Source organism: Oncorhynchus tshawytscha, linkage group LG19 (assembly GCF_018296145.1).
Source record: "Oncorhynchus tshawytscha isolate Ot180627B linkage group LG19, Otsh_v2.0, whole genome shotgun sequence".
NCBI lineage: Eukaryota > Metazoa > Chordata > Actinopteri > Salmoniformes > Salmonidae > Oncorhynchus > Oncorhynchus tshawytscha.
In genome coordinates, this window is record NC_056447.1 from 11,638,715 (window position 1) to 11,710,803 (window position 72,089).

At 43.0% G+C, this 72,089-nt stretch overlaps 1 protein-coding gene across 3 annotated transcripts; it reads left to right on the forward strand.

Moving 5' to 3' along the window:
- The first annotated feature begins 24,629 nt into the window (after positions 1 to 24,629).
- LOC112218372 (LHFPL tetraspan subfamily member 6 protein) lies at positions 24,630 to 59,727 on the forward strand. Of its 3 annotated transcripts, XM_024379105.2 has the most exons (6): positions 24,630 to 24,927; positions 25,500 to 25,532; positions 31,519 to 31,592; positions 33,729 to 34,288; positions 57,596 to 57,694; positions 57,856 to 59,727. In XM_024379105.2, the coding sequence occupies exons 4-6, from the start codon at positions 33,904 to 33,906 to the stop codon at positions 57,972 to 57,974; spliced, it is 603 nt and encodes a 200-aa protein (XP_024234873.1). In that variant the 5' UTR covers positions 24,630 to 24,927; positions 25,500 to 25,532; positions 31,519 to 31,592; positions 33,729 to 33,903; the 3' UTR covers positions 57,975 to 59,727. The 3 variants fall into 3 exon arrangements, with proteins under 3 accessions (XP_024234873.1, XP_024234872.1, XP_024234871.1); XM_024379104.2 differs by lacking the exon at positions 31,519 to 31,592; XM_024379103.2 differs by lacking the exons at positions 25,500 to 25,532; positions 31,519 to 31,592.
- Positions 59,728 to 72,089: the final 12,362 nt, after the last annotated feature.

Below are 72,089 nucleotides of genomic sequence, written 5' to 3' on the forward strand. Positions count from 1 at the left end.
TGTCATGTCCTGTAGTACCACAATACAGATAACTTTTCGGCTCAGTTTGCGTAAACGTTCCCCAGGAGGCAATCTAGCCCTGCCCAGTTGCATGGGCTTCGGAGGAGACGAGTCTACAGTCCTCGATGATTCCCGAGGGAACTCGGGTGAAATCGGATTCTCTCAGGTATGCAGGGGTCAGGGACTTTCAGGGATTCTTCAGGGGCAAAGGGGAATCAGGAACATTATTAACACTATTTGGGTGTCAAGGTCCACGGACAGCTCCCGGGCTGCAAGCTCATCTTTAATTTCCTCTGATAATCTGTGAAGGAAGGTGTCAAACAGGGACTCCGGGTCCCAGGCACTCTCGGCGGCCAACGTGCAAAATCTACCGCATAGTTTGCCACAATACGGGGGTCTTGACGTAGCCAAAGTAGCTTCCAAGCCGCCTCTCGCCTCTCACCTCTCTCTCTCGCCTCTCACCGGAGAAACTAACACCTTCCTTACTCCACCATGAAATCCTCCTGTCTAAGGCAAACAGTGGATTGTTGACGTAGCCAAGGGGAGCACCCTCCAGGACTTCAGCGTTATAAGATACGCTATCTTCAAACAATCCAAAGGAAACAATGTGGGCTGTAGCTCAAAGATGAGGGAGCACTGGGAGAGAGGCGCCCGGCAGGTTCCAGGATCCCCAGCGTAATGCTTCGGAGAGGGCCGGGTTCTCGGGAAGCCGGGGTAGGCTGGGGAGAAGCACCGCTGGCAGCGGGGTAACGGAGTCTGTAAGGTTACCGTTGTGGACTGCTGCCTAGTAGACAGTCCAAGGAATTGTTCCAACAATGCATTGAAGGCATGTTAATGGCGTTCTGCTAAAGTATGGAGTCCCTCTACAAGGTTATGCTGAGTCAGTCATGGCCAGTTTGTAGTATCATGACTCAGGATATGACCCAGATGCAGACCCAGGAGCCGGATTTTTAAATTCTCAGAATATTTATTATAACAAATGGGTAGGCAAAGGGCAGGCAGAGGTTTGTGATCCAAGGCAGAGTCAACCAGGGACAGAACGGCAGGCGTGCTCAGGATCAGGACAGGCAGAAAAGTCTAAACCAGGAAGACTGAAACTTGAGAACAAAAGAAACGGGAAACACGCTGGTAAGACCTAACAAGACGAACTGGCAACAGAGAAACAGAAAATGCAGGGAGTGGGGAATGGGGAAAAATAAGCGACACCTGGTGGTGGGTGGAGACAAGCACAAACATGTGAAACAGATCAGGGTGTGACAGTTTAGCATCCCCAGTGGCTCTGCAAGTGCACAGCTCTCCAGGCACCATCGAATGGGCCTGACTCACAGACTCTGTCCAAATTCGTGTTCTAAAAGTGAATTCAACGGCACCGAGCATAATAAGGCATTTTTTTGTTTTATTATTTAATTTAATGTCATAGCCTTTATGCACAATTTGTAGACTATAATGATTTAATACAACGAAACGTTGTTTAAATGCTGAGCGCTTAATGCATTTCTGCCCAGCCTGGCAAAAGTGGCCAAAAAGGTGTTTATTATCTCCAGTGGCTCTACAAGTGTGGATAGGATATTCTCCTCTGCTGGCCTGCTCTCCAGGTACCATCACATGAGCCTGAAGCCACAGACTGGCTAAACTCTTGCTTCTAAAAATGAATTCAATGCACTATTAAGACATGATTAATTTCATTTGTATTCAATTCTAAGTAAGTCACAGCCTATATGTGCAAATGTTTAAATGCTAAGATCTTTATGTCCCTACCAGCCTATTGTGTCACACACAAATACTTCACAATGTATTTCTTGGTAGGCTATAGCCTTCAAATAATTGGAATAATATGAAAATAATAGTAGTTCATTTTCGTTCCCTCTTAGGCTCCCTGTCTGGCTCCTAGCCTATTTAGAGTGTTTATATGCTGTTTAATATGACATGGTGCCTATTTGAACTCATGTACACTTCTTACATTCACCTTTTCATGTTTATTCATGCGTTTCATTCAAATCTGTCACGACTCCTACCAAAGGTGGCTCCCCTTCCCGTTCGGGTGGCGCTCGGCGGTCGTCGTCACCGGCCTACTAGCTGCCACTGATCTTTTCCTCCCCCTCCTTGTCTGTTTATTAGTTACACCTGTTGTTAATTAGGTTTATTATTTGGGCTTTATTAGCCAGCTGGCCCGCCTGCTGGGTATGCGGGATTGTTTATTGTGTATGTGTGTACACGCCTGTAAGTCACGGTTGTTCGTGTACGTGAGATATTTTCGGGACTGTTTAGTTCCCCTGTGTTTTGGGGCATTTGTTTTGAGTGGCGTCTGTTTTCACCTGGTTGGTGAATAAAGAAGTAGCGCTACTCTGAACTCTCTGTCTCCTGCGTTTGACTCCTTCCTCCAGTACACCCCGGGCATTACAAAATCCATATGGTTTGGTTTCAATACTTTAAAAAGCAATTGGTAGGTCCAGGTAGTCTCAAAAATAGATGGGTGTTGATTCAATTGTGATTTTTAATGAAGCAGTTTAATGAAGAAGTTTTTTTCCCTGTGAGCATGGAGCAGTTTTTAGCAACCTGGGCAGAATCCTTCAAAATCCTTCTTTAACCTGTTTCATCCTCTTCGTCTACACCGATTGAGATGTTTTGTCTCATATCACAATGGAGGTCCCCTACTCTCCATTTTCCATCTAAAAAGAAGACGATTAAAAATAGGATTTAATTTAGCCTACAGTAACTCCGAGTTAATATTTTCTTTCATAGAAGACTGTGTGAAATATTACATTTACAAACTCTCTTTTCATTGCCCATGCCTTAAATAGCCGGCATACTGTAGTCTACGAGAGCTGGCTGACATGCATCTCTTTGCCAATTTAAGACAATGGCGTGACTGAGAGATTCAGCAGACGGACATGAAATCAACCCTGTCTGTCTGAAGGAGAGACCCAGACCTAGGTTCAAATACTATCTTTCAAATACTTTTCATGTTTGCTCTAGTCTGCCTGGAGTGCTAGTTGGGCAGGGTTTGGATTTTGGGGACTTTTTTATTGGTTCCATTGTGTCAGGCAAGCTCAAACAAGGCCAGATAAAGTACTCTATTCAAAATGGTTTTGAATAGTATTTGAACCCAGGTCTGGAAAAAACGTTCTCAATCAGCCATCCCAACAAACCAGGTCTGATGGCCGCAAAAACATCCCGCTCAAAAAAGAGAGGAGAAGAACTAATGCTTTTACGAAAAAAGAGGGAGGAGACGTGAAAGAGATGAAGAGAGGGGAAAGGAAGATTAGGTCCCATTTTAAGAAAGAAAGGACTCTTGGGAGTCTGATGGAGAGGGACAGCGAGTGAAGAAAGGGAGAAGTGGATGGATAGTCATCTCTGTCTGTTTCCCATTTCCATCCCTGCTATCACAGTCCAATGTCTCCTCCTCTAGGGCCCTAAGATTTGTATTGATATAAAATATTGAACATATTTCCTTTATTTTACAGGGTGGAAGAGTTCACATTCACATTTAGGGCAGTAACAACAACGACCTATGAAAGTGGAGAGGAGGATGTGGTGACCACAGTAAGTGACCATGGTAAAATGTGTGACCCTTTGCTTCCTTACATTGATCGACATTAGTCTTCCTGTACTGACAAAAATCTTCAAACATAGTGATATTTTGTCAATTGACAGGACAGAAGTCCCGTTCCACTTATTTCTCCACTTTAAAATCTTTCCTGTCTATTGGTTTATTCTGTCCAGCTCAATGTAAAGAGAACCATCAGTATGTTGAATCCAAATGTTACAATACACCTACAACTTTAAGACGCTTATTTTAAAACAGTCAGAACCAGAGACACCAACATGGTTTCAGGGAAATTCATATTATTCTGTAAAAAATCTATGGCACTCAATTTAGTATGATAGGTAACATTACGTTAGTTTACATTATGAACAGATTAGCGGTCGTACAGTATAATACGTCTTACCTGGTCGTACAATATAGAGGATGTAACTTATCATACATCTTGAATTTACTTAGCCGGTTAGGTGAATTGGGTTAAGTTTAGAATAAAGGTTGCCAGAAAACGACTTGAACATGCAACCTTTGGATTGCTAGACTGTCGCGGATTACGCCTACCCATCTCCCTACTTTCGTTTCTGTTTCAAGTAACTAGACTATTAGTAGGTATCATACGTCTTGGAGGTGCTCAGAAATATGTCAAGTATATTTTGTATGGCTTTGAGGCCAGGCTGGAGAAGCAGATGTTCAGATTGCCTGTATATGGCCAGTGGTCAGAGAGGAGAGCCAGTCATATGGTTTGAATAAGTGAAGAGTGGCATGTTGACGGTCAGTGTTTCAGAAGGACGTGGTGTGTGCGCGTGCGTGTAGCACGTGTTTCAGAAGTATGTGTCACTGAGTGAACTCCTTTGACTTGTTAGGAGTTGATAGCTCTTCATTTCTCCTTGGGTGAGGAAACATAGAGGCCCTCTCTCTCACTCACCACCGCTATTAAGTCTAGACCTGAGTCTAAACAACACAGGTTATAATGTGTCCTGGAGCGCCACCTACAGACAGACTAAAGCTATAACTCATTGTACTAAACAGCCTGTTGACATACAGTATTTTATACAGAATCTAAGAATAGAATGACAGAGATACAATCCAAAGTTCATGTACACTTAGCATTCAACAGGCGGTAGGGGAGAGTGGGGTAAGTTAAGCCATTTTTTACATTCAGCATCACTCCATTAAGTGAAATAAAGTTCTTTCTAACAAAGATATCTTAAATATATTCCAAACACAATTCAACACAATCACAGTCACTTTTTGTCTATTAATCATTTTAAGCATATTTTAACACAGGCATAACACCTAACAAACATTTTGTACTTTTTTAAAACACTTTTAACATAGAACAGGCCCTGTTGTTACCTCATATCCCAGTGATAATGCCTTGCATCATACCCCGGAAAAAAACAACTTAAATTTACTCAGCTTGCCATTGGCTCAACCATTGGCTCAACTCATTAGCCCACACAGCTACAAGGGTGCACTTTAATGCTAGGATTAGGAACTCATATTGAAGCTTAAAGAGACCCAACTGATGAATCTAAACCAAAGTATCTAGTTTGGTTTAGATACAAGCATCGTGAAACCTCTAACACAATACATTCATTTCACTTGGTGAAAATCTGTATTTTGGACCTAACTTGCTTACCACTTTTTCCATGTGTCTTCCTTCACAGACTCCATGAAATGATGACCTCTTCCTAAATGGTAAAATAATACATGTTGTGTATGGTTTCCTAGAAACAAGGTCGGCTCGCCTTAACCCTTTGGCTCATCTTACCCAACTATCCCCTACAGTCTAGTTTCCCAAGACCAGATTTAACATTAACCTGGACTAGAAAGCATTCTCAGTAGAGAATCTCCATTGAAAGTACTTTATATTCCAGTAATCTGGGTCTGGGAAAGCTTCTCAAAATATATCTAAATTACTGTGTACATACTGTGTATATTCAACCTTCTGGATGCGTCTATTAACTTGCTATTTCTTCTTACCCTCTGCATCCCTCTGTCCTCTCTAACTAACCATCTCTCTCCTACATACAGTTGAAACTGGAAGTTTACATACACCTTAGCCAAATTGTCTTAGGATCACCACTTTATTTTAAGAATGGGAAATGGCAGAATAATGGCAGAGTGTCACGCCCTGGTCAAAGTATTTTGTGTTCATCTTTATGTATTTGGTCAGGCCAGGGTGTGGCATGGGGTTTTTGTAATTGTGGTGTGTTTGTCTTGGGGTTTTGGTGGTGGTATTGGGATTGTAGCTTAGTGGGTGGTCTAGCAAAGTCTATGGCTGTTGAGTGGTTCTCAATCAGAGGCAGATGCTTATCGTTGTCTCTGATTGGGAACCATATTTAGGCAGCCATATTCTTTGAGTTTGTCGTGGGTGATTGTCCTTAGTGTCCTATGTGTACTCGTTGTTAGTTTGCACCAGATAGGCTGTTTCGGTTTCGTTTATTGTTTTTTGTAAGTTCGTGTTTTTTTGATATATTAAACATGGATCGCAATCGACACGCTGCAGTTTGGTCCGACTCTCTTTCATCACCACTAGAAAACCGTTACAGAATCACCCACCACCAACGGACCAAGCGGCGTGTCAACAGGCAGGAGCAGCCGAAAAGGAGATGCTCACCAAGGATTTCTGGTCATGGGAGGAGATCTTCGACGGGAGAGGACCCTGGGCTAAACCAGGGGAGTGTAGCCGCCCAAAGGAGCAACAGGAGAAGAGGCAACAGAGGCAGCAGCAGCAGGAGCAGCAGCAGCTACAGTGGGAGAGATTGCACCACCTGGAGTTATGGACATGGGAGGAGGAATTGGACGGTAAAGGACCCTGGAATGAGCCTGAGATTATTGTCGCCCCAAAGCCGAGCTGGAGGCAGCAAAAGCAGAGAGGCGGCATTATGAGGAGCTAGCACGGCAGAGCGGATGGAAGCCCGAGAGTCAGCCCCAAAATTTCTTGGGGGCTTACAGGGAGTATGGCTATGCCAGGTAGGAGACCTGCGCAAACTCCCTGTGCTTACCGGGGGCTGGAGAGACCGGGCAGGCACCGTGTTATGCTGTGGAGCGCACGGTGTCTCCAGTGCGGGTGCACAGCCCGGTTCGGTATATTCCAGCTCCGCGTATCGGCCGGGCTAGATTGAGCGTCGAGCCAAATGCCATGAAGCCGGCTCTACGCATCTGGTCCCCAGTGCGTCTCCTTGGGCCGGCTTACATGGCACCAGCCTTGCGCTCGGTGTCTCCGGTTCGCCTGCATAGCCCAGTGCAGGCTATTCCACCTCGCCGCACTGGCAGGGCAACCGGGAGCATTCAACCAGGTAAGGTGGGGCAGGCTCGGTGCTCAAGAGCTCCAGTGCGCCTGCACGGTCCGGTCTATCCAGTACCACCTCCACACCCCAGCCCTCCGGTAGCAGCTCCCCGCACCAGGCTTCCTGTGCGTGTCCTCGGTCCAGTACCACCAGTACCAGCACCACGCATCAGGCCTACAGTGCGCCTCGCCTCTCCAGCGCTGTCGGAGCCTTTCTCCTCTCCTGCGCTGCCGAAGTCTCCCGCCTATCTAGCGCTGTCGGAGCTTTCCTCATCTCCAGCGCTGCCGGAGTCTCCCGCCTGTTCAGCGCAGCCAGAGCTGCCAGTCTGCATGAAGCAGCCAGAGCTGTCAGTCTACATGAAGCAGCCCGCGCTGCCAGTCTGCATGAAGCAGCCAGTCTACATGGAGCAGCCAGAGCTGTCAGTCTGCATGGAGCAGCCAGAGCTGTCAGTCCGCATGGAGCAGCCAGAGCTGTCAGTCCGCATGGAGCAGCCAGAGCTGTCAGTCCGCATGGAGCAGCCAGAGCTGTCAGTCCGCATGGAGCAGCCAGAGCTGTCAGTCTACATGAAGCAGCCCGAGCTGCCAGTCTGCATGAAGCAGTCAGTCTACATGGAGCAGCCAGAGCTGTCAGTCCGCATGGAGCAGCCAGAGCTGTCAGTCTACATGAAGCAGCCTGAGCTGCCAGTCTGCATGAAGCAGCCAGTCTACATGGAGCAGCCAGAGCTGTCAGTCTGCATGAAGCAGCCAGAGATGTCAGTCTGCATAGAGCAGCCAGTCTGCATGGAGCAGCCAGTCTGCATGGAGCTGCCAGTCTGCATGGAGCTGCCAGTCTGCACGGAGCTGCCAGTCTGCACGGAGCTGTCAGTCTGCACGGAGCTGTCAGTCTGCACGGAGCTGTCAGTCTGTAAGGAGCTGCCAGTCTGCAAGGAGCTGCCAGTCAGCACGGAGCCGCCAGAGCGGTCAGTCTGTAAGAAGCCGCCAGAGCTGTCAGCCTATATGGGGCAGCTAGTGCCGCCAGTCTGCCCAGCGCCGCCAGTGCCCCCAGTCTGCCCAGCGCCGCCAGTCTGTCCAGCGTCGCCAGTCTGCCCAGCAGTCTGCCCAGCGCCGCCAGTCTGCCCAGCGTCGTCAGTCTGCCCAGCGTCGCCAGTCTGCCCAGCGCCGCCAGTCTGCCCAGCGCCGCCAGTCTGCCCAGCGCCGCCAGTCTGCCCAGCGTCGCCAGTCTGCCCAGCGTCGCCAGTCTGCCCAGCGTCGCCAGTCTGCCCAGCACCGCCAGTCTGCCCAGCGCCGCCAGTCTGCCCAGCGCCGCCAGTCTGCCCAGCACCGCCAGTCTGCCCAGCGCCGCCAGTCTGCCCAGCGCCGCCAGTCTGCCCAGCGCCACCAGTCTGCCCAGCGTCGCCAGTCTGCCCAGCGCCGCCAGTCTGCCCAGCGCCGCCAGATCTGCCAGTCTGCCCAGCGCCGCCAGATCTGCCAGTCAGCCAGACTCTTCCAGATCTGCCAGTCAGCCAGACTCTTCCAGATCTGCCAGTCAGCCAGACCCTTCCAGATCTGCCAGTCAACCAGACTCTTCCAGATCTGCCAGTCAACCAGACTCTTCCAGATCTGCCAGTCAACCAGACTCTTCCAGATCTGCCAGTCAGCCAGGATCTGCCAGTCAGCCAGGATCTGCCAGTCAGCCAGGATCTGCTGAGACCACCAGCCAGCCAGGAGCTGGTAGATCTATTTACCGGCCTGAGCTTCCTCTCACTCCTGAGCTTCCTCTCACTCCTGAGCTTCCTCTCACTCCTGAGCTTCCTCTCACTCCTGAGCTTCCTCTCACTCCTGAGCTTCCTCTCACTCCTGAGCTTCCTCTCACTCCTGAGCTTTCTCTCACTCCTGAGCTTTCTCTCACTCCCGAGCTTCCCCTCAGTCCCGAGCTGCCTCGGTCCCGAGCTGTCCTTCAGTCCCGATCTGCTCCTCAGTCCAGTGGGGTTCTGGGTGAGGACTACTAGGCCATGGTCGGCGGCGAGGGTGGACTATCCAGGGACGAAGGGAGAGGGGACTAAGACATTAAAGGAGTGGGGTCCACGTCCCCGCGCCGGAGCCGCCACCATGGACAGACGCCCACCCGGACCCTCCCTATTGTTTTGAGGTGCGTTCGGGAGTCCGCACCTTAGGGGGGTTCTGTCACGCCCTGGTCAAAGTATTTTGTGTTCATCTTTATGTATTTGGTCAGGCCAGGGTGTGGCATGGGGTTTTTGTAATTGTGGTGTGTTTGTCTTGGGGTTTTGGTGGTGGTATTGGGATTGTAGCTTAGTGGGTGGTCTAGCAAAGTCTATGGCTGTCTGGAGTGGTTCTCAATCAGAGGCAGATGCTTATCGTTGTCTCTGATTGGGAACCATATTTAGGCAGCCATATTCTTTGAGTTTGTCGTGGGTGATTGTCCTTAGTGTCCTATGTGTACTCGTTGTTAGTTTGCACCAGATAGGCTGTTTCGGTTTCGTTTATTGTTTTTTGTAAGTTCGTGTTTTTTGATATATTAAACATGGATCGCAATCGACACGCTGCAGTTTGGTCCGACTCTCTTTCATCACCACTAGAAAACCGTTACACAGAGAGAATGATTTATTTCAGATGTTTACGTACACTGGGTCAGATGTTTACGTACACTCAATTAGTATTTGGTAGCATTTCCTTTAAATTGTTGAACTTGGGTCAAACATTTCGGGTAGCCTTCCACATGCTTCCCACAATAAGTTGGGTGAATTTTGGCCCATTCCTCCTGACAGAGCTGGTATAACTGAGTCAGGTTTGTAGGCCTCCTTGCTTGCACACGCTTTTCAGTTCTGCCCACAAATTTTCCATGGGATTGAGGTCAGGGCTTTGTGATGGCCACTCCAATACCTTGACTTTGTTGTCCTTAAGCCATTTTGCCACAACTTTGGAAGTATGCTTGGGGTCATTGTCCATTTGGACGTATGCTTTGGAAGTATGCATCTATAAGCAGATGATAGTCTTAAACTCAGTCGGCCCCTCCCTGGATTTTGTGTTAATGCTCTACTAGAAAGCTTTCTTAGAGTCCAACAAGCTTTTTCTACCCTTAACCTTGTTCTGAACACCTCCAAAACAAAGGTCATGTGGTTTGGTAAGAAGAATGCCCCTCTCCCCACAGGTGTGATTACTATCTCTGAGGGTTTGGAGCTTGAGGTAGTCACCTAATACAAGTACTTGGGGGGAAGTCCTCTCAGCACATATCAAAGCTGCAGGCTAAAGTTAAATCTAGACTTGGTCTACTCTATCGTAATCACTCCTCTTTCACCCCAGCTGCCAAACTAACCCTGATTCAGATGACAGTCCTACTCATGCTAGATTACGGAGACATAATTTATAGATCGTCAGGAAAGGGTGCTCTCAAGTGGCTAGATGTTCTTTACCATTCAGCCATCAGATTTGCCACCAAGGCTCCTTATAGGACACATCATTGCACTCTATACTCCTCTGTAAACTGGTCATCTCAGTATACCCGTCGCAATACCCATTGATTGATGCTTATGTATAAAACCCTCTTAGGCCTCACTCCCCCCTATTTGAGATATCTACTGTAGCCCTCATCCTCCACATACAATGCCCGTTCTGCCAGTCACATTCTGTTAAAGGTCCCCAGAGCACACACATCCCTGGGTAGCTCCTATTTTCAGTTCACTGCAGCTAGCGACTGGAACGAGCTGCAACAAACACTAAAACTGGACAGTTTTATCTCAATCTCTTCATTCAAAGACTCAATTATGGACACTTACTGACAGTTGTGGCTGCTTTGCGTGATGTATTGTTGTCTCTACCTGCTTGCCCTTTGTGCTGTTGTCTGTGCCCAATAATATTTGTACCATATTTTGTCCTGCTACCATGATGAGTTGCTACCATGTTGTTCTCATGTTGTTGCTACCATGCTGTGTTGCCATGTGTTGCTGCCTTGCTATGTTGTTGTCTTATGTCTCTCTTTATGTAGTGTTGTGTTATCTCTCTTGTGTGATGTGTGTTGTGCCCTGTATTTCTATATATTTTTATTTTTAATCCCCAGTCCCCGCAGGAGACCTTTTACCTTTTGGTAGGCCATCATTGCAAATAAACATTTCTTCTTAATTAACTGACTTGCCTAGTTAAATAAAGGTTCAATTTAAAAAAGCTACAGACAATGAACACAATTGCATTTTATTGGTGGAAATTTGAATGCACAGAGATACCCCATGACGTGATCCTGAGGACCATTGTCGTGCCATTCATCCGCCACTATCACCTCATGTTTCAGCATGTTAATGCACGTACCCATGTCGCAAAGATCTGTACACAATTCCTGGAAGTTGAAAATGTCCAAGTTCTTCCAGGGCCTGCATACTCACCAGACATGTCGCCCATTGAGCATGTTTTGTGATGCTCTGGATCAACGTGTATGACAGCGTGTTCCAGTTCCCGCCAATATCCAGCAACTACACACAGCCATTGAAGAGGAGTGGAACAACATTCCACAGGCCACAATCAACAGCCTGATCAACTTTATGCGAAGGAGATGTTTCGCTCCATGAAGCAAATAAATGGTGGTCACACCAGATACTGACTGGTTTTATGATCCACGCCCCAACTTTTTTAAAAGGTATCTGTGACCAGCAGATGCATATCTGTATTTCCAGTCATGTGAAATCCATAGATTAGGGCCTAATGAATGTAATTTGAATTGACTGATTTCCTTCTATGAACTGTAACGCAGTAAAATCTTTGTAATTGTTGCATGTTGTGTTTTAGGGATGCAACTTTGGGTCAATTTTGCTACCAACTAACCGACCCTCACTAACAGTCAACAAATGGGGAATTTGATTTCAAAACAGTAGATGACCTTTCAGAAAATACAAGACAGAGATGCTTTTCATTCAGCACTAAAGACTATGACTATCACAAAAAGACTATCCACTGACTATGTTTCAGATGAGCTCTGGCACCACATTTGAAGCGCTGTCCATTCAGAGGTGATGAATCGCACACCCAGGCATGGCATTGTATTCGGTGATGTGACATTCATGTGCGGCCTTGTTGTGACTTGATAACCTGTATTTAGAGGCTTTAATAGGGCCTACATTTCATTTAGATGTTAAGGCTATGGTCTTGATTTATGGACTATATTCCTTTGATGCATTTATCAACACGTAATTACTTTTAATGACTGTTCGTTGCACATTTTTACTCCTTTTCAGCAACCATAGCAGATAAACTTGACCAAATAAAATAATGGTTCCTCTGATAACTTCTGATTCCTATGTGAATTGCATACGTACAAGGAACAGCCATTTTCATGAATTGCTTTATTAAAATGAACCAGCCAAATGTAAAACCTTTAATTTAAGTCTACACTGTACAACAAATATTGTTCCAAATAAACAAAACAGTAACAAAAACCACAATATATTATTTAGCATTTCCATTTCATTTTCAAAACCGTCACAAAAATGCTATCTTTCGATTAACAGTAGGCCCATCGAAGTGGACTATGGCCCAGATGCGGCAGCCGTAACTGACCCAGACAGAATTGACCCACCTTGTAAACTTATTTTAGCCAACAACTCAGCAACGGTTCCCTTATTTTAGTTGGAACAAGGCTGTACTGCCATAAGAAAGACTCATTTGGGCCACAAATTCCAAGAGACACTTTCTCTGGGCTAGATGCCCTTGTGGAAAAAATCTACAACAATATAGACAGGGTTGGACTGTGATTTTTACATTTTATCCACAAGCAAAAGATAGTACATACAATGATAAAACTACAATGTGACTATTCTTGAGCTACAAACCCACATTTGTTTGGTCCGGACAGGACCAAGTAACAATCTGATTCACATGTTGTGAAATCAAATTATAGCAGTTGAAGAACAATTTCAGGTTTTAGGACACTAATCTGTATTAATAATATAAACGCCATGTTATACACTTTAAAAATAAATATCACTAGGTTGAGTAACTTACCTGAAGCAGCATTCGTCTTCTTGAGCATCTTCTGGAAATGTAGTGTACGTTGGCAACACGAACAAAGGTTTAATTGAAAAAACTCACACATATGTACTTTACAAGCTGCAAAGATCTCGTTATCATGGTGCAGGTCTGTATGTGTTGTAGGAAACAATGGTGTCATTTGAGACTTTGCACGTTCATGTGCAAACATGTATGTCAGATATTGTCACAAGACGACAAAACTTACTGGCATAGTGATGCCATCTGTTGGTAAATGTTAATCACTGCAACTCCAGTGTTTTTACCGGTGTGCTTGAGATACCCGAATGTATAGTATTGCAATGTACTGAACAAGACTGGTTACTCGCATCAATGCCTCTGTCTCATCATTTAACATCCAAACATGGTGTTAGACAGTCGGATAACGAACCATGATTTTCGGCAAATTAGAGTGAACTAGTCTGGTTTCCCCCAAAAAATGCTTCCTCGAGAAAAATTAGTCAGACTTGATCTTAGCTAGAGTGAGTTTGCTAAACTCAGCAAAAAAAGAAAGGTCCTCTCACCATCAACTGCATTTATTTTCAGCAAACTTAACATGTGTAAATATTTGTATGACCATAACAAGATTCATCAACTGAGACATAAACTGAACAAGTTCCACAGACATGTGACTAGCAGAAATTGAATAATGTGTCCCTGAACTAAGGGGTGGGGTCAAAATCAAAAGTAACAGTCTGTATCTGGTGTGGCCACCAGCTGCATTTAGTACGGCAGTGCATCTCCTCCTCATGGACTGGACCAGATGTGTCAGTTCTTGCTGTTAGATGTTACCCCACTCTTCTACCAAGGCACCTGCAAGTTCCCTGACATTTCTGGGGGGGAATGGCCTTAGCCCTCACCCTCCGATCCAACAGGTCCCAGACGTGCTCAATGGGATTGACATCCGGGCTCGTCGCTGGCCATGGCAGAACACTGACATTCCTGTCTTGCAGGAAATCACGAACAGAACAAGCAGTATGGCTGGTGGCATTATCATACTGGAGGGTCATGTCAGGATGAGCTTGCAGGAAGGATACCACATGAGGGAGGAGGATGTCTTCCCTGTAACGCACCGCATTGAGATTGCCTGCAATGACAACAAGCTCAGACCGATGATGCTATGACACACCACCCCAGACCATGACGGACCCTCCACCTCTAAATCGATCCTGCTCCAGAGTACAGGCCTCGGTGTAATGCTCATTCCTTTGACGATAAAATACGACCATCACCCCTGTGAGACAAAAAAAGCGACTCGTCAGTGAAGAGCACTTTTTGCCAGTCTTGTCTGGTCCAGCAACAGTGGGTTTGTGCCCATAGGCAACGTTGTTGCCTGTGATGTCTGGTGAGGACCTGCCTTACAACAGGCCTACAAACCCTTAGTTCAGCCTCTCTCAGCCTATTGCAGACAGTCTGAGCACTGATGGAGGGATTGTGCGTTCCTGGTGTAACTCGGGCAGTTGTTATTGCCATCCTGTGCCTGTCCAGCAGGTGTAATGTTTGGATGTACCGATCCTGTGCAGGTGTTGTTACACGTGGTCTGTCACTGCGAGGAAGATCAGCTGTCCATCCTGTCTCCCTGTAGCGCTGTTTTAGGCATCTCATAGTATGGACATTGCAATTTATAGCCGCATGCCTAAGGCACGTTCACGCAGATGAGCAGGGACCCTGGGCATCTTTCTTTTGGTGTTTTTCAGAGTCATTAGAAAGGCCTCCTTAGTGTCCTAAGTTTTCATAACTGTGACCTTAATTGAGTTTATTTTATTTTTACAGGGACAGTGCACATCAATCAACGTTTCAGTAAAAGTGCCGGTTTTAGCCAGCCGGCTAATTTTCAACCGCGGTCCCTGGGCAGGTTATTAAAAACAATTACAATATAGACAATCATTGAGCAGTGAGCACACGCAGAGCAACATAGGACAAGCAAGACATAGTGTACAGACAGAGCAACATAGAACAAAAAGCAGCAAGACAAAATTCATAAAAGCAACAAAGTGTTTCCACACCTCACAAGCTACAGACAAAATAGAAAGCGGCAATACACAGCTAGGGATTATGTTCACAAATCTGATTGACCTTTAGCCATGTCTTCATGCATTTTGTGAAAGTGTGATACGTGATGCAGTTATGTGTGTCTGATGGCAGTGTATTCCAGACATTGGAAGCTCTCACAGAGAAAGCGGATTTACTCAAGGTGCTTTTCCTTAAGGTAACTATACAGTCACCTCTCATGGCAGACCTTGTGGATCTCCTGCCATATGTTTGAGTTTTCTGTTTAACAAAAATGCTGAGTGGAGGGGGAGCCAGGCCATTTAGGATCTTGAATACAAGACATGCGTCGGTGTATTGCACAAGATTTTCCCAACTCAGGAGCTCATGCTTTCTGAGGATGTAACAGCCCCAACAATGCCCCCTTTGTCCATCTTGGACTTCACATTTTCCAGAAGAAAGCAGTTGGCCGTTTCTGTGGAGTGTTTCGCTCGGAAGCCAAATTGTATGGAGTGTAATGTGAAGGGGCTGGTGTTGAGGTGGGCAATCATTTGTTCTGCTACACACTTTTCAACAACCTTTGACACCACAGGTAGTATACTAATGGGCCTGTAGTTACTCACGTCAGCAGGGTCGCCCGATTTAAAGATGGCCTTTATTATGGCCGACTTCCATACCCTTGGAAACACACCCAGACCAACAGATGTGTTGGTGACCTTAGTAATGGGGCCAATGAGTGACTCTTTGTAGTTTTAAGAAAGGTAGAGTCCAGCCCAAACACATCTTTGGCTTTAGAGTTCTTTAGTGAGTTAATCACCTTGTTCACCTTTGACTCAGAAACCTCCCTTATGATGAAGGTTGAGCGTCATTCACTAGCACTGAGCCCAAGAAACCAGCGGAGGGGTTCTGTGTCAGTACCCTGACAGTCAATGAAGTAGGAATTGAAGGCTATTGCTATTTCGACTGCATCCTGTGTTAGATTGTTATTCACCATGATTTCTAGTCTTTTTGCAGTGTTACTATGGTCTTTCCCTTTTAACTTTTTTAGATTCTCCCAGATCAATTTAGAATTTCCCTTTGCTTCACCAATTATGTTAATAAAAAAGTTTGCCTTGGCCTGTCTGATTTCTTTGATCACCTTATTTCTCAACATGGTAAACCTACGTCTGTCATGCTCTAATTAGGATTCCCTTCTGTAAGCTGTTAGTGTCTTAACGACCGTTCCACAGGTGCATGTTCATTAATTGTTTATGGTTCATTGAACAAGCATGGGAAACAGTGTTTAAACCCTTTACAATGAAGATCTGTTCAGTTAATTGGGTCCTGAAAAAGGGCAAAACATTTTTTGCTGAACTTAGTTTGCAGTTAGCTTCAGTGTTGTTAGCAACGGTTAGTCATGGCAGCGAACATTCCACCTCGAGCCGTTATGAAGCTCAGTGGAGTTTGGAGCACAAACTGGGATACGTTTAGAGGTGAATAGGAGGACAATGCAACAGGACTTCTGGAAAAGGACGATGATGTAGTGGCTGTCACTTTGAGGTCTATTATGGGAGTCGAATACAAACACATCCTGAACCTAACAGCAGCTCAGCAAGGTAACGCAACAGCTATTCTTGATGCTCTTCAACATTACTTTAAGCCGTTATCTACGAGCGTTATGTTTTCGGTTGTTGCAAACCTTGAGGACGGGTAGTCCATTGACAGCTTCGTCACCAGGCTAGGGGAAAAGTCAGCTACATGTGAATATGGTGCTTTAAGAGATGAACTGATCAGAGATAAGATAGTGCTTGGTATAGCTGATGATGGCACGCGCAGACTGAGAGAACGGGACCTGAGACTGGTCTTGGGACCTGAGACTGGTTTGCTGAGAGAACGGGACCTGAGACTGGTCTGGGCAGTGGAGACATGCTGTGCAGCAGAGCTTACTGATATACGGATAAGGTCCATAGAGCTGGAAAGGCAACATATTGACAATGCTACATTGCCAGTAAAGAAATTCCCCTTTGACACAGCTAATGCTAATAATACAGTCAACTCTGCAGTAGACAACCCCAATACGTGCAGATATTATGGTATCTCTCATGGACGGGGAAAAGAACACCGCCCAGCCTATGGGAAAATATGCTAATTCTGTGGTACAGCTAATCACTTCGCAATGGTCTGCATGAAAAGCAAGAGAAAAGAGGGTAAAGTGCACTCAATTGAAATACAGAAATACAGATTAAGGCAACAACAGCACTAAGGATGTACAGTATATGCTAGCGAGTGCATAGGGGCACAAGGAAAAAAGTGGTTTGTCAATATACTACTTAATAATAGACCACAGCTAGATTTGGGGGCCACGTGTAACGTTATGAGCCTTAAAGACAAAAGGAGGCTCGCGCCCAGAGACAAACTCACTCAGAGTAGCACCAAGCTGAAACTAGCGTCCCACCTAGCGTCCCAACTAGCATCCCAACTAGCGTCCCACCTGGCCAACATCCAGTGAAATTGCAGAGCACCAAATTCAAATACAGAAATACTCATTATAAAAATTCAGAAAACAAAACATATTTTACAGATTAACTTCTTGTGAATCCAACCACGGTGGCTGATTTTAAAAATGCATTATGGCAAAAGCATACCTTACGATTATTTGTGAACGTAGCCCAGCAGAAACATGTCAAACCATGTTTATAATCAATTCTCAGGTTGTTTTTAGCCTAAATGATCTATAATATTTAAACCGGACAATAACGTCAATATAAAAGGTAAACAAGAAATGCACTCTTGGGATTACGCATGAAAAAGCTCTGTGACACGACAAGGGTCCACTCATTCAGACTCATTCAGAATACAAGCCTGAAACAATTTCTAAAGACTGTTGACATCTAGTGGAACGCATAGGAACTGCAATTTGAGTCACTTTCATGGGCACATCTTGTCCTCCACCGGATTGAAGCCGGATCCTGAGAAGGTGAACGCTGTCTTGGCAATGCAACCCCCCATCTGACATGAACACCTGTCAGGAGGGCCAGCCTGTGGCATTCGCCTCTAGGGCACTCACTCGGAGCAGAACTATCCCCAGATAGAGAAAGAGTGTCTCAGCATTGTGTTAGCATGCCAACGCTTTCTCCACTACCTGTGCGGGCGCGACAATATTACCGCAGAGACAGATCACAAGCCCCTTATTGCTATATTCAGCAAGCCTCTCATGAATGCCCCGAAACAACTGCAGAGCAGGCCCTACAAAGCTACAACCTCAAGGTGGTGTATTAGCCAGGGCCAAAGATGTATGTGAGTGACACGCTCAGCAGGGCTACTGCATCCGGCACACACACACGCGTCATGTCTGAACAACACACAGTCAACCAGGCTGACTACCTCAATATTACGGACCAGCGCCTTATACAAATCAGACAGCACACAGACAGGGATGAGCACCTCCAGGCATTGAGGTCTGTGATTCTGATGGGCTGGCCCGACTGCAGAGAAGAAAATGCTCTAGTCGTCAGAGAATATTGGCCAGTCTATTGGCCAGTCAAAGAGGAGATCAGTGTTCAAAACTGAGTAATATTCAAGGGTCAAGAGAGTCGTTATTCCCTGGTCTCTGTGTAACAGTACTCGTCTTGCGTTGTGTACAATCAGTCATCGACACGGAACTCCAACATGTAGCACCAGTCATGTAGCTTTATTCTGTTAGGAATGGCACAAAATTGCACGTCATGCAATGCACGTCTCACCATCCAACTCTGCACTCACGCACGCTGGTTTGGTGCTTGTTCACTGGGGTAGTTACCAAAATAATACAATTACAATATACAATATAATATCTTTAACAATGTACCTGTTAGGAATGGCACAAAATTGCACGTCATGCAATGCACGTCTCACCATCCAACTCTGCACTCACGCACTGTACAAAATATATGAAATCCCCCCACCAGACACAGTAAGTTGCTAGCTAGTACTGGCGGGAATTCTTTACAACAAATTGCACAACAAATATTCTCCAAAAACCGCTGCATCTTATGTGTGATGTTCGAATAACATTTACAAACAATTTGATATAGATTGTACATTTAAATCATCACTTGGGAGTATAAAAATCACTTTTGATGTACAGTGCTTTGCAACCAACAACTTACCGCTGGTTTGGTGCTTGTTCACTGGGACGATTCTAACTGGAACATCCCCTCTCGTAAGCAAGCTACGCAAACCAGCCAATAAGATGCCATGTTGAGTAGGTGAAGGCAAGACAAACTCAAACCAAAAACCCATTGGCTTAACAATAAAGTGGCAAGGGGAATCACCAATATAACCCTGTTACATCTGCACCCTGAGATGTTGGCGCGCGCATGCACTCAAGTCACATAGGGGGTGAGGCCTGTTACAGACAAGCATGTGACACACTGTATTGGCCAGGAATGCAGAGTGAAATCAAAGACTATGTCAATATCTGTAGTGAATGTGCCTTTGAGCAACAGAGAGAGACGATGATGTCCCACGAGCTACTGATGCGCCCCTGGCAGATAGTAAGTCTCGATCTCTTCCAGCACAGTGGCAAAGACTTTCTGCTGGTAGTTGATCATTACTCAGACTTCTGGGAGATTGACCTCTTCCCCAACTTCTCAGCAGAGACAACAATCAAATGCTGCAAGGCTCAGTTTGCCCACTATGGCCAGCCAGATAGTCTAATTTCAGATAATGGAGCCCAATTCTCTGGATTTGAGTTCCAAACATTTGCTGTAGAATGAGAATTTGTGCAAGTCACCTCATCGCCACGACACCCAAAAGCTAATGCGAAGGCGGAGTTAGCAGTCAAAATCGCAAAGAACCTCTGCAAAAAAAGGCTCTGCGAAAGGGCAAAGATGCCTGGAAAGCAATCCTGCAGTGGCGCAATACCCCAACAGAAGGCATGGCTAGCAGCCCGGCACAGTGCCTCAGGGCACGGTGCTTAAAAGCAGCTCTGCCAGTAGCCAACACTCTCCTGGGGCCCTGTGTGGTGACAGACGTGCTGGTGAAGCTACATCACAGAAGACAGGTCTCCAAGTTCATCTACGACAAATCAGCAAAAGACTTACCTGAGCTCAGGGTGGGTGAAACAGTGCGGATTAAGCCACTACCAGGGGACCGGACGGGGCTCTGGAGACTCGGATCCTGTGTACAGAAAGTTGCACCACGCTCCTGCTTGGTCAAAGTGAATGGATCCCTGTAACGTTGTGACAGGGTTGACCTGTCGCAGGCCCTGATGGTCGCAGGACAAAGGACAGAACCCCAGCAAGTCACATGAGGCACTGGGCGAAGAGCCAGGGGATCACAGGTCGGCCGCGCCCTCGCCCATCAGTACTCCCCTTAGAGTGTCAGGTGACACGCCTGTGCGGGAACTCACAGTCCTCGCTGACAAGCCCCCTGTGTTTTCACGCTGCAGGCGTCTATCTCAGCCACCGAAAATACTTCATCTGTAGGTTTCCCATTAGGCATTTTTGACAGACATATAGATATAAAAAAAAAATGGGGGAAAGTGAAGAGACTGTCAAAATGTGTTAAGTTGATATGTGAAGAAAAGCTCAAGTCTTCATGTTGGAAATTATGACTAGGTTTGTTTAGTTAGTGAATTGACAGCTCCAGTCCTATTTTATAAAAGGCATAGTGTTATGGCACAGTGATGCCATCTCTTGGTAAATGTTAATTACTGCAACTCCAGTGTTTTTACCAGTGTGCTTGAGGTACCAGGATGTATTTAAATGACCTGAACAAGACTGCTTTCTCGCATCAATGCCTCATTCAAACACTCACCGCCACAGATCAATGCAGATTATGTTTAGAATTACAAGATGTTAATTTCTACAAGATCTACAGACCTGCACCATGGTAACGAGAACTTTGCAGCTTGTAAAAGTAGGTATTTGTGTGTTTTTGGAGCCTTTGTTGCTATTTCCATCCCAGGAAGATGCTCAGGAAGACAACTGCTGCTGCAGATAAGTTACTCAAAACCTAGTGTAATTTCAAAAAAGGGTCTTCATCCTTCTATAACATGGCATTTATATTATTAGGGTCCTAAATACTGAAATGGTCTTTTAATTTGTATAGTACAGTACAGTTAGCATAACAAAGTACATTAAATTAGCATGCAGTAATGTATACTGTACTTTATTGTGCTATACTGTAATGTATTTATGCTGCAGTAGTTTATGTGTCGGGGGGCTGGGGTCAGTTTGTTATATCTGGAGTACTTCTCCTGTCCTATTCGGTGTCCTGTGTGAATCTAAGTGTGCGTTCTCTAATTCTCTCCTTCTCTCTTTCTTTCTCTCTCTCGGAGGACCTGAGCCCTAGGACCATGCCCCAGGACTACCTGACATGATGACTCCTTGCTGTCCCCAGTCCACCTGGCCATGCTGCTGTTCCAGTTTCAACTGACCTGAGCCCTAGGACCATGCCCCAGGACTACCTGACATGATGACTCCTTGCTGTCCCCAGTCCACCTGGCCATGCTGCTGTTCCAGTTTCAACTGACCTGAGCCCTAGGACCATGCCCCAGGACTACCTGACATGATGACTCCTTGCTGTCCCCAGTCCACCTGGCCATGCTGCTGCTCCAGTTTCAACTTCCACCTGACTGTGCTGCTGCTCCAGTTTCAACTGTTCTGCCTTATTATTATTCGACCATGCTGGTCATTTATGAACATTTGAACATCTTGGCCATGTTCTGTTATAATCTCCACCCGGCACAGCCAGAAGAGGACTGGCCACCCCACATAGCCTGGTTCCTCTCTAGGTTTCTTCCTAGGTTTTGGCCTTTCTAGGGAGTTTTTCCTAGCCACCGTGCTTCTACACCTGCATTGCTTGCTGTTTGGGGTTTTAGGCTGGGTTTCTGTACAGCACTTTGAGATATCAGCTGATGTACGAAGGGCTATATAAATAAATTTGATTTGATGTACTAAAGTCTAGTTTGTGCATATTATCTTACTCAATCATACACCAATGCATACCAGTGCATTGATACATAACATTAAAAGTCTGCAGTGGCAACACAGCTAACACTGTTACACATATTGTTTTAAAACAAGGTCATATTTTCCTGTCAGCTTACGGCCGTATACAGCCCATTGAGTGCGTGTCTTAGTGCCAGTATCGGTTTGTGGTGGTAAATTGACAGTTATGAAGAATATAGATTAAATCTCTCTAGGTAGATAGTGTGGTCTACAGCATATCATGAGATACTACCTCAGGCGAGCAAAACCTCGAGACGTCCTTAGATTTCGTGCACCAGCTGTTGTTTACAAATATACAGAGACCTTCACCACTTGTCTTACCAGAGGATGCTGTTCTATCCTGCCGATACAGTGTATAACCCACCAGCTGTAGGTTATTCATGTCGTCGTTCAGCCACGACTCATTGAAACATAAGATATTACAGTTTTTAATGCCCCGTTGGTAGTATTTACGTGCTTTTAATTTGTCCACTTTATTATCCAGCGATTGTACATTGGCCAATAGTACCGATGGCAAAGGCAGATTAGCCACTCGTCACCGGATCCTCACAAGGCACCCCGATCCCCTTCCGTGAAACCTCTGTCTCTTTCTCCCCAGAATGACAGGAATTAGGGCCTGTTCGGGTGTCTGGAGTAAATCCCTCTTGTCCGACTCATTAAAGAAAAATGATTTGTCCAATTCAAGTTGTGTAATCGCTGTTCTAGCAATATTATGTACAAAATAAGTTACAAACAATGCGAAAAAACAAACAAAATAGCACGGTTGGTTAAGAGCCAATAAAACGGAAGCCATTCCCTCCGGCGCTATCTTTCCAGAGGGCATAGATAACAATAACCTGGCAAATTATCGAACTAATAAAGCCTAAAATAAAAAGTTGTCAAACTCAGGTTGGTCAGCATGTAAAGCTGGGTAGTGTGCAGCTTGACTAGACAACCTATGATAGAAGGAGAGGAGAGTATGCATAAGCTGTCACGTAAGATGCAAGGTGTTTTTCGTAAAGACAACATTATGTAATGCAAATAAGATGCATACTATATTTGGTGTTTGTGAAGCGATGCACTCCTACCTTCAACATTTCAATCGGGGAGTATAAGGACCGGTGAATTGTTACATCTTTACTCAGCACAATCCCTTTGGTGCAAAACAAATACTCACAGCTGTTCACTTCAGTGGTTTGTGGTCCTTTGCGTTGAGTTAAGTTTCTTCCAGACACGGGGTGGGGAAGTAATCAAGCGACTCGGCAGAGGCATTACTAGCCGTTAATCGTCTGGACTCCATTCGCTCAGCCCTACTGAACATTCAAACATTCATAGACTTGTTTCATTTGTATTGGTATTGAATTACTGTTATGCTATAAAGAAACATCCCTTGTCATCCCTACTGCCTCTGATCTGGCGGACTCACTAAACACAAATTCTTTGTTTGTAAATTATGTCTGAGTGTTGGTGTGCCCCTGGCCATCCGCCAATAAATACAAAGAATAAAATTGTGCCGTCTGGTTTGCTTAATATAAGGAATATGAAATGGTTTATACTTGTACTTTTACTTTTGTACATTTTAGAAATTACATTTACTTTTGATACTCAAGTATATTTAAAACCAAATACTTTTTTGACTTTGACTAATTTTACTGGGTGACTTTCGCTTTTAGTTGAGTCATTTTCTATTAAGGTATCTTTACTTTTACTCAAGTATGACAATTGAGTACTTTTCCCACCACTGTTCAAGTCATTGAGTACTTTTTCGAGCACTGGAAACTAGCAAGTTATACTAATTTATACTACCTTGGCTACATCAATTTAAGGTAAATTCTAACATTAGCTTGCAAAAATATTTTGCATTCATTGAGCCAATATAAAACTATGGTTATTGCGGGGAGTGGAAGGCTCTTTGTAATTCATAAGAACATGTTATTATAAGAGGTCTTATTATTATTATTATTATTATTATTATTATTAGTAGTAGTATTATTCTAAGAACAAGTGCAGCTGTAGAATCTTAATTTGAGCCAGTTTGCTACAGCAGAAAAATAATCCTGCAGCAACAGGAATTGTGAATTATTATGTAGATTATAATTAATGGACATTTTATAGGGGTTGATACATTTTTCTCAAGGCAAAAACATGTCTAATATTTCTAAGTGAAAATTACAAACTTCCAGAGGCTTTTTATACCTCAAACACACTACACGTTTTAAACAGGCCTACAGGAAAGTTATCCTGCAATGGGGTGGTCAAATTAAGATCCTACATCTGTAGCAGTGTATTTACCCAAGCAGAATGTGCACCATGGTTTTACAAAACCCTATTCCGTGGTTAGATTACAGAACCAGTTTGCAGCCAGGCAGAGAATTTGCGCACTTTAAAAGACTGATATGTATTAACCATAGAATACGTACAGGGGCGCTGTATTGAAGCCACCATGCATCCATTTTGATACACCTCCTCTGTAGTAAAAAAAAGATTTTGGAAGCTATAGAAATGCATTTATTAATGTCTACATTCGTTTTGCAAGGTATATTCTTTTACAGACACCTTAATGCACACTTTTAATTTATATTATGTGAACTAAACATAAAAATGTTAAATACATAAAAATATAAAAACATATTCCTTAAAGTACTTATTTTTACAGAGTACTAATGTTACTCTCCAAACTACAACAAATACATACCTAAATACGTTTGTTTTATTTTAAATAATTTAGAATTCCTTTCATTCCTATTGAGGACTGCGCTTCCTGGGGAGTACCAATATGGCGGCCAGTGGCTTGAAAGCCTCTCATTGGACATTACATAATAAGCAATTCAGGGTTTATAAATATCACCTGAACCAACCCACTGGGCGGAGATTCGCATATTGAAGGTTCCTCTCTCCCCTACTCCTTACAGAATTGTTTTTATCAAGCCTTCGTCATTCCGAATGTTACTCTGTTTGTTGCGATAAAGGTGGTTTCCGTTATGTGTCCCTATCCTAACTCCAGACGTCTAACTGAGGGAGTTTGTCATGGATATTTTTGCGATAAAGGAGAGCTTTATTTTTGCTCGGCTCTTCAACTCCATTGAACTTTTACATTCAGCTATCATCTGCCGTTTGGGATAACGTTGAGGAATTTAAACGTAAGATTTCAAAAAAATGTTTTTACCTTGCATTACTTGAACAGAATGCCAAACACAATGTCTGTTAGCCTCGAAAATAAGCGCCTATGCATGAGGGGTACTAATTGTCATATTTATCAACTTCTGATAAGGAATCAAACACTGCAGACTTGTCAGGCCATTACATAAAAATAATATCCGATATGATTGCCTTGGGTTATTATTAGTAATGCTTAGCTCGTCTAAATTGTATAGCCCATATGCAGTATTATAATTATGTAATGTATTATAATTATTACTTGTTAATTATATTAACGTGTTAATTACATCTCATAAAATTCATCACCCTTTGAAATGAAGGGCACATTGACTTTGTCAAGATTTGCTACTTGCATTATTAAATAGCGCTATATTGTGCCTTCAGAAAGTATTCACACCCCATGACTTTTAATTCATTTTGTAGTGTTAAAGTGGGGTTGAAATGGATTTAATTGTATAAAAAAATGTATACACAAAATACTCTAATGTCAAAAGTGGAAGGCAAAAGTGAAACACTTAAAAAATGAACCTAAACACTAATATTTTACCTGCAGACAGCAAGTATGCTGCTCTTGGCTCATCCTCAGGTAAGGTCCCCTCTTCATTAGGTGTTTTGGCGCTTCTCACTACACTGTCCGACACGATCGGGTTGATCAGGCCTGATCTGAGCCAGGTTGGTTTAACCACTGCTCCTCCCTCTTCAGCCACACCCATTGTGATGTCCTCTCTGCCTCCTGCCCAATTGTGCAACATATCACATTCCTCTGTGCTCCCTTTCCTCTGAAGATACTTAGTGACTTGCACTGAGACTGGCCTGGGAAGCCTCTTGCCCCAACCTCCACGGGTAACCACTTGTCTGCATTCGTCCACTACCTGGTACTTCAACAGCTTCCTCTCTTACTCTTAGACTTCCTCAATCCTCTCCCTCCCATGGATCTGTCAGCTCGGGCATGATGGTGTTCTTTGTGCTCCTCAACCAGATCAGCAGGTCTGGTCTGAGTGATGTGTTAATGATGTTCTGGTGGAAGATTAGGTGTCTTCTGAGGTCAGCCTGCAACTTTCATGGGGTGCCAGCTGATTGTTCCTCACTACTGACAAAATGGATGAAGCCTGGTCCTTTCTGTTTTGGCCTGATCTTTTTGGCTGTGTCCTCCAGCTGGGATGTTATTGCTGTCAGGACCTTGTCGTGTCTCCACCTGTACCTTCCATCAGTGCTTTCCTACAGGATTATAGTATGTGCTCGAGGTTGGCTGATCTTCCACACAAAGCACAGTTTGGGTCTTGTTTTAGTACCCACACAACAAGGTTTGTCAGGCTTGGTAGTACATCGTACATGCTGCGGAAAACTAACTTTATTCTGCTGGTCCTATCATCTAGATGTCAGCCCTTATTATTTTCCTCTCCCTGGCTCCTTCTCCGCATGTCAACTTGCCCTGCTGCCTCAGCCCAACTGCAATGGTTTGCCCTCCCTCCTCCACCCTGTACCGTATCTCCGTCAGCCTGAGGTCCCTTCTCTTCCATGTACTTGCTCTAGTCCAGGACACCTGTTTCACACAGCCAATACCCAGGCATCCTAAGGCCACGGTTCTGACAATGTCTTTGTGGTGTAGTCTTGCTTCCAACTCTTCACTGCTGATGTTGCTGACCACTTCCTCCCAGTGCGTCCCTCAATCCCAGCGTTCCTTACTTTCTCGTCCTTGCATTCCCGTAGCATTAGGACCTGCCTTGCTTTGGTCACCTGCAATTCCACCGGCAGGCCTCGGACGGGCAGCTGAGCTTTTCCCACCCTCTGCATCCAATCATTCGCCTGGTCAGTTGGCCTTTCAACACTTTCTGTGTCAGAGTTGTCAAAGCACTTCCCTAGGCTCATGACTAGTTTTTCTGTCAGTGGTGGAATTCGCTGCCATTCCACCTTGAACCGCTGCTGTCGTCCACTTTGCCTTTTTTAGTACCAGGCTTTGTGATTTGCTTGGTTTAAAGGTCATCCTAGCCCACGTGATGTTTTTTTTTGGATCTTCAAGCATCCATCTTGGTTGCCGTACCTTGGACTTCATGGTGGGTCCTCTGCTTGGTCTTTCAGCTGACTTCACAAGGAAATGGATTGCTGTAGCAAAAATAGACAGATATTGTACACCTGGTGACAATCCCCACCTCCAACCTCTGCAAATTGGGGGTGTAGTCCCCGACAATGAGTCTCGTCATGAACTCGTCAAAGTCATCCTGTAGGAGCACTTCTAAGGCACGGGGTATTTTTGCGTTGTTACCTATTTCAAATCAAATTGTATTAGTCACACGAATACGACTGGTGTAGTAGACCTTATAGTGAAATGCTTACTTACAAGCCCCTAACCAACAATGAAGTTTAAAAAATATGAATAAGAAATAAAAGTAACAAGTAATTCGAGAGCAGCAGTAAAATAACAATAGTGAGATTATACACAGGGGATACCGGTACAGAGTCAATGTGCGAGTTATTAAAGTGACTATGCATAGATAACAGAGTAGCAGCAGTGTAAAAGAGGCTAGTCTGGGTAGCCATTTGATTATATGTTCAGGAGTCACATGGCGTGGGGGTAGAAGCTGTTTAGAAGCCACTTGGACCTAGACTTGGTGCTCCGGTACCACTTGCCGTGCGGTAGCAGAGAGAAGTCTATGACTAGGGTTGCTGGTGTCTTTGACTATTTTTAGGGCATTCCTCTGACATTGCCTGGTATATAGGTCCTGGATGGCAGGAAGTTTGGCCCCAGTGATGTACTGGGCTGTACGCACTACACTCTGTAGTGTAGTTGCATACCAGGCATCGATGCAACCAGTCAGGATGCTCTCGATGGTACAGCTGTAGAACTTTTTGAGGATCTGAGGACCCATGCCAAATCTTATCAGTCTCCTGAGGGGGAATAGGTTTTGTTGTGCCCTCTTCACGACTGTCTTGGTGTGCTTGGACAATGTTAGTTTGTTGGTGATGTGGACAGCAAGGAAATTGAAGCTCTTAACTTGCTCCACTACAGCCCTATCGATGAGTGGGGGCGTGCTCGGTCCTCCTCCTCCTGTAGTCCACGATCATCTCCTTTGTCTTTATCATGGTGAGGGAGAGGTTGTTGTCCTGGCATCACACAGCCAGGTCTCTGACCTCCCTATAGGATGTCTCGTTGTTGATCAGGCTTACCACTGTTGTCATCTGCAAACTTAATGATGGTGTTGGAATCGTGCCTGGCCATGCAGTCATGAGTGAACAGGAAGTACAGGAGGGGACTGCGCACGCACCAATGAGGGGCTCCTGTGTTGAGGATCAGTGTGGCGGATTTGTTGTTACCTACCCTTACCACCTGGGGGCGGCCTGTTAGGAAGTCCAGGATCCAGTTGCAGAGGGAGGTGTTTAGTCCCAGGATCCTTAGCTTATTGATGAGCTTTGAGGGCACTATGGTGTTGAACGCTGAGCTGTAGTCAATGAATAGCATTCTCACGTAGGTGTTCCTTTTGTCCAGGTGGGAAAGGGCGGTGTGAACTGCAATAGAGATCATCTGTGGCTCTGTTAGGGCGGCATGCAAATTGGAGTGGGTCTAGGTTTTCTAGGGTAATGGTGTGGATGTGAGCCATGACCAGCCTTTCAAAAGCACTTCATTTAGGCAGGTTACCTTAGTCCCTGTGCCCAAGAACACTATGGTGTTCTGCTTAAAACATGCTGGTATTACAGACTCGGACAAGGAGAGGTTGAAAATATCAGTGAAGACACTTGCCAGTTGGTCAGCTCCTCACATCCTGGTAATCCGTCTGGCCTTGTGAATGTTGACCTGTTTAAAGGTTTTACTCGCCTGAGGAGAGCGTGATCACACAGTTGTCCGGAACAGCTAATGCTCATTTCAGTGTTATTTGCCTCGAAGCGAGCATAAAGTACTTTTGCTCGTCTGGTAGGCTCGTGTAACTGGGCAGCTCTTGGCTGTGCTTCCTTTTATAGTCTGTAATGGTTTACAAGCCCTGCTTCATCCGACGAGTGTCACATCCAGTGTAGTACGATTCAATCTGAGCCCTGTATTGATGCTTTGCCTATTTGAAGGTTGGTCAGAGGGCGTATCGGGATTTCTTATAAGCTTCCGGGTTAGAGTCCCGCTCCTTGAAAGCAGCTCTAGCCTTTAGCTCAGTGCGGATATTGCCTGTAATCCATGGCTTCTGGTTAAGGTATGTACATACAGTCACTGTGGGGACGACGTCATCGAGGCACTTATTGGTGAAGCCAATGACTGATGTGTTATACTCCTCAATGCTATAGGAAAAATCCTGGAACATATTCCAGTCTGTGCTAGCAAAACAGTCCTGTAGCTTTTGATCTGAGCACTTTTTTATTGACCAAGTCACTGGTGCTTCCTGCTTTAATTTTTGCTTGTAAGCAGGAATCAGGAGGATATAATTATGGAGGGCAAGGGAGAGTTTTGTATGTGTCTCTGTGTGGAGAGAGTTGGTGGTAGAGTTTTTTTCCCCCTCTAGTTGCATATTTAACATGCTGATAGAAATTTGTTAACTGATTTATTTTCCCTGCATTCATGTCCCCGGCCACTAGGAGCACCGCCTCTGGATGTGCATTTTCCTGTTTGCTTATCGCGGATTTCAGCTCATTGAGTGCGGTCTTAGTGCCAGCATCTGTCTGTGGTGGTATGTAGAAAGCTTCGATAAATACAGATGAAAACTCTCTAGGTGATAGTGTGGTCCACAGCTTATCATGAGAAACTCTATGATAAGTCGAGCAAAACCTAGACAGTTCCTTAGATATCGTGCACCAGCTGTTGTTTACAAATATAGATAGTCTGCCCCCCTTGTCTTACCAGACTCAGCTGTTCTATCCTGCTGATGTGTCATCGTTCAACCACGTGAAGCATAAGATATTACAATTTTTAATGCCCTGTTGGTAGTTTAATCTTCCTTCGTCCTCTTTTTCTCCGTCTTCTCTTCACGCAAATTATGGGGATTTGCACCTGTTCCGGGGAAAGCAGTATGTCCTTCACGTCAAGCTCGTCAGACGGGAAAAATTGGGGAAAAAAAGTTTCTGCCAGTTCCTGGTGAGTAATCGCTGTTCTGATGTTATTTTTGGTCATAAGAGACGGTAGCAGCAACATTGGGTACAAAAGAAGTTTAAAAAATAAGTTACAAACAATGCCACATGTGTTGGTACAGAAGGCAATGTAGTGGATAGCAGCCATGTTGCGGGCTCCTGACCAGTTCTGTCACTGCATTGTTAGTCAACACCTCTTATGAAAGTGACAAATAAAATGTGATTTAATTTGCAAGATCAAGCCACAGGACAGCTACTTGTAGGCTTCCTTTGTTCTCTAATGCCTCTGTGATGATCCGTGTTAGTGCGCTTGTGTGTTCTAGGGACCCTTATATTCCCAGGATTCCTCCCTTCTGCACTGATGTATCCCGGTACTTGTTGTCCAGCATGAACTTGGTCATTCTTCTTCCTACGATGGCAAAGAAAATATTTCCCTCCACATTCAAGAGAGAAGCTGTGAGATTTGTGTGGACTCCTCCTTTGGGATGAATCATCCCTCTGCTGACTTCAAGCCCTCTGCCTCTTTCTTTCTTCCACACAACCCTCAACAGCTTACAGAGCCTTTTTTGGAAGTCTTGGGCAGTTCTTGTACACTTGGTATGGGATCCCTCCTAGTCCTGGTCCTGGTGCTGACTCTGCCCGTGCCTTCCTGATGTCTTTCACTTCTATCAGTCTAGGTTCCATCATGTCAAATTCCTCCTGGTGTTCGGGAGTGTTGAGAAGTTGTATTCTTCCAAATCCTGTTCTTGGAGTGGGTCGCTGTATGTTTTCTTCAGGTGGTCTTCCACCTACCTCTTGGGGAATTGCAGTCTTCTACTCTTCTTGTCCCCTAGTAGTTTGTTTGTTTGAACTTGTAGGGGTTACATTTCTGCCCTTTTCTGAGCTCTCTCCCTCGTGTTCCTGCAGTGGTTTTCAGCACACCTCAGGCTGCATCGTTGCTGTCATAGTGTGTCTTGTAGTCCCTTGTAGCTCTGCTCTCTCTTCTTCCTCTGCTGCTGTTGACCTTTTCTTTAGTCTCCTCAGGTAATTCTATTATTGCCGCTATCTCCCTCTCTTGCCTGTTTGGTTGTTTCGCTGTGCATGTCATTTTTTGGCATGGGTCCCAAATCTACCTTGCCCCATGTTGCACATGATCGCAGCAAGGGCTTCCAACTTGCTTTCTCCGCTCCCGGAAAGTGTTGTCTCATGCACCATGTCTGTGTCACTGTCAAACTGTGTCCAGCTGTTCTTGTTCAATCTCTTGGGCCACTATATCCTCTTTGTAATTTCCTGCTGTTGAATGCTTTCTGATCGGCCTCTGTTCACTGGCCCTCTCTGTGATTCCTTCAACCGTTTCTAACTCTGTGGTTTGTGTCCTGGTTTGGTTCCTTCGCCATCTCACCAAGGTCTTGCCTTGTGCTTGTCACCTGTTGTTGGGGTGCTAAACAGCCCATTTTGGTACGGTGGATTTTCAGCCCTCTCGTTCTTAAGCACTTTTTCACAACTGCATGTTCTAGAGTCAATGTCCTCTCTCGTTGTCTTTTTTTCAGGAAAAGTTGTCATCTGTGTCTGGCCAGTGAGCCGTTCATCCTCCCCTCATTGGGTGAAAAGGATCAATATCAGGGTATATCTTTATCTAGATAATTCCGGAAATCTAACATTTTATCTCCCTCACTAACTTTAAGCACCAGCTGTAAGAGCAGCTCACAGATAACTGCACCTGTACATAGGCCATCTGTAAATAGCCCATCCAACTACCTCATCCCCATACTGGTATTTTTATTTTTATCCTTTGCACCCCAGCATCTCTACTTGCACATTCATCTTCTGCACATCTATCACTCCAGTGTTTAATTGCCATATTGTAATTATTTTGCCGCTATGGCCTAATTTATTGCCTTACCTCCCTTATCCTACCTCATTTGCACACAATGTATATAGACATTTTCTATTGTATTATTGACTGTATGTTTGTTTATTCCATGTGTAACTCTGTGTCGTTGTTTGATGTACTGCTTTGCTTTATCTTGGCCAGGTCGCAGTTGTAAATGAGAACTTGTTCTCAACTAGCCTACCTGGTTAAATAAAGGTGAAATACAATTACAAATCAATTTAGATATAAGAAGTAGACATGTCCTTGATTTCATATATTTTCAAAATCTCCCGTATGAGTCCAGGGAGATATCTAAGGTGAGACACATTGAGTTCAATTTACTTACATTGGACAATCTTTCTTGCTTTTACCGCCATTAGTGTCAAGTTCACCACCTACTATGTCCAGAACTGAACATTTACGAATTCAACAGTCGTGTCTCTGTCACTAACAAATGCAGTCATGGGTGGTAACTCTACATTTATATCGAAATGGCAATGCAAATCAAGTTGTATTGGTCGCATACACATATTTAGCAGATGATATTGTGGGTGCAGCAAATTGCTTGTGTTCCTAGCTCCAGCAGTGCAGTAATACCTAACAATTCACAGCAATACACACAGATCTAAAAGTAAAAGGATGGAATTAAGAAATATAGAAATATTAGGACGATCAATGTTGGTTTCCGGAGTATAAATATATATACACGTGATGATTTATACACATTATGGACAGTATGCGGATATACTAAATATTCTATCTGTAGAATATGTAGGATAGAAGAGTAGGAAATGAGAAACACTATGTAAACATTAAAGTGACCAGTGATTCTATGTACGTAGGACATCAGCCTCTAAGGTGCAGGGTTGAGTAGCTGGGTGGTAGCCAGCTAGTGACGGTGACTAAGTTCAGGGCAGGGTACTGGGAGGAGGCCGGCTAGCGATGGCTATTTCACAGTCTGATGGCCTTCAGATTGAAGCTGTTTTTCAGTCTCTCGGTCCCAGCTTTGATGCACCTGTACTGACCTCGCCTTCTGGATGATAGCGGGTTGAACAGGCTGTGGCTCGGGTGGTTGATGTCCTTGGTGATTGTTTTGGCATTTCTTTGCCATCGGGTGCTGTAGGTGTCCTGTAGGGCAGGCAGTGTGCTCCCGGTGATGCGTTGGGCAGACCGCACCACCCTCTGGAGTGCCCTGCGGTTGCGGGCGGTGCAGTTGCTGTACCAGGCGGCGATACAGCCTGACAGGATGTTCTTAATGGTGCATCTGTACGAGGATCTTAGGGGCCAAGCCAAATGTATTCAGCTTCCTTAGGTTGAAAAGGCGCTGTTGCAGCTTCTTCACGACAATGTCTGTGTGGGCGGAGGTGATATGATCCTTAACTAGCCTCTCACTGGGAAATTATATTGGCTTTGCTGGGGCGTTACTTAAAATGTTAAAGCTGATACAATTCATATCTGGTTGGCCTGTCAGCACGCGGTCCCGTGTGACAACAAATGTTGTAGTTCTTAAATAAATAGGGATCCATTATCTACATTTGTAGCGAATGTTAAAATAATTCAGTGGGAATTGAACTTAATCATAATGAACTAATTTTAGAGCCCAAAATTGTTCGGGTGATCGTAATTTATTTACAAATATTTTCTAGGGCAGACCAGGGCTTTTGGCACTGCTCGGTTGCTACGCAGTATTCGACCAGCAGAGTTCATTACTTCACGCTCCAAACCGGACACCGTGGGCCTGCATGTATCCAGTGGCAGTACAGTTGTCATTCCTGTCTGAACCTCAAATATTCAACTGTCTCTCTCTTCTCTCTCTCGTTCTCTCTTTCCCTCTCACTCTTTCACCAACTCCATTTCTTTTCTCTCAATCTTTCGCTTTCTCACCAGGGATCACCACACAGAGAAGAGGTGGGACGAGGAACACTGCTGGTGTTAACCTGGATATTATCCATCAACAACAGAGCTGCTGATGTCCATGTAAAAAGCAATAAACTTCTGAGAAGGAAAAAAAAAGTACAAATTGGGTGGTCATCGTTGTGGCTGGTCACTGAGATTCTGAGATATGGCTTCTAGCCTAACAAGTGCGGGCGTGGTGTGGGCCCTGCTCTCCTTCCTGTGTGCGGCGGCCTCTTGCGTGGGTTTCTTCATGCCCTACTGGCTCCTAGGGTCCCAGATGGGTAAACCGGTCTCCTTCGGGACCTTCCGGAGGTGCTCGTACCCGGTGCGTGATGAGGCTCGCCAGGCCACGGTGATGCTGGAGCAGTGTGGACGCTACGCCTCGTTCCAGGGCATCCCTAGTCTGGAATGGAGGATTTGTACGGTGATAATCGGGTTGGGCTGTGGCCTGTTGCTCCTGGTGGCACTCACGGCCCTCATGGGATTCTGTTTGTCTGATCTCATCTCCAGGACCATTGGACGCGTGGCTGGGGGCATCCAGTTTTTTGGGGGTAAGTTAAAATCATCAAGTCACAGCCTGCTGTTGCTTTTTAAGTGATTTGAAAATTGGATAGTGATGGAACGATGGATGGGTGGGTCGGGGATAGATGGATGGATGAAAGTTCTCCAAATAGGTTTTTGTTACATTTTAAAATGTAAAAGGACTGGAATTCATCAAACTAGTAGTTAAGTACATGTACAAAATGTTAATCTTTCCCTAAAAGCATGATGGTCATTACTTTTTTTTACATGAAAGGGGAGGTTAACTTGAATTTCAGTCATGGGATTTTTTTGTTTTGCTGAAAGAATGAGTACCCTCTTAGAATTAGTGTCGACTCAAGAAACCCTGGAGATCCTCAAGGAGCCATTGCCAGTTAATGGGTCATATTTGCACCTTCAGTTAGTTGAGGGGTTCTTGGTGGATCCTTTAATGGTTCAATGTAGCAATGGGTTTCTGGAGGAACCCTGGAGTGTTGAGGTGACAGTATTAATGTCACACCGGCAGTCATGATCTGGTCTTAAAAAAAAAAAATCATTTAAATAATGATTGTGCCGTTGTACAATACAGCCTACCGCATATTACACATGGAAGAAAAACACAAAGCTGATTTAACATGTCTTTGGTACATACAGTGCCATCAAAGTATTCATATCCCTTGATTTATTCCACATTTAGTTGTTTCAGCCTTCAAAATGTATGAAATCTTTTTTTTTTTTGGGGGGTATTGATCATATTCTGGCCTCTATTAGAAAAGGGGACCGTCTTAAACAATTAAACCAAAGGGAAAGTGTTTGGATTTACAAACTACAGGCCACTAAGTACCCAGGTTTAAATGAAGATATGGATTTCTCTCCCTTCCTATAGGGTCATGATGGGTCCATTTTCTGTCATCTTGTGGACATTTTGCCCAATTTCTATGTTTAGACTGTTGTTCATGTTTTGCTGTGTTCTAGTGTACTATGGAATATTTAGCTTTCTTATTCTTGACATTTCTCCCAGTCATATTTAAGGTTCGAACTACCTTTTAGTGTTCTGATACTTCTAGCTTGGAGTTGTATTTTTATAATAAGACAGCTACAGTATTTCACATTTTAACATGTATAGTATTTCTTACTAGGTGTGTCCAATCATTTTGTAACCACTCCCTCTTTCAATTAGGGCTAATTGGAAAAGCTGTTCAAAAGAGGACATTGTCTTTCTTTCTTTTTTGTACTCCCTGACAAAGGCCATGCAGCCGAAACGCGCCGGTTTAAAAAAAACGTTTCTATTGAACATGCCGTACTAATAAAGGCATTTTAATTAATTATATGAAGAGTGCCTTGGTCCTCCCTTCTTTTTGATGACCAATTTACCCCTTTTACCAAAGAGCACCTTCTATCTACCAAAATGTACTTATGTACCTTCCCTTCCTCCTCTTTCTACCATTTGGCATTGTTTAGTTTTCTTAGGTTTTATGCTTGAATTTAAATTTGATATGTTAGCTGTTAGGTTAAATATACTGTTCATGCTTCCTACTGCTAAGTTTACACCTTAACTATTACAGTGAAATATTTTCCCCAGGAAGTTGTCTAGGAAGAATTGGATTTGTTGTTGGCCAATCATTTTTTGGTAGGCTTCTACAATACCCTCCTTCCATCTATAGCATTTCTTAGCAGCATGCAGTTTGTTTTCGGCTTTGATGCTTCATAAGTATCGCTCTGTTCAAGTAGATTGTGATTATTATAGTTTATATATTTATTACTATATAGTATTGTGGTCTGATAGGGGTGTTCGTTGGCTAAATGTGAACGCCCTGAGAAACTGAGTTGTGGTCGGTGATAAAGTAGTCTACAGTACTAAGGCAAAGAGATGAGCTATAGGTGTACTCACCGTAGGAGTCCCCTCGACGCCTACCATTGACGATGTACAGACCCATCGTGCGACGGAGCTGCAGGAGTTGTGACCGTTTTTATTTTTTCATAGTTGTGACATATTGGGGAGGAAATGCTGTCACCTCCCAGGTAGGTTTCTATACCCCTGTGTACTGAGTGTCAGGTTCTTGTCCAGTTTTTGCATTTAGATCACCACAGACTGGTACATGTCCCTGGGCCTGGAGATGGATGATCTCCCCTATAGGCTGTAGAAACTGTCGTCATTAAAGTATGGGGATTCTATTGGGGGGATAGGTCTCTCTCTCTCACTCTCTCACTCTCTCTCACTCTCTCACTCTCTCTCACTTCATTTTAAACGCTTTTAAAGCAAGGAAGTCAAACGTGGAAACTATGGATACAACTTCCTCCGCTATCTCGCTAATAATGCAACTAGAAATCCCTATATTGGCATGTTTTTGTTTGCTGATACATCCTGAACAAATACACCATATTACTGGCCTGCTAATGTGCCTTGACCTTGTAGGCTACAAACAATAATAACATTCTTCAGTACAATGTGTTATTGTAGCCTAGGTAGGATACATTTCTTGGGAATAAAAACCTGGAACAATAGGGTAGCTTATCAGCTGGTACCTGGGGACCGGGAGGGAGCGCGCTCAGCGCAGCCTCGGGAGTGCACATGGTGTAGGCTAGCTATGATTTCCTTATCTGATAAAAAAAAATATTAATCATTTCACTGTTTAAAATAGACAGGCTTAATACGGCAGTGAATATATCCAAACATTGAGCTTGTAAATTATGGCTTTATATGCACACGCTATAAGGCTACATCTCGAGCCTGTCTGTCTTTGTTCTGTTGCGCAATTACGCACATGGCCCCTCCGCTGACCCAGTTATTCCTCTTAAGTCTTTTGGAGTTCCAGGAAAATGCTAAAGTTTGTTGGACACTTATTTAGACATATTTTCTTTAGTCTACTAATATCCTATTGGACGAGAGATGCACACTTCCTCTTGCTTGCTGAATGTAAAATAGTCTACAGCATTAAGAACGGGCAGGGAGTTGGAAAGGAGAAGCCCTTATTTTCATATAAGTCAATCTTAACACTGGGCCACAGCCAGACAGAATACATCATATGAGTGGCCTGCTAATGTACCTTTCTGGACCTTTTTTTTTTTTTTTATGTCGAGAATAGACCCAAACTGATCCAAATGGTTGCATAATCAGGCCTAGATTGTCGGCCTGTGTAGTTAATTCGGCATGATACAAAACAGGACGTTTGAGCGGTTACTCAAATTAGCCTATATCACTGCATTATACAGCCTATGGACAATAATTGCGTACTCACTTGATAACAATAATACATTCATCATTGTTATAACCCAGATAAAAAAAACGTAGCCCTAGGTCTAATCAATAGTAGAGCTTTGAGCGCCCGGGGACCACGCACCTGGAGGAACGCACTGCCATTTCATAATCTGTTCACTATGTTTTTCTTGCATTTTGACTGGCAAATATTGATATTTATCCCATATCCCAAATATCTAGCTAATTTTTAACTTCTTACTTTGGCTACACATCACAAGACTCTCTTCCAGCTGTTCACTTGCGCAACTGGCTATGGCAAGGGTAGGCAGCCCTGGTCCTGGAGTGCCAAGCAGGCTCTTCATGTTTTTGATTAACCAACCTGGAAGACCAGGTGTGTTGAATTCAGTCAATCACTGAACTGATCAATTAGCTCTAGCTCAGGTGTGGTGCCTAGCTGGAACAAAATCCTGCAGGACCTGTGGCACTTCAGGAACAGTGTTCCCTATCCCCGGGCTATAGACTATGCAAGCCTCTCTGCAATAGGCCATTTCTTTTTTTTGTGAAATCCCAGGAATAGCTATAGATCATTTATTTGTATGATTCTTTTTATACAAGGCCTAATAGCCTATTCGAGGAAATAGTTTAAATCATTTATATGCCCAATGTGCTGTGGCAACGGATCAAATGTTTCCAGTGCCAGTGTTTGGTTAATTGACCCTCTCTCTCCACCGTGTACTTCAAATATCCTGTTTGTCTATATAACAGGGTGAGCAGAGCTGAATGCAGCTTGACAGCCGTGTTGACCTCGAACAAGCGCCGAGTCGATGGACATTTGGATGTATTCTGTCATGAAGTAGTCAGAAAAACAATACCACTCTCCTACTGGACACACACCTTTTCAACATGACGAGATGATGCTTTATCAATAGCCAGGCTATATGACCAAACCAGCGGTCATCATTATCAATGTGCTAAGATACGGTTTCAACTCAACATCAATTCCTTTACGAACCCTTCCATGCCACTCCTGAACAATATGTGATTCAAATGTCATTCAACCTTGAATTGTCAGTAGAATGTGAAATGTGGGAACTCACTTTCTCTAGGTCCCCTGGTCGTTTGCAAATTGCAACCACTCGGTTCTCCCGATCCACTTCAGAAAGAATACAATTCCTTTCATTCTCGCCACCCACCTTTACTCTACCACTCTGACGTTGCAAACGAGGTGTTATGTTATTTAAACTTGGAAAATTGTTTCAGGTGCAAAAGTGTCCATTTATCAGGTAACATGTTTTTTTTGCTCATTATCTAGCTTTGTTCAGTTCAAAGGGCCCACCAAGTTATGGAGACACCCAAATGTACACAGTTTACCCCAGGGCAATACCCACACAACATGTCTAGGCAATAAGCATGTGCAAAATATGAAGTCTGCTCGAATGAAGTTACTTCAAGCTAGGCAAAGAAGAGCTGCGTATGCTGACCCTATGCATTAATGTTCAAACTACCGACTGGGGTCATTTTGAACAAAGAGGAATATTTTTTTTATCATAGCCCAAAGGTGGTTTATTCAATTCTTCCAATCTTTCATGATGTTGTCAATCAACTTGTTCTTAATACATTACAGTGCATTCGGAAGGTTTTCAGACCCCTTGACTTTTTCCAAATTTTGTTACATCACAGCCTTATTCTAAATTGGATTAAATTGTTTTTCCCCTCATCAATCTACACACAATACCCCATAATGACAAACCTAAAAACAGGTTTTTAGACATTTTTGCTAATGTACAGTGCCTTGCGAAAGTATTCGGCCCCCTTGAACTTTGCGACCTTTTGCCACATTTCAGGCTTCAAACATAAAGATATAAAACTATTTTTTTGTGAAGAATCAACAAGTGGGACACAATCATGAAGTGGAACGACATTTATTGGATATTTGAAACTTTTTTAACAAATCAAAAACTGAAAAATGGGGCGTGCAAAATTATTCAGCCCCTTTACTTTCAGTGCAGCAAACTCTCTCCAGAAGTTCAGTGAGGATCTCTGAATGATCCAATGTTGACCTAAATGACTAATGATGATAAATACAATCCACCTGTGTGTAATCAAGTCTCCGTATAAATGCACCTGCACTGTGATAGTCTCAGAGGTCCGTTAAAAGCACAGAGAGCATCATGAAGAACAAGGAACACACCAGGCAGGTCCGAGATACTGTTGTGAAGAAGTTTAAAGCCAGATTTGGATACAAAAAGATTTCCCAAGCTTTAAACATCCTAAGGAGCACTGTGCAAGCGAAAATATTGAATTGGAAGGAGTATCAGACCACTGCAAATCTACCAAGACCTGGCCGTCCCTCTAAACTTTCAGCTCATACAAGGAGAAGACTGATCAGAGATGCAGCCAAGAGGCCCATGATCACTCTGGATGAACTGCAGAGATCTACAGCTGAGGTGGGAGACTCTGTCCATAGGACAACAATCAGTCGTGTATTGCACAAATCTGGCCTTTATGGAAGAGTGGCAAGAAGAAAGCCATTTCTTAAAGATATCCATAAAAAGTGTCGTTTAAAGTTTGCCACAAGCCACCTGGGAGACACACCAAACATGTGGAAGAAGGTGCTCTGGTCAGATGAAACCAAAATTGAACTTTTTGGCAACAATGCAAAACGTTATGTTTGGCGTAAAAGCAACACAGCTCATCACCCTGACCACACCATCCCCACTGTCAAACATGGTGGTGGCAGCATCATGGTTTGGGCCTGCTTTTCTTCAGCAGGGACAGGGAAGATGGTTAAAATTGATTTGAAGATGGATGGAGCCAAATACGTGACCATTCTGGAAGAAAACCTGATGGAGTCTGCAAAAGACGAGACTGGGACGGAGATTTGTCTTCCAACAAGACAATGATTCAAAACATAAAGCAAAATCTACAATGGAATGGTTCAAAAATAAACATATCCAGGTGTTAGAATGGCCAAGTCAAAGTCCAGACCTGAATCCAATCGAGAATCTGTGGAAAGAACTGAAAACTGCTGTTCACAAATGCTCTCCATCCAACCTCACTGAGCTCGAGCTGTTTTGCAAGGAGGAATGGGAAAAATTTCAGTCTCTCGATGTGCAAAACTGATAGAGACATACCCCAAGCGACTTACAGCTGTAATCGCAGCAAAAGGTGGCGCTACAGAGTATTAACTTAAGGGGGCTGAATAATTTTGCACGCCCAATTTTTCAGTTTTTGATTTGTTAAAAAAGTTTGAAATATCCAATAAATGTGATTCTTCCCACAAAAAAAATAGTTTTATATCTTTGTTTGAAGCCTGAAATGTGGCAAAAGGTCGCAAAGTTCAAGGGGGCCGAATACTTTCGCAAGGCACTGTATATTAAAAAAAAAACGAATATCACATAAGTATTTGGACCCTCTACTCAGTACTTTGTGGAAAAACCTTTGCCAGCGATTGCAGCCTCGAGTCTTCTTTGGTATGACGCTACAAGCTCAGCACACCTGTATTTGGGGTGTTTCTCCTATTCTTCTCTGCAGATCCTCTCAAGCTCTGTCAGGTTGGATGGGGAGTCCTGCTGCACAGCTATTTAAATGTCTTTCCAGAGATGTTGAATCGAGTTCGGGTTCTGGCTGGACCACTCAAGTACATTCAGAGACTTGTCCCGAAGCCACTTCTGTGTTGTCTTGGCTGTGTGCTTAGGGTTGTTGTACTGTTGGAAGGTGAACCTTCACCCCAGTTTGAGGTGCTGACTGCTCCGGAGCAGGTTTTCATCAAGGATCTCTCTGTACTTTGCGCCGTTCGTCTTTCCCTCAATCCTGACTAGTCTCCCAGTCCCTGCCACTGAAAAACATCTCCACAGCGTGATGCTGCCACCAACTATGATTTATGGTATCCTCAGAGGGTGGAGTGATCTTGACCTTATAGGTCAAGTGGTATAAGTAATTGGTAGAACTGTAATACAGAAACCAGCTACCATCTGAATGTGCACATAGTGCTATATTGTGTGTATTCTCCCAAAGATATTCTTTCTATGAAAAATGTATATAAATATGCACTTAGTACTAATGTGGATTCTGCTTTGGGAAAAAAAAGTGTATTTTTGTTATACAAAATATTCTACATAACGGTCTATTTTGGTTTGAAAAAAAATCAGAACATTATTTACATGTATAATGTTTTTGATAAGAATTAAGTAGATATTTTGCTGTGATTTGTTTCTATTTTTTTTGCTTCCTAAGCTGTGAGGAAGTGAGAGCAGGCCATGGTCAAGTGTTTAGGGTGAGCTTCAGTATGCTGGTCTGGTTGGTTGGCTTGCTCTCATTTTCACTATCTGACATGAGATCTTGTCAATTTATTAATGTGTGCAAGGAAAGCTGATGTAGCTATGGGTACACTCACAATACCACATCCAGAAAATATTCAGCTTTGCAGTTCAGCTGGCAAGAACAAACGGATCTGCTGTGATGATAAGATCTTCCATTACAGGTTTTTATATCCCTGTGATTTAGCCATTGTGGATCTGTTTAATCTGAACATATCCCACAGACATCTTGCATTTGCTAATACCCACATTCCTGAGCTTAATTACTGTAGCATTACTGTTTGAAGATATCACCGCAACACAAATACCCAAGGTTTAGATTCCAATCCACTCTTTTATCAAGTCTTTATATGAAAACATCAGCAATGAGGCCAACTTGTAGCAATCATGGAAATGGGAGATTCTCAGATTTTCTTATATTGCATCATCACAATTTGCATAAATTCCAGTTTCTTGTAGATAGTAAAACAAACATCACAACTTGGGAAGTTTAGAACAATCTTAACAAGTAAAATACACAGTAAAAGGGTTAATTCCAGAGAGAATGACATGTGTACAAAATTGGTGCCAGCCTGTTGAGTTCAGGGGCACTTACAGGCAGGCTGGATGCAGCCCAGAGACCTTTGAAAGCTCTGCAACAGTCTCCTTTGTTCTCCAGCCTCACAGATGTGACAGAGGTATTGCCTTGTCTGACCAACTGCCTACGGAGAATGAATTGGCTTTCATTATATTGGCTTTCATTATAGCTTACAGATACAGACAACATTTTACGTCAGTTGATCACTAGCTGCCAAAATTTGTCTCAGAAAGCGAGGTTAGTCTCAGACAATTCATAATCCTGACCCCAAACACACACTCGCAGGCACACACACACACACACACACACACACACACACACACACACACACACACACACAAGAACAGTAATTTAGACATGGATACATATCCAATCTGTAGTAAGTAAATCACTGACTCTGTCAGGTGGTTAAATATGCAGAGCAGGTTCGATGCATAATTAACAGCTGTAAATTGCCTATTTCCTAATGTTCATCTCGTCTATCTGCCTGTGAGTCTACTTGCCTTCCTGCTGCTGCACATACTGTCCTGAGTTTAGAAGCCAACCCCGGTAGATGTTTTCTTCTCCTTGGTTATAACAGCTGGGTTGGTGGCTGTCTGCTGTTCTTTACTGTGTGGTCAGGGTTGTGTAGGGGTGGGACGGTCGACTACTGTGCTGTTCTGTGTGGCCATTGGTTTAGGTGCTCTAGAAGGCCAAATGGAATGGTGCCACCATGACAACCTGGCAGAACATATGGCTCTGAACCCACAGTCACCACAAACAACACAGACGTTAACACAAACATGGCACACACTGCTGTGTCTTCCTATTGTTGCTTCTCCCACTTCTGATTCCTCTAAAGCTCTGCTTTTGCAGTCGTTATAATCCCACACAATTTATACCCCTCACTCACTCTCAAACCTACAACCATAAGTCAACCACTCACTCGCAAACCTACAAACATAAGTCAACCACTCACTTTTTTCTTAGTCACTCCTCTTTATTACGTGTGCCGTGCTTGTGCAGCTCAAGACTTTCTCCTCCAAGCGAAATTATAATGGACTGAACGTTGATCTTACAATCAACATATGAAGCTGTAACTTGTCAGCTACATATTGCATGCTTAAGTCGAATCATGATCATAAATCAAGAAAACCTAAACTTTCCACAACATGAACAGACACAATATCATGTCACTGAAATTTACTTTTTTTTTTACACCAATCTTTTTCTTTCTTTCTTTTTCACTCTGCATTACAGATTGCTAACTAGGTCTGCCTGTTCTTATACTGTATATGTTACCACAACACTGTAACCCAGCTGCAGTGGTGTGGTGACACTCCCCCGATCCTGTTTGTGTCCATCGCCTCTCCTTCACTGAACTCCCCTGACCATGCAGGGAATATTAGATGATTGTTATGGAAGAGCAGAGGCATGGACTCTACAAGGTGTCGGAAGTGTTCCACAGGGATGCTGGCCCATGTTGACTCCAATGCTTCCTGCACTTGTGTCAAGTTGGCTGGATGTCCTTTGGGTGTTGGACCATTCTTGATACACACTGGAAACTGTAGAGTGTGAAAAACCCAGCAGCGTTGCAGTTCTTGACACACTCGAACCGGTGCGCCGGTTATTTGTCACATGCGCCGAATACAACAGGTAGACCTTACCGTGAAATGCTTACTTACAAGCCCTTAAACAATAATGCAGTTCAAGAAAGAGTTAATAAAATATTAAATTATAGTAAAAATGTAAGTAACACAAGAAATGTACTTAACAATAACGAGGCTATATACAGGGTGTACCGGTAGTGAGTCAATGTGCAGGAGTACAGGTTGGTCAAGGTCATTTGTAAAGTGAGGGGGGGGGTCAATGTAAATAATCTGGGTGGCCATTTGATTAGTTTAGTTGTTCAGCAGTCTTGTGGTTTGGGGGTAGAAGCTGTTAAGGAGCCTTTTGGTTCTAGACTTGGCTTTCCGGTACCGCTTGCCGTGCGGTAGCAGAGAGAACAGTCTGACTTGCGTGACTGGAGTCTTTTACCAGTTTTACCAACTTTGCCACAGTGATGTACTGAACTGTACGCACTACCCTCTGTAGCGCCTTACGGTCAGATGCCGAGCAGTTGCCATACTAGGCGGTGACGCAACCGGTCAGGATGCTCTCGATGGTAAAGCTGCAGAAATTTGAGGAGATGGGAACCCATGCCAAATCTTTTCAGTCTCCTGAAGGGGAAAATGTGTTGTCGTGCGCTCTTCACGACTCTCTTGGTGTGTTTGGACCATGATAGTTTGTTGGTGATGCAGACACCAGGGAACTTGAAACTCTTGACCCGCTCCACTTCAGTCCCATTGATGTTAATGGTGGCCTGTTCGACCCTCATTTTACTATAGTCCATGATCAGCTCCTTTTGTCTTGCTCACATTGAGAGGTTGTCCTGGCACAACACCACCAGGTCTCTGACCTCATCCCTATAGTCTCATTGTTGTCCACGATCAGGCCTACCACTGTTGTCATCAGCAAACTTGATGATGGTGTTGAAGGGAGTACAGTAGTGGGCCAGTAGTGGGCCAAGCACGCACCCCTGAGGGGCTCCAGTGTTGTGAATCAGCGTGGCAGCTGTGGTGTTGCCTACTCTTACCACCTGGGGGTGGCCCATCCAGGATGTACAGGATCCAGTTGCAGAGGGAGGTGTTTAGTCCCAGGGTCCTTAGCTTAGTGATGAGCTTTGAGGGCACTATGATGTTAAACGGTGAGTTGTAGTCAATGAATAGCATTCTCACGTAGGTGTTTCTTTTGTCCAGGTGGGAAAGGGCAGTGTGGAGTGCAATTGAGTCATCTGTGGGGCGGTTTGTGAATTGGAGTGGGTCTAGGGTGTTGATATGAGCCATGACCAGCCTTTTAAAGGACTTCATGGCTACCAACGTGAGTGCTACGGGGCGGTAATCTTTTAGGCAGGTTACCTTTGCTTTCTTGGGCACAGGGACTATGGTGGTCTGTTTGAAACATGAAGGTATTACAGACTCGGCCAGGGAGAGGTTGAAAATGTCAGTGAAAAAAACTTGCCAGTGAATCCACACATGCTTTGAGTACACGTCCTGGTAATCCATCTATCCCTGAGGCTTTGTGAATGTTGACCTGTTTTTAAAGGTCTTGCTCACATCAGCTGCGGAGAGCGTAATCACACAGTCATCCGGAACTGAGCTGGTGCTCTCGTGCATGCTTCAGTGTTGCTTGCCTCAAAGTGAGCATAAAAGGCATTTAGCTCGTCTGGTAGGTTGCATCACTGGGCAGCTCGTGGCTGGGTTTCCCTTTGTGGTTCGTAATAGTTTACAAGCCCTGCCATGTTCGAGTGTCAAGAGCCCGGTGTAGTAGGATTCAGTCTTAGTCTTGTACTGATGCTTATCCTGTTTCATTGTTCTACTGAGGGCATAGCGGTATTTCTTTTACGCTACCAGATTAGTATCCCGCTCCTTGAAAGCGGCAGCTCTAGCCTTTACTTCGATGCGGATGTTGCCTGTAATCCATGGCTTCTGGTTGGGAAATGTACGTACGGTCACTGTGGGGACGACGTCGTCGATGGACTTATTAATGAAGCTGGTGACTGAGGTGGTACACTCAATGCTGTTGGATGAATCCCGGAACATATTCCAGTCTGTGCTAGCACAACTGTCCTGTTGCGTAGCATCCGCTTCATATGACCACTTCCGTACTGAGTGAGTCACTGTTACTTCCTGCTTTAGTTTTTGCTTGTATTCAGGAATCAGGAGGATATAATTATGGTCATATTTGCCAAATGGATGGCGAGGGAGAGTTTTGTATGCGTCTCTGTGTGTTGAGTAACGTGGTCTAGAGTTTTTTAAAATAATTTAAAATATTTTTTTCCCCCTCTGGTTGCACATGTGACATTTTAGGTAAAAAGGATTTAAGTTTTGCCTGCATTAAAGTCCCTGGCTACTAGGAGCCCTGCTTCTGGAATAGCATTTTCTAGTTTGCTTATGGCCTTATACAGCTCATTGATTGTGGTCTTAGTGCCAGCATATGTTTGTGGTGGTAAATAGACAGCTACGAATAATATACATGTGAACTTTCTTGGTAGATAATGTGTTCCACAGCTTATCATGAGGTATTCTACCTCAGGTGAGCAATACCTCGAGACTTAAAAATTAGACATCACGCTCCAGCAGTTATTGACAAATAGACAAACACCCCCGCCCCACATTTTACCAGATTTAGCAGCTCTGTCCTGCCAGACACACGGATAAGCTAGCCAGCTCTATATAATCCCTGTCGTCGTTCGGGAAAGTGTCAGTGAAACATAAGAGATTACAGTTTTTAATGTCCCGTTGTTAGGATAGTTTTAATCGTAGATTGTCCAGTTTGTTTTCCAATGATTGCACGTTGGCCAATAATACAGAGGGTAGTGGTGGTTTACTCATGCCGACAAATTCTCACAAGTCACCCAGATCGCTGCCTCCTGTATTTTTGTCTTTTCTTCACGTGAATGGAGGGGATTTGGGCCTAGACTCCGGGAAGCAGTATACCCTTTGCGTTGGACTCATGAAATAAAAAATCTTCGTCCAGTTCGAGGGGAGTAATCGCTGTTCTGATGTCCAGAAGCTCTTTTCCGTCATAAGAGACGGTAGCAACAACATTATGTACAAAATGCGTTATAACCAACTTTGCTATTTTGTCAGTTTGTATCACTCCCTGATCTTTCACCTGTCTTTGATTGTCTCCACCCCCTCCAGGTGTCGCCCATTGTCCCCATTATCCCCTGTGTATTTATACCTGTGCGCTCTGTTTTTCTATTGCCAGTTCGTTTTGTTTTGTCAAGCCTAACTGCATTTTCCCCTCTGTTTCTGTCTCTCGATTGTTCATGTTTTCTAGTTTTCCCGGTGTTGACCTTTTACGCCTGCCCCGAGCTGGGCTGCTGTCCTGGTACCTTTTCACCACCTATCCGGATTTCTGACCTCTGAGCCTGCCTGCCATCCTTTACCTTTGCCCAACCTATCCGGATTACTGACCTCTGAGCCTGCCTGCCATCCTTTACCTTTGCCCAACCTATCTGGATTACTGACCCCCTGCCTGCCCTTGACCTGTCCTTTGCCTGCCCCTTTTGGATTAATAAACTGTTGTTACTTCGACATTGTCTGCATCTAGGTCTTACCTGAAATGTGTTAGGTTAGGAGCTTGTAAAACAGCAGCCATCCCCTGCAGCTCCATTATTATTCAACAACTGCGCTATGCATGGGGGCAGTTAGCGTTCTCCTGGCATCCGCCAAACCCAGATTTGTCCATTGTCCTGCCAGATGGTGAAGCATGATTCATCACTCCAGAGAACTAATTTCCACTGTTTTCAGAGTCCAATTGCAGCGAGCTTTACACCACTCCAGCCGGCGCTTGGCATGGTGATCTTAGACTTGTGTGCGGTTGCTCGGCCATGGAAACCCATTCCATGAAGCTCCCAACGAACAGTTCTTGTGCTTTCGTTGCTTCCAGAGGCAGTTTTGAACTCGGTAGTGAGTGTTGCAACTGAGGACAGATGATTTTTATGTTCTATGCACTCAGTAGGGAATAGTGAAGACATCAAAACTATGAATTAATGTATGAAATAATGTAACTAAAAAAGTTGTAAACAAATGCAGACATTATTTTGAGATTCTTCGAAATATCCAAACTTTGCCTTGATTACAGCTTTGCACACATGTCATTATCTTAACCAGCTTCATTGAATGCATTTCAATGAACAGGTGTGCCTTGTTAAGTTAATTTGTGGAATTTCTTTCCTTAATGCATTTGAGCCAATCAGCTGTGTTGTGACAAGATAGGGGTGGTATACAGAATATATTAAATTAGTTGCAAAATGAATAGGAAATATTGACAAGGTTATAAATAATGATTTTTAATTGAAATAATAATTGTGTCCTTCAAACTTTGCTTTCATCAAAGAATCCTCCATTTGTAGCAATTACAGCCTTGCAGACCTTTTGGCATTCTAGTTGTCAATTTGTTGAGGTAATCTGAAGAGACTTCACTTCATGCCTCCTGAAGCACTTCCCACAAGTTGGATTGGCTTGATGGGCACTTCTTACGTAGCATAAGGTCAAGCTGCTCCCACAACAGCTCAATAGGGTGTCACGCGGAGCAGAACTGGTGAACCCAAGAGCAGATGAGGAGACTGGGATGAGGTAACCAAGGTATTTATTGAAACAAAGGTGGAAGATGGGGTGCAGGCCATGGGGAAGGTCGGGCAGGTTGCAGGAAGCCAGGTGTTGAGGCTGGAGCGAGGAGAGTTGGGACTGGTTAAGCAGGTCCGGAAAGGAATCCAAGGACGCAGTGGAGGGTCCAGGACAGAGTAGCAGGACTGGTGGGACTGGAGACGGGGGCCAAAGTCAGAGCAGGCAAAACTGTAGCAGAGAGGAAAACAGCATCAGGCAAGGGAAACCAGGCATAACACGAAAACAGGATCTAAGCATGAACAAACGGCTAAAAACGCAGACTGACCGAGCAGAGGTTACGGTCTGGCTGCATGGAAGTGGCAAGGCTGAGTAATTCTAGAGGTCTTGACTATGGAAGAGGTTGCAGCTGATGGGGATCTGCTCTGCCTCCAGTACACCTGTCTCCACTCACACACACACACAGGGGGAGAGAGCACTGGGGGAGTGGTGGTAGGTTAGGGATACACAGGATGAGAAGTAGAGGGCGTGGCAGGAGCAGATGTAACATAGGGTTGAGATCCGGTGACTGTGCTGGCCACTCCATTATAGACAGAATACCAGCTGACTGCTTCTTCCCTAAATAGTTATTGCATAGTTTGGAGCTGTGCTTTGGGTCATTGTCCTGTTGTAGGAGGAAATTGGCTCCAATTATGCGCCTTTCACAGGGCATGGCGTTTGCAAATGATAGTGAGTGATAGCCTTACTTCTTCAAGATCCCTTTACCCTGTTCAAATCTCCCACTTTACCACCACCAAAGCACCCCCATAAAATCACATGGCCATAAAATTGCTTGACAGATGGCGTCAAGCACGCCATCTTTTTTTTTCTGCGTCTCACAAATGTTTTTCTTTGTGATCCCAAACACCTCAAACTTAGATTAGTCTGTCCATAACACTTTTTTCCAATCTTCCTCCAATCTTTTATTTTTATTGGCCAGTCTGAGATATGGCTTTTTCTTTGCAACTCTGCCTAGAAGGTCCGCATCCCGGAGTCGCCTCTTCACTGTTGACTTTGAGACTGGTGTTTTGTGGGTGACGCTGCCAGTTGAGGTTTTGTGAGGCTTCTGTTTCTCAAACTAGACACTCTAATGTACTTGTCCCCTTGCTCAGTTGTGCATCGGGGCCTCCCACTCCTCTTTCTATTCTGGTTAGAGCCAGTTTTCACTGTTCTGTGAAGAGAGTACAGCGTTGTACGAAGACCTTCAGTTTATTGGCAATTTCTCACATGGAATAGCCTTCTTTTCTCGGAACAAGAATCGTCTGACGAGTTTCAGAAGAAAGTACTTTGTTTCTGGCCATTTTGAGCCTGTAATCGAACCCATAAATGCTGATGCTCCAGATACTCAACTAGTCAAGAGAAGGACAACAGTTTTCAACTGTGGTAACATAATTGCAAAATGGTTTTCTAATGATGAATTTGCCTTTTTAAAATGATACATTTGGATTAGCTAACACAACGTGCCATTGGAACACAGGAGTGATGGTTGCTGATAATGGGCCTCTGTACGCCTATGTAGATATTTGATTAAAAATAATCAATTTCCAGCTACAATAGTCATTTACAACATTACCAATGGCTACACTGTATTTCTAATCTATTTGATGTTATTTTAATGGACCAAATGTTTTCTTTTCTTTCAATAACAAGGACATTTTTAAGTGACCCCCAAACCTTTGAACGGTAGTGTATATATATTTATATATTCTGGACTCTGGCATTGCTCGTCCTCATATTTCTTAATATCATTTGCATTTTGTGGGATTATTTGTGCATTGTTTTAGATCGCTGCACCTGCAGTAAAATCTGCAAATCTGTGCCCAATAAACTTTGATTTGATTTTTGATTTCATCCAAAATAGGAGGAGACCAATTATAACATACTTAGAGAAAAGCAATCTGTGATCACAGAATCCAGGGAATCAGCAGTGTGTTGTTCAGTGTCTCCAAGGCAAAGGAGTGGATGTGGGATAGAGGGAATGTAAGGTTTTTGATATATTGTTCGCTAAGCCTTTGGTGTGATTATAACCCCAGCTGGAACTGCAGACAAAATACTCAGTGGAGACAATACCAATGTCAAATGAGTATAGGGATTGCTGCTACTAAAGAAAGGCACCACGATGGGGGAGAAAGGCACCGCGATGGGTGATATGTCAATTCAAACAAGGGGAAAAAAATAATAATAAGACTCTAAGACGCATATCCAGAGGAAAAATAATGAATAGTCCTTGCAGAGGGTGTCTTGAATAAAGCATCTGTAGGAGCTGAGTGAGAGGAGTTAGGAATACCAGACCGACTGAAGCACAACTTCTATTATACTCCACCACTATTAAACCTGCAACATTTTATTCAGTGGTAGGTATTTAGGCCAGGATTATATATGACCGCACCGTTGGAGTCGACATCTGCAACATTTCCCTTGAATGCAATCTCCCCAAACACAGGAACATTGCCTTTTATTGTTGACAATGCAAGATCGTATTGAATCCTGGCCTCAGTGTTAGGTCAGTGTTGTGTACACAGAGAGATAAAGCAAGATTTATACCATAAGCAATGCTCTTGCTTTAGTAGAACGGATACCATCACCATATGATAGTATAAGACATCTTATACAGTGCCAGATCGAAGCACAGAATATGCTCCTGGCAATATTTCATCTGTTGTTTTGTGGCCTATGGCACTTCAGAGATTTGTAGTATATAGGACATCAACACATGCTGTGCTCTGTAGTGCTGCTGCTGCTCAGAAGTTCAGTCAGTCTTGACCTAATTTCCCCATTCCCACTCACACGTATCGAATCCAGCTCAGCCTCTATTACCATAGTCACAGCCTCACTGTAATCCGTATAACTTCACACTACATTCCTTTCCTGCATCATTACACACCCATGTCACTCACTCGCTCAACTCCTACTCTATAAACACCATATTAGCAGTACATACTGAAGTTATCATCTCCAACTCGTCTCCTCTCTCTGACCACTGTTTTTGGCGTTTCCAGTAGAGCAAGGACACAGTCAAACACTTTTTTTTTTTTTTTCCCACATATCTCCATTGTGGTTTGGTAGTGAACACGTTTACATACACCGGGATCAAATGAATATAACATAAATACAGCTAGCACACTGACTACTATACTGTTGATGTCTGCAATAGTCGGATTTGTAGGATTAAACCCCCCCTCTGCTCCTCTCTTCACAGAGCTGCGGTAGAGTGCAGAGTATAGACTCTCTAGTGTTATAGGTGTTGAAGTCGTGAGTCCCTGGGCTCGTCCCAAATGGCCCTCTATTTAGGGAATAAAGGGAATAGGGTGTTCATGTGGCAGGCAATAGAACCTCTGCTGGCTGCTCCTCTGTGACCATATGGCCTGCCTGCTCCCTTGCTGTCTCTTTCATGCCTCAACACTGACGAGGCGAGGGAAGGGGGGATTAAAATGTATCTATCTGAGCCGGTCTCTTCCCCCGGTCCTCTGCTTTCTGCGCAGTCAGGCCAGCAGGGTTAGGATGTGGGGCCTGCATCCACAGTCAGGAGATAGACGAGGAGCGCTTGGCATGCTCTGACTGCCGCAGCAGAGAGGTAAGCTCCAAGATAACCAAGACCATACCGTAGATGAGAGAACTGTTTTGTCTTGGTGTTTGCAAAATAGAATTCATGAATCAAGCCTACATCTATCTAGATTAAATTAAGATTTGGGGTCTCTGGCCTACACACAATACCCCACAATGTCAAAGTGGAATTATGTTTTAGACATTTTTACAAATTAATCAAAATAAAAAGCTTATGTCTTGAGTCAATACGTATTCAACCCCTTTGTTATGTTAAGCCTAATACGTTCAGGGGTACAATGTGCTTAACAAGTCGCATAAATTACATGGACATGGTCTGTGTGCAAAAATAGTGTTTAATATTATGATTATGACACATACTATGATCTGTAAGGTCTCTCAGTCGAGCAATGAATTTCAAACACAGGTTCAACCAGGAAGACCAGGGAGGTTTTTCAAAGCACACATTGAATATCTCTTTGAGCATGGTGAAGTTTTAAATTACTCTGTGGATGGTCTATAAATGCACCCCATCACTTCAAAGATACAGGTGTCCTTCCTAACGCAGTTGCCGGAGAGGAAGGAAACCGCTCAGGGATTAACACCATGAGGACAGTGGTGACTTTAAAACAGTTAGAGTTTTTAATGGCTGTGATAGGAGAAAACTGAGAATGAGTCAACAAAATTGTAGTTACTCCACAATACTAACCTAATTGACAGAGTGAAAAGAAGAATGAAACTTATTTTAAAACACTAAAGGCACTACTACTTAAAAAAATGTGGCAAAGCAATTCAGTTTTTGTCCTGAATACAAAATGTTATGTTTGGGGCAAATCCAATACAACACATTCATTCGTTTTTTTCAAGCCAACACTTCATTTGGCCGCCTTTCGTTCCAGTTCTCTGCTGCCTGTGACTGGAACTAATTGCAAAAATCGCTGAAGTTGGAGACTTTTATCTCCCTCACCAACTTCAAACATCTGCTATCTGAGCAGCTAACTGATCGCTGCAGCTGTACATAGTCTATCGGTAAATAGCCCACCCATTTTTACCTACCTCATCCCCATACTGTTTTTATTTATTTACTTTTCTGCTCTTTTGCACACCAATATCTCTACCTGTACATGACCATCTGATCATTTATCACTCCAGTGTTAATCTGCAAAATTGTAATTATTCGCCTACCTCCTCATGCCTTTTGCACACAATGTATATAGACTCCCCTTCTTTTCTACTGTGTTATTGACTTGTTAATTGTTTACTCCATGTGTAACTCTGTTGTCTGTTCACACTGCTATGCTTTATCTTGGCCAGGTCGCAGTTGCAAATGAGAACTTGTTCTCAACTAGCCTACCTGGTGAAATAAATAAAATAAAAAGCATAGTGGTGTCTGCGTCATGTTATGGGTATACTTGTAATCGGAGGACTGGGGAGTTTTTCAGTATAAAGAAATGGAATGGAGCTAAGCACAGGCAAAATCCTAGAGGAAAACCTGGTTCAGTCTGCTTTCCGTAAGATATTGCAAATAATTCACCTTTCAGCAGGACAATAATCTAAAACACAAAGCTAAATCTACTCAAAGCTAAACAGTGAAAGTTCCTGAGTGGCCGAGTTACAGTTTTGACTTAAATCTACATGAAAATCAATGGCAAGACCAACAAAGGGTTGTCTATCAATGATCAACAACCAATTAGACAGAGCTTGAAGAATTCTGAAAATAATAAATGGCACAATCCAGGTGTGGAAAGCTCTTAGAGAATTACTCAGACTCACAACTATATTCGCTGCCAAAGGCTCTTCTACAAAGTATTGACTCAGTGGTATGAATACTTATGTAAATGAGATTTCTGTATTTCATTTTCAATAGATGTACAAAAATGTCTAGAAACATGTTTTCACTTTGTCATTATGGGATATTGTGTGTAGATGGGTGAATTGAATCCATTTTGAATTCAGGCTGTAACACAACAGATTGATTGTTTTATGAAAACTTTCTGAAAGCACTGTAGATCTATGAACAAAAATATAAACGCAACAATTTCAAAGATTTGACTGTGTTACAGTTCATGAGGGAATCAGTCAATTTAAATATATCCGGCCCTAACCTATGGATTTCATATGACTGGGAATACAGATATGCTGGTCACAGATACCTCAGGATCTCGTCGCTGTCACGACTTCCGCCGAGGTCGGGCCCTCTTCTTGTTCAGTCGGTGTCGCCGGCCTTCTAGCCATCGCCGATCCACCTTTAATTTTCCTTTTGTCTTGTCTTCCCACACACCTGGTTCCAATTACATGTGTATTTAACCCCCTGTTTCCCCCATGTCTTTGTCCGGAATTGTTTGTTGTAAGTGCTTATGCACGTTATGTCTGGCGTGCGAAGGGTTTTTGTCCCATATATATAGTTTTGTTCACAGTGATTTTGATTATTAAACTGCGCCGTTGTAACAGTCTTTGCTCTCCTGCGCCTGACTTCTCTGCCGCCAGTACGCATTCCTTACAGTCACGGTATTTCTGTGATTTCAAATTTCATAAATAAAATGCAATTGTGTTCGTTGTCTGTAGCTTATGCCTGCCCAAACCATAACCCCAACTCCACCATGTGGCACTCTGTTCACAACATTGACATCAGCAAACCGCTCACCCACACGACGCCATACACGTGGTCTGCGGTTGTGAGGCCGGTTGGACGTACTGACAAATTCTTTAAAACAACATTGGTAGATGGTAGAAAAATGACCAATCAATAATCTGGCAAAAGCTCTGGTTGACATTCCTGCAAGCACAATGCCAATTGCAGGCTCCCTGAAAACTTGAGACATCTGTGGCAATGTGTTTGGTTACAAAACTGAACATTAAGTGTCCTTTTATGGTCCCCAGCACAAGGTACACCTGTGTAATGATCATGCTGTTTAATATGATTCTTGATATGCCACACCGGTCAGGCTGATTAATTGTCTTGACAAAGGAGAAATGCTCACTAACTGCAATGTAAACACATTTTGTGCACAACATCTGAGAGAAATAAGCTTTTTGTGCATATGGAACATTTCTCCGATATTTTATTTCAGCTCATGAACCATGGGACCAACACTTTACATGTTGCGCACCTTTTTTTGTTCATTGTAATTACATGTTGAACCTACGAGCATTTTTTTGTGAATTTCATTTCAGTGTTTTATTGACTTTGAAGGTGGAAAAAGGATTAAACCTACATATCATTCTGATGAGTGGAGACTTGTCGGTGGTGTAGGCTACACAGACCTCGCCAAGCCCAGAAACAAACCCACTGTGGATGTTGTCACAAACAGAGCAACCTGACGGTATACTGTTAAAATGCATATAATAATAAACCCACCACCCACCATACAGTTTATGAACTGTTGTAGCCACATCTCCATGTCCCAATGGGCCATGAAAAAGAAGAGTGAAGGAGTAACATACAGTAACCCTGGTTATATTGGTGTCTGTCTCTGAACACACCCCTGAAGGAGCCTCCTATTTACCTCTTTTCTTTATCTGGAAGTGGCTGGGCCTGGCATGAAAGAGCACCAGTAAGCCAGTGACTCAGCCCCTGTAATAGGGTTAGAGGCAGAGAATCCCAGTGGAAAGAGGGGAACCGGCCAGGCAGAGACAGCAAGGGCGTTTCGTTGCTCCAGAGCCTTTCTGTTCACCTTCACACTCCTGGGCCAGACTACACTCAATCATATGACCCACTGAAGAGATGAGTCTTCAGTAAAGACTTAAAGGTTGAGACCGAGTCTGCGTCTCTCACATGGGTAAGCAGACCATTCCATAAAAATGGAGCTCTATAGGAGAAAGCCCTGCCTCCAGCTGTTTGCTTAGAAATTCTAGGGACATTTAGGAGGCCTGCGTCTTGTGACTGTAGCGTATGTGTAGGTATGTACGGCAGGACCAAATCGGAAAGACCGGTAGGAGCAAGCCCGTGTAATGCTTTGTAGGTAAGCAGTAAAACCTTGAAATCAGCCCTTGCCTTGACAGGAAGCCAGTGTAAGGAGGCTAGCACTGGAGTAATATGATCAAGTTTTTTTATTCTAGCAGCTGTATTTAGAACTAACTGAAGTTTATTTAGTGCTTTATCCGGGTAGCCAGAAAGTAGAGCATTGCAGTAGTCTAACCTAGAAGTAACAAAAGCATGGATTAATTTTTCTGCATAATTTTTGCAATGTTACGTAGATGGAAAAAAGCTGTCCTTGAAACATTCTTGATATGTTCGTCAAAAGAGAGATCAGGGTCCAGAGTAACGCCATGGTCCTTCACAGTTTTTTATTTGAGACAACTGTACAACCATTAAGATTAATTGTCAGATTCAACAGAAGATCTCAATGATTCTTGGGACCTAGAACAAGCATCTCTGTTTTGTCCGAGTTTAAAAGTAGAACGTTTGCAGCCATCCACTTCCTTATGTCTGAAACACAGGCTTCTAGCGAGGGCAATTTTGGGGCTTCACCATGTTTCATTGAAATGTACAGCTGTGTGTCATCTGCATAGCAGGGAAAGTTAACATATTTTCGAATGACATCCCCAAGAGGTAAAATATATAGTGAAAACAATAGTGGTCCTAAAACGGAACCTTGAGGAACACCGACATTTACAGTTGATTTGTCAGAGGACAAACCATTCACAGAGACAAACGGATATCTTTCCGACAGATAAGATCTAAACCAGGCCAGAACTTGTCCGTGTAGACCAATTTGGGTTTCCAATCTCTCCAAAAGAATGTGGTGATCGATGGTATCAAAAGCAGCACTAAGGTCTAGGAGCACGAGGACAGATGCAGAGCCTCGGTCTGATGCCATTAAAAGGTCATTTACCACCTTCACAAGTGCAGTCTCAGTGCTATGATGGGGTCTAAAACCAGACTGAAGCATTTCGTATACATTGTTTGTCTTCAGGAAGGCAGTGAGATGCTGCGCAACAGGTCTGAGAATACCTGGTCAGCGTTTCTTCTGAGAGCTAACATAGACATCTTAGATGTGTTATATAGACGTCTGAGAATACCTGGTCAACGTTTCTTCTGAGAGCTAACATAGACGTCTGAGATGAAATTTAGAAGTCAAATGTTACTGCATGAAGTGAGGGGGAAAGGGACAGTCAGCTTTGAGATGGAAAGTTTAAAACATGATTAACTTAAGGTTTCAGGTCAGTGAATGAGATCAATATGAGCGAGAGAGTTCCCAGGGGAGAGGGATGATGATGGGAACCCAGTGTGTGTGTACGAGTGTCTGATGGTGCTCGGGTGTCTCATTACAAAATGAACGGTGATGAAATGAGGTGACATATATGTAAGTTCTTCTTGAAAGTGCCATCTCAGGAATGTTATCTTTTGTGGTATCTTTATAGCTTCAGTACATCAAAAGTGGTTTTGAATAATGCAAGCTGCACTGTTCACTGTATTATGTACTGTATGAGTTTATGACTTAGCTTAGCACATGTATGTTGTAAAGCATTTCTAATGATTTTCTCCCTCCCTCTCTCTCTCTGTACAGCGTTGATGATTGGGTCGGGGTGTGCGCTCTACCCTCTAGGTTGGGACAGTGACGAAGTTCGACAGACCTGCAGCAATAGATCCAACCAGTTTGAGCTTGGTATGGGTCAAACATCCACACAAGAACAACACCATATTCAAGTCACAAGTTGATAATCAACAAGTCATTCAAATTGCTCACTGCTCATATTATGGTATGTTGGCTCAGATTCAAATTCGCTGTGTGTGTGTGTGTGTGTTTATGTCTGTGTCTGCGTCCAGGTTCTTGTGAGATTGGCTGGGCGTTCTACTGTACCGGAGCAGGGGCATCAGCAGCCATGATGTTATGCACCTGGATGGCCTGCTTCGCTGGGAAGAGACAGAAGCAGTACCCCTACTGATGTCATCAAGGCTGGACAGCCACAGAGACCATGATTACCACCTCCCCCAACACCCGTCATCACTGGCAATTGAAGAGACTCAGAGTAAAGGATAATATCAGGGGGACAGTGTCTATGGGCGCATTCGACATTGCAGTTGACTTTAAAGGCAGGTCGAGACTGATCTACAAATCACCATCATAAATAACTACTCAATATTATTTGTAGATCAGTCAGTCACAATTTACCCATGGAACATCACAATTTTGATGCTCTTGAACACGGCCTGTATGCCATATGTTAGTTATGCACTCTCATCATAATTGAAGCAGAGCGGACTACCTTGTGGTGCATTTGGTACTGAGGCAGAAAATAATACAACACAACACATTCGCAATTACACTCCATTGTCCAACAGAGCATTTCAAAAGAGTGGAGTCTACATACTTTGTATTCATTGACAGCAAGAACAACATCTGTTTCTATCTCTATTTTCCTTGGGTTGTATGGTTGCTTCTCTATTCCTCCTCCTATTCTATTCTGTCTTGTCCCTGTACTATAACTTTGTGGTAACTGAAGTAGTGGCACAACCAGTGGTAAAGATATATTAAATTACTATACTTGTGATATTACTTTGTTATTGTATTTTACATCCTGTATTTAATAAATATGTTATGTACCCCCACATTGGCCTAGTATTGCCTTAAAGACACATAAAAAGCTAATTCTCATGGCGTCGATATGAGTCCGAAATATTTATTGTAGCGTCAAAATGTACTACCAAGTGTAAATGGGATAATTTTGGTCATAAAGTCAGTCTTGTCCAAAAGGGAGATTTGCAAGATTTTAGGAAAGCTTGTATGTCACATAATGAAGGGTACCGTAAGAGTTTTCCTTGGGTTGGGTTTATTTAAATCCTGCCCACAGCTGGCAGCACCCAAGTAATCATCAATTTGGAGCACAGCTGCACGCAACCTGATGCAATGTTCAATTTGGATTGACATTCAATATCCCTATGGGGCTGGTTAGGGACCATCAGTAAATGACACAATGTACCTGGGACAATATTTTAAAAGGTCAAAAGCTCCACATTTCAATGACTTAAATCTCAAACCAACTATAAATTGGAGAAATTCATATACAAATATTGAAAGTTAAAAGATGTGCAACATGACAATATTGAAACATACGTTGTGTCATTTATTTGTCCCTAACTAGAGCCAGAGATAGGCTATCCAATGTCAAACAAACTTTGTCACTGTGTTACACCAGTGGGCTGTAGCTAATTGGTGAAATAAGTTTGCTTGCACTAGCTAGCCTAGACTTCAAGACTCGAGACCTGTTTCGACTGTTTCAAGTTATCTAGAAGGTTGAGTGACTGTACTGTTGTGGCAGAGTGATTTTACACACATGAGACACCCACGTTAAACCACCACTCCAAAACAACTCTTGTTTGGCTTCAGTCATGACTGCTGCATTTCTTAATGTCCAAGCCAAATAACGAGGCCAAAAGTTCAGCACCCCTTTAAATATATAAACCCTTACTGGTATCTTGCAATCATTTTTAACTGTTATCATGTCAGTAACTATTTACAGTATAGCTATAAAACAGGATATGTTGAAGTCCCTGAATGTATGTCTGGCATATGTTTTTGTGTGTGTATGATGTACAGTATATTGTACTATATAACATTACATTTGAATGAAACACAATAGATTTGACCCTGTAAATAAATTGTTACTTTAAAGTCTTAATAAATATTCACAAACCTTTCAGAAGTGAAGTTCTAAAGCTGTAGCTCCACTTAATCTGAATTGAAGCACTTGGCATGAGACTATTGGTCTTTCTTGAAGCCTTAACAGCAATTTGTTTCTCATCTGTTCAGATTATTGGTGAATCAATTAAATGTATTTATAAAGCCCTTTTTACATCAGCTGATGTCACAAAGTGCTGTACAGAAACCCAGCCTAAAACCCCAAACAGCAAGCAATGCAGGTGTAGAAGCACGGTGGCTAGGAAAAACTCCCTAGAAAGGCAGGAACCTAGGAAGAAACCTAGAGAGGAACCAGGCTATGAGGGGTGGCCAGTCCTCTTCTGGCTGTGCCGGGTGGAGATGTTAAAATGTTCATAAATGACCAGCAGGGTCAAATAATAATAATCACAGTGGTTGTAGAGGGTGCAACAGGTCAGCACTTCAGGAGTAAATGGCAGTTGGCTTTTCATAGCCAATCATTCAGAGTATCTCTACCGCTCCTGCTGTCTCTAAAGAGTTGATATGCTTGGTTAATCTGTGTTAAAACCATCTGTCGTGTTTATCTTTATTGATGGTCAGCTCAAACAACATGATCTGGCTGTTATTTGGGCTTTAAAACCCATCAGGATTGACTATGAAGAGAACAGCAAGGAGGGAGGGGAGTTAACCTGTCAACAGATGCTGCTGGAGGTAAATCATTAGTAAGGGTTAACACACACACATGCACGCATGCACACACACTAATTCCAAATGTCATTGGTCCACTGCCAGACCATTAAGGCATCCGCATGCTTCCCATCCGAAACAGGTAGGAACAGTTCATGCATATATTATGACAACATTTTGGGACGTTTTTGTTCATTTGGTCTTCGGCAAGTTTTTGTTTGTTTGTGCACACCTCAAGAATTCTTGAGTCAAGCCAAAGTCTACGCCCCTTCCTTGGTGATTGGTCAACAGTAGGGATTCTTCAATAGTATGAATTGTTCAATTAAGTGTTTGTTGTCATTCAACAAGAGCCAAATAATTTTGTCATTTTTTTCACTTGAGAAATACTGCACCAAGCATCTTAGTTAGATGTAAAATGTGCAACTAAGATCTCTGTACACCGCTTCGGACAGAGAGGGCAAAGATATGAACGCCCAATCGTTGGCAGATTTGCTTCCTTTAAAGATAAAATAATGGTTAAAAGCCTGGGTAAAATACTTGCTAGGACCAAAATCGGCATGGATGATTAGTTCCCGAAGGAAATTGCAGAACGGCGTAAAGTTCTGTATCCAATTTTCAAAGAAAATAGATTAAAAGGGAAACGAGTAGCTCTCGTCGTCGATAAACTATATATTGATAACCAGTTGTTCAGAGACACAAAGACTACTCCATGGCTATTTTAAAAATTACAATGTCCTCATAGACGAGGAAAATAATGAAACACAATTTTAGCCCGGTTATGGATTGTAACAATACAATAAGAAATATAGCTTTTCTATATATCTATAAATACACTGCTCATAAAAATGAAGGGAACACTAAAATAACATCATAGATCTGAATGAATTAAATATTCTTATTAAATACTTTTTTCTTTACATAGTTGAATGTGCTGACAACAAAATCACACAAAAATGATCAATGGAAATCAAATGTATCAACCCATTGAGGTCTGGATTTGGAGTCACACTCAAAATTAAAGTGGAAAACCACACTACAGGCTGATCCAACGTTGATGTAATGTCCTTAAAACAAGTCAAAATGAGGCTCAGTAGTGTGTGTGGCCTCCACGTGCCTGTATGACCTCCCTACAACGCCTGGGCATGCTCCTGATGAGGTGGCGGATGGTCTCCTGAGGGATCTCCTCCCAGACCTGGACTAAAGCATCCGCCAACTCCTGGACAGTCTGTGGTGCAACGTGGCGTTGGTGGATGGAGTGAGACATGATGTCCCAGATGTGCTCAATTGGATTCAGGTCTGGGGAACGGGCGGGCCAGTCCATAGCATCAATGCCTTCCTCTTGCAGGAACTGCTGACACTCCAGCCACATGAGGTCTTGCATTGGGAGGAACCCAGGGCCAACCGCACCAGCATATGGTCTCACAAGGGGTCTGAGGATCTCATCTCGGTACCTAATGGCAGTCAGGCTACCTCTGGCGAGCACATGGAGGGCTGTGCGGCCCCCCAAAGAAATGCCACCCCGCACCATGACTGACCCACCACCAAACCGGTCATCCTGGAGGATGTTGCAGGCAGCAGAACGTTCTCCACGGTGTTTCCAGACTCTGTCACGTCTGTCACGTCCTCAGTGTGAACCTGCTTTCATCTGTGAAGAGCACAGGGCGCCAGTGGCGAATTCGCCAATCTTGGTGTTCTCTGGCAAATGCCAAACGTCCTGCACGGTGTTAGGCTGTAAGCACAACCCCCACCTGTGGACGTTGGGCCCTCATACCACCCTCATGGAGTCTGTTTCTGACCGTTTGAGCAGACACATGCACATTTGTGGCCTGCTGGAGGTCATTTTGCAGGGCTCTGGCAGTGCTCCTCCTTGCACAAAGGCGGAGGTAGCGGTCCTGCTGCTGGGTTGTCGCCCTCCTACGGCCTCCTCCACACCTCCTGATGTACTGGCCTGTCTCCTGGTAGCGCCTCCATGCTCTGGACACTACGCTGACAGACACAGCAAACCTTCTTGCCACAGCTCGCACTGATGTGCCATCCTGGATGAGCTGCACTACCTGAGCCACTTGTGTAGGTTGTAGACTCCGTCTCATGCTACCACTAGAGTGAAAGCACCGCCAGCATTCAAAAGTGATCAAAACATCAGCCAGGAAGCATAGGAACTAAGAAGTGGTTTGTGGTCCCCACCTGCAGAACCACTCCTTTATTGGGGGTGTCTTGCTAATTGCCTATAATTTCCACCTGTTGTCTATTCCATTTGCACAACAGCATGTGAAATTTATTGTCAATCAGTGTTGCTTCCTAAGTGGACAGTTTGATTTCACAGTAGTGTGATTGACTTGAAGTTACATTGTGTTGTTTAAGTGTTCCTTTTATTTTTTTTGAGCAGTGTATAACTAATTGGAACACACAAGCACTAATTCAACATGGTGAAGATAAAAACTCAGTAAGCACAAGGCACAGAATGTGTGGATGGTGTGGTGTGTGTTTATTATTTATTTTTTGTTATGTTTGGGAAAGTGTGGCGTTGAGTGAAAAATGAAATGGTTGCATATCCCAGAACCAATGTATTGCTGTGAGCGGGGGAATGAGAGAGCATTCAATGTTCAGATGATAGATATACTTTTTATAATGAATTATACATCTTATTTATTTATTTATTGTCCTATCATGGGGAACTACATTTTAAAAATCAATTATATCTAATGTATTTATTTATGACCCTATATTGATGGAACGGTCCACAACCCTATACCCTAGTCACCCACCTGGATGACCAGATACTAAGGAGAAGTCCCTAACTGTTTTATGTGCCTGCTGTAAGCGGTCTGTATGCAGCCAAAATGAGGTCAGAGACCAAGAGCAGCACTGCCCCCTCAAGATTCTGAGCCTGCTTGACATGGTTGGTCCTGCAAAGCCAACGCCCCCTAAAGGGAGAGCATACTATACATGGAAATGTATATGCTGCTAATGAGAACCTTGATGACCTTGTACTTAGCCAGTGGGGATTCCGGTGGGGTGCCCCCACCCAGGCAGTGGCAGTGCTGGCATTACTAGCTGCAGTAACCCATGGGGAGGGGGTCACACTCGGACATTTAGAGAGGGGGTATATTATTGTGGCCCTGGTGTCACAAAATCAAAAGTCTGACTGCATGGAGATGCTTGGAAATATGGTCAATACAGGGGACCATGTTGTGGGTTTTCTGTGAAAAGGGGTACATTTGACCTCCATCTAGGGCGTGACAATGGTTAATAAAATCTCTCCATTTCTGCCCATTTTTTTTGCACGGTCTTGCAGGCCTTCTCATACAGCTGCAACTGTAAATGCATTTGTAAATCAAGACCTTTCTTGAGTTGGGCTCTGGGATGGTACAACTGTTGAGAATGTGAGCCTATAGTTTGTGGGGGGAATGGGTTGAGTGTGTATGAGTGTGTGTGTGTATGTGCGTATCCCACAACTGTTGCGAAGGAGTGAAAGATGTTAGGGACAATAGAGGATGATTCACAACAACTTTTTGCTAATATAATAATTGCTTGTAATAATGTAATTTTGATGGCGAGACTGGTGAGAGGTAAAATCCTTTTCATAAACTGCCTACATTACTACAAATATGAATAGCTAATTATGGAAAATAAGAAACAGGATTCTTAAAATATATATATTTTTTATGGATATATATATATATAATACAAATCGAGGGCGATGGAAATGCATTTGGCAGTTGATCTACTTCTGTTCTGTTCTTGATCTACTTCTGTTCTGATCTACTTCTGTTCTGTTCTGTTTCGGGGGATGGATCCCAGTCTTTTCAGGGCTATGGGATACAGGGATCGGGGGTGGTCTGCCGGGCATTGGGATGACAACCCAACTCGGGATGAGGAGGGCTTTTAGAGGTTGGAATAGTGGGGACCAATTGGAGGTTTACTTAGTAGCAATGCAAATATCATGGTACAGCTATATAGACACTCAATCATCATGGTACTTTTTAATGGTACGTTTACAAACATATATTTTGATAAATAGAATTGAAAGTTGTCTCATTATAGTGAGTGGTGAAATTAGTATAGCCAGTTACAATTGTAATGGCCTAGCAGATAATAAGAAAAGGCGATCAGTATTTACCTGGCTAAAAGAGAAGGAATATAATATCTATTGTTTACAGGAAACCCATTCAACAATTTTAGATGAAGTTTTGTGGAAAAAGGACTGGGGGGTGAAATATATTTCTCCCATGGGCAAAAAAATTCAAAAGGGGTGATGGTGTCAATTAACAGTAATTTTGATCCAAATGTGCAAATTGTCCAAACAGATCTTCAAGGTAGATGGATTATTTTAAATATGTTATTGGACAATAAACAGATATGGCGTATTAACCTATACGGTCCAAATAATTATGATCCAAGCTTCTTTGACAATATATAAAATCATTTATCAACTCTACAAGCAACACTAGACTATATTATTATGGTGGGAGATTTAAATACAGTCTTAAATACCTCTATGGACCAGAAAGGAAATCACACTACAAACTATCACCCTCAGGCACTTAAGGAAATCATGAATGTCATGGATATATTGGAATTAGGGGATATACGGAGACTTAAATACCCTGATCTAGTGAGAAAAACATGGCAGAGTCTTAATCTAGCTAGTCGTCTTGACTACTTTCTTATGCCATTCTCTCTGGCACCAAAAGTTTAAAAAGTGTTGATAGGGGACAGAATGCGGTTGGATCATCACGTAATTGGCATATATATTACTCTTACAGAATTTCCACGTGGGCGAGGATATTGGAAATGTAATCAAAGCCTACTAGATGATAAATTGTTTAGAACTAGGACAGAAGAATTTATAACTGACTTTTTCAGAAATAACATAAGTACAGCAGATCCCCTTATTGTATGGGACACTTTTAAGTGTGCCTTTAGAGCCCATGCAATTCAGTACTCATCTATAAAACAAAAGCAATTTAGATCAAAAGAGTCCATATTAACAAAGGAAATTGAAGGACTAACAGTACAGTTAGATAGCAATAAAAACGGTACCATAGAGGCACAGAATAAGTTTGAGGGAAAACAAAAAAGAAATGGAGGAACTTATTCAAGAAAGATCCAGTGTAATTATATTATAAAAATAAAGCGAACTGGAAGGAATATGGGGAGAAAAGCACCAAATTATTTTTCAATCTTCAATATAGAAATGCTACCAAAACAAATGTATTAAAACGTGTTACAAATGATGGAGTCACATGATTCACCAAATGATATTTTGAAAGAGGAAGTAAAGTACTTTAAGAATATGTTTTCGTTTCAGTCTCCTCCATCTCCACTAACTGAAATTAATTGAATGGATTGTTTTCCTAATAATAATGTAAAATTAACATATGTACAGAAAGACTCATGTGAAGACAAAATTACAGAGGAGGAACTTCTTGATGCAATTGGGGCCTTTAAGGATGGGACAACTCCATGGCTGGATGGCATACCAGTGGAAGTATACAAAACCTTTTTTTATAAATGGTAGATTCTCAGACACGCAACAAGGTCTGATATCATTATTACTGAAACAGGACCCAAATGAAATATATAAAGATCCAGTCCATTTAAAAAATTGGAGACCTCTTACACTTCAGTGTTGTGATGCAAAAATCCTAGCAAAATGCTTGGCGCATAGAATTTAAAAAGTATTGTCAGATATTATTCATCCTAAATAGACAGGTTTTTTAAATGGACGATACATTGGAGATAATATAAGACAAGTACTGGAAACAATAGAATACTATGAAATATCGGGGACACCAGGCGTGGTTTACATAGCTGAGTTTGAAAAGGCTTTTGATAAAGTATGACTGGAGTTTATATATAAATGCCTAGAATATTTTAATTTGGGGGAATTGCTTATAAAATGGGTTAAAATTATGTATAGTAAACCTAGGTGTAAAATTGTAAATAATGGCTACATCTCAGAAATCTAGAGGAGTATAACAAGGTTGTCCACTGTCGGCATATCTATTTATTATTGCCATCGAAATGTTAGCTGTTAAAATTAGATTAAACAATAATATTAAGGGATTAGACTTCTGTGGCTTACAAACTAAGGTGTCATTGTATGCTGATGATTCATGTTTTCTTTTAAAACCACAATTAGAATCTCTCCACGGCCTCACAGAGGATCTAGATACTTTTGCTATCCTCTCTGGATTAAAACCAAATTATGATAAGTGTACTTACTATATTACATATTGGATCACCAAAAAAATGCTAATTTTACATTACCATGTAGTTTACCAATTAAATGGTCTGATGGAGATGTGGAGATACTCAGTACACAAATCCCAAAAGAAAGAAATTATCTCACTCCAATAAATTTGAATAGAAAGTTAGCAAAAATAGATAAAATCTTGCAACCATGGAAAGGAAAATACCTCTCTATTTGTGGAAAAATCAACCTGATTAACTCTTTAGTCATATCACAGTTTATCTATTTGCTTATGGTTTTGCCTACACCTAGTGACCTGCTTTTTTAAAATGAAAAAGACTAAATTTTATTTGGAATGGCAAGCCAGACAAAATTAAAAGGGCCTATTTATATAACGAATATGAATTCTGGGGGGCAGAAATGATTAAATATTAAAGCATTAGACCTATCACTAAAGGCATACGTCATACAAAAGTTATACTTAAATCCAAAATTGGTTCTCTAGTAAATTGATAAGAATGTCTCATCCTATGTTCAAGAAGGGCCTTTTTCCCTTTATTCAGATTACACCTGCTCACTCTTGGTTGTTTGAAAAGGAAATAATCTCCGAAATATTGTTCTTTTTTAAACAAGCCTTAGAAAGTTGGTTGTAATTTCAGTTTAATCCACCTGAAAAGACAGAACAAATAATACACCAAATATTGTGGTTAAACTCAAAAATACTATTTGATAAAAAAGCTTTTTTTTTTCAAAGAATTAAATAAAAAGGTATCATTTTAGTGAATGATATCATAAATAGGACCGGTGGAGTTATGTCACACATACAACTAATGCAGACATATGGAAATGTCTGCTCCACCCAAAATTACAGCCAATTAATTGCAGCATTACCACAGAAATGGAAGAGGCAAGTAGAAGGGGAAAAAAGTAAGGAACTTGTATGTTGGCCCTCGATTAAAGAACATAAATGGTTAAAGAAAAGTGTGATAAGTAAAAACATATATCAATTTCATTTAAGTAACAAAAAACGGACAGCTGTGCCATATGAATTGCAAAATAGTTGGGAAGAGATTTTCAATGTACCCATTCCATGGCACATGGTTTATGAATTGATACGCAAAACAACACCGGATTCAAAAGGAAATCACACTACAAACTACCACCCTCAGGCACTTAAGGAAATCACGAATGTCATCGACATATTGGAATTAGTGGATATATGGAGGCTTAAATATCCTGACCTAGTGATATACACAGTTGAAGTCGAAAGTGTGTGCATGAATGTGCATGACACAAGTCATTTTTCCAACAATTGTTAACAGACAGATTATTTTGCTTATAATTCACTGCATCACAATTCCAGTGGGTCAGAAGTTTACATATACTAAATTGACTGTGCCTTTAAACAGCTTATAAAATTCCAGAAAAGTGTGTCATTGCTTTAGAAGCTTCTGATAGGCTAATTTGAGTCAATTGGAGGTGTCCCTGTGGATGTATTTCAAGGCCTACCTTCAAACTCAGTGCCTCTTTGCTTGACATCATGTGAAAATCAAAAGAAATCAGCCATGACCTCAGAAAATAAATGTAGACCTCCGCAAGTCTGGTGCATCCTTAGGAGCAATTTGCAAACGCCTGAAGGTACCATGTTCATCTGTACAAACAATGGTACGCAAGTATAAACATCATGGACCACGCAGCCGTCATACCGCTCAGGAAGGAGACACATTCTGTCTCCTAGAGATGAACATAATTTTGTGCGAAAAGTGCAAATCAATCCCAGAACAACAGCAAAGGACCGGGTGAAGATGCTGGAGGAAACAGGTACAAAACTATCTATATCCACAGTGAAACGAGTCCTATATCGACATAACCTGAAAGGCCGCTCAGCAAGGAAGAAGCCACTGCTCCAAAACCACCATATAACAGCCAGACTACGGTTTGCAACTGCACATGGGGACAAAGATCGTACTTTTTTGAGAAATGTCCTCTGGATGAAAGAAAAATGGAACCGTTTGGCCATAATGGCCATTGTTATGTTTGGAAGAAAAAGGGGGAGGCTTGCAAGCCGAAGAATACCATCCTATCCGTGAAGCACGGGGGTGGGAGCATCATGTTGTTGGGGTGCTTTGCTGCAGGATGGACTGGTGCACTTCACAAAATAGATGGCGTCATGAGGAAGGAAAAGGTTGTGAATATATTGAAGTAACATCTCAAGACATCAGTCAGGAAGTTAAAGCTTGGTCGCAAATAGGTCTTCCAAATGGACAATGACCCCAATCATACTTCCAAAGTTGTAGCAAAATGGCTTAAGGACAACAAAGTCAGGGCATTGGAGTGGCCATCAAAGCCCTGACCTCAACCCTATAGAACATTTGTGGGCAGAACTGAAAAAGCGTGTGAGAAGAAAGGAGGCCTACAAACCTGGCTCAGTTACACCAGCTCTGTCAGGAGGAATGGGTCAAAATTCACCCAACTTATTGTGGGAAGTTTGTGGAACGTTACCCGAACCATTTGACCCAAGTTAAACAATTTAAAGGCAATGCTACCAAATACTAATTGAGTGTGTGTAAACTTCTGACCCACTGGGAGCTGAAATAAATTACTCTATTATTCTGACATTTTCCATTCTTAAAATAAATTGGTGATCCTAACTGACCTAAGACAGGGAATTTTTACTAGGATTAAATGTCAGGAATTGTGAAAAACTGAGTTTAAATGTATTTGTCTAAGGTGTAGGTAAACTTACGACTTCAACTGTACGGGGTGTGTAAAATGTATATACACTACCATTCAACAGTTTGGGGTCACTTAGAAATGTCCTTGGTTTCCATTAAAAACATAGTCGAAATGAGTTGCAAAATGAACAGGAAATATAGTCAAGATGTTGACAAGGTTATAAATAATGATTTTTATTGAAATAATAATTGTGTCCTTAACTTTGCTTTTGTCAAAGAATCCTCCATTTGCAGCAATTACAGCCCTGCAGACCTTTGGCATTCTAGTTGTCAATTTGTTGAGGTAATCTAAAGAGATTTCACCCCATGCTTGATGAAGCACCTCCCACAAATTGGATTGGCTTGATGGGCACTTCTTACGTAGCATACGGTCAAGCTGCTCCCACAACAGCTCAATAGGGTTGAGATCCGGTGATTGTGCTGGCCACTCCATTATAGACAGAATACCAGCTGACTGCTTCTTCCCTAAATAGTTATTGCATAGTTCGGAGCTGTTCTTTGGGTCATTGTCCTGTTGTAGGAGTAAATTGGCTCCAATTAAGTGCCGTCCACAGGGTATGGAATTGCGTTGCAAAATGGAATGATAACCTTCCTTCCTCAAGATCCATTTTACCCTGTACAAATCTCCCACCACCTTAGCACCCCCAGACCATCACATAGCCTCCACCATGCTTTACAGAATGTGTCAAGCACTCCTCCGGCATCTTTTCATTTTTTCTGCGTCTTAAGAATGTTCTTCTTTGTGATCCGATCACCTCAAACTTAGATTTGTTTGTCCATAACACCTTTTTCCAATCTTTTTGTCATGTCTGCTCTTGCTCCTACCCCCGGTAGGCTGAGTGGGCACGTTTCCTTCCTTGGGCAGAGTTCGCCCAGAACGCTCCGTCACTCCTCACTGAGTTGACCCCCTTCCAGTGTGTTTTGGGCCAGGCTGGGGTCCACAAAATAAAAATACCTTGTCTATTCAGAAATCCAATCAGTTTTGTACATTGATCTAACATCATCACATGGATTTGTTTTGTTGAAAAGACGTGGACCTTTTTTATTTAACCAGTGGGAGGCTTGTAAATGCCCCCAGAAAAGTCGAAGAGGAACTCTTCATTGAGACAATGATGAAACAGCAATCCGTGGGCGAGTTGTAGTGGATATTATAAAATAAGTATCAGCTGGAGTCCAAGTCAAAGTGGGAGGGGGGTACTGTCACATCTGCTCCTGCTCCTCCCCCCCGTGTACAACGTCGCCAAAGTACTAACCACCGGTCCTTGGATAAATCAGTACACACACCTGTTAATCATTATGATTAACACCTGGACTCCATTTCCTCCCCTTTTTTGTCACTCTCCCATGTTCACTCACCAGTTGGTATTGTTCTTGTGTTTTGGCATTCTGCCTTATGTTAGTGTCGTGTTCTTGGTTATGTTTAATTAAAATGTTTCACCTGCATGTGCTTCCGAATCACCGCCCCATCATTACACTTCCTCTGTCCAGTGTCTGTTCTTTTGCCCATCTTAATCGTTTATTTTTATTGGCCAGTCTGAGATAGCTTTTTCTTTGCAACTCTGCCTAAAAGGCCAGCATCCCGGAGTCGCCTCTTCACTATTGAGACTGGTGTTTTGGGGGTACTATTTAATGAAGCTGCCAGTTGAGGACTTGTGAGGCATTCTCAAACTAGACATTCTAATGTACTTGTCCTCTTCCTCAGTTGTGCACAGGGCCTCCCACTCTTTCTATTCTTGTTAGAGCAAGTTTGCGCTGTTCTGTGTAGTACACAGCTTTGTACGAGGTCTTCAGTTTCTTGGCAATTTCTCGCATGGAATAGCCTTAATTTCTCAGAACAAGAATAGACTGATGAGTTTCAGAAGAAAGTTATTTGCTTCTGGCTATTTTGAGCCTGTAATAGAACCTACAAATGCTGATGCTCCAGTTACTCAAGAAGGCGAGTTTAATTGCTTTAATCAGGCCAACAGTTTAACTGTGCTAACATAATTGCAAAAGGGTATTCTAATGATACATTTGCATTTTAAAATGATGAACTTGGATTAGCTAACAACGTACTATTGGAACACAGGAGTGATGGTTGCTGATAATGGGCCTCTGTACACCTATTTAGATATTCCATAAAAAATCTGCTATTTCCAGCTACAATAGCCATTTACAACATACCAGTTCCCTTCCCCCTCCCACCTGCCTCCATTTTTGGGGTTGGTTGTAATCTTGGATTGAGCAGAGCTTCCCATACAATTCCGATAACTCCATGAAAGACAACTCTACCATTCCAATTTAATTTAAAAACAAAATATCCTTTTCAAACATTTATCAACCAGCACATTTGAGTTCAACCATAGAACAAATATTATCTTTTATTGTGGATGAAAATGTAACCAGCTCTGCAATGCTTGTTTGAAAAAGAGAGATACTTTGAACAAGGTTTCATTTTCAATTAATCGAAAATGACACATGGCAATCTACACAAAAGGCAAAAAGGCAATATTGAGACAATGGATGAGCTTTTCTGGAGAACCATTTTGGGTTAAAGTAAAACTTTTGAATAAGTGAAGCTTTTAGAGAGGTTTAGTGCTTTTAAATTTAATAATCTCAACCCACCCAATTCATATTCATTATATAAATAGGCACGATTATCAAAATTAAGTTTGGGTCTTGAGGCCAGAAAAAAATTATAGATCTTCAATGAGACATTGCAGCTTGTGGACTTAATATAAAACTTCAGTCATCGGCATACATGGACACCTTAGTTTTTAAGCCTTGGATTTCTAATCCTCTAATG

Bases quoted from the DNA above. Each gene is read 5' to 3' on its own strand.
- LOC112218372 (XM_024379105.2), top strand. From the start codon at position 33,904: ATGGCTTCTAGCCTAACAAGTGCGGGCGTGGTGTGGGCCCTGCTCTCC. The intron at 34,289-57,595 runs GTAAGTTAAAAT...CTCTCTGTACAG, and splicing joins GGGCATCCAGTTTTTTGGGG to CGTTGATGATTGGGTCGGGG. The intron at 57,695-57,855 runs GTATGGGTCAAA...GTCTGCGTCCAG, and splicing joins ATCCAACCAGTTTGAGCTTG to GTTCTTGTGAGATTGGCTGG.